The 51094-nt window shown below is 44.0% G+C and overlaps 1 protein-coding gene across 5 annotated transcripts; it reads left to right on the top strand.

Moving 5' to 3' along the window:
* Positions 1–512: 512 nt before the first annotated feature.
* Positions 513–47166, top strand: Rab3ip (RAB3A interacting protein). 5 transcript variants are annotated; one of them, XM_057757787.1, is made up of 13 exons: positions 513–684; positions 9850–9925; positions 12658–12933; positions 14121–14379; positions 23760–23855; positions 33643–33720; positions 34321–34524; positions 34672–34725; positions 37777–37905; positions 39370–39482; positions 42561–42660; positions 42746–42815; positions 45583–47166. In XM_057757787.1, exons 3-13 carry the CDS (start codon positions 12683–12685, stop codon positions 45663–45665), a joined length of 1437 nt encoding a protein of 478 aa, XP_057613770.1. In that variant the 5' UTR covers positions 513–684; positions 9850–9925; positions 12658–12682; the 3' UTR covers positions 45666–47166. The 5 variants fall into 5 exon arrangements, with proteins under 5 accessions (XP_057613770.1, XP_057613769.1, XP_057613774.1 ...); XM_057757786.1 differs by having other exon boundaries at positions 12653–12933; XM_057757791.1 differs by lacking the exon at positions 23760–23855 and having other exon boundaries at positions 12653–12933.
* Positions 47167–51094: the final 3928 nt, after the last annotated feature.

The following is a 51094-nucleotide window of genomic DNA, read 5'->3' as shown; positions in this document are numbered from 1 at the left end:
AGGAGCTTGATCCGTCTGTTCTTTGGCTTTTCCAACTTGAAAGACAGAGTGTGGGAAGTTTGATAAACAAAACAAAACAATAAAAACAGTTCCCATACACCTGAGAGAAGGTCGACACAGGAACGACCTTCTCTGAAAACTGCTAGAAAGGTCCTGGGTTTACCCGCAACCCCCACTGCACACTCCCCGGTTCAGCTTCTGGTATCCATGGACGCCGGATCTCAGGTCGGTTCTGCTCGTCCTCAACTCAGACAGTCAAAGCCTCTTTCCATTTCAGGAGAGCTCAGCACCCTCCAAGTTAGCCCCAGGGGGCCCAGTCAGAGCGATTCCCAGGGAAACGGCCCTTAGATGACCCAGGACTCCGCACGGGGCAGCCTGCACCGAGCCTCTCCTGGCGCCAGGGGGCGCCGCAGCGCTCGAGCCCCCTCGCCCCCCCGGCCCCGCCTCTAGTCCCGCCCCCTCTCCCGGGGGACGGCCGCTCCCGGCTCCCCGCCCGGTGCTCTGCGCAGGCGCAGTCGGCTCTGCCTCCACGGCTCCCATCGCAGTGCGCCCGGAGTGGAGCGGGGTCGTTCCGCCGCCGTCCTCCTCGTCTCCGGAGCTGGGAGGGGAGCGGGACCGCTCTCCCTTGCGACTCTGCGAGCGAGCGCCGCTGAGCGCGGGCGGTGGCCGCGGCGGGTCCGGCAGGTGAGTGGCGGCGGCGGGAGGGAGAGGCTCCGGCGGTGTGAGCACCGCCCCCCTTCGGCGCCTCGCTCGCTCGTTCGCTCGCTGGTTCCGCCGGCCCGGAGCGCGGCCGTGCAGGTGCGGAAGGCGGCGGGGAGGGTGCGGATGTGGCCCGCCGACTGCGGAGCCCCGGGGACCCGGAGGGCGGCGGCTCCGGCTTGGAGGGTTACTCATTAACTCCGCTGGCCGAGCGGTCCCCGGCGCTCACCTGGCTGCCCGGCGCGGCCTGGGTCACGGAGTTGCCGAAGTCGCCGGCGGCGCGGTTGACCGGCGGTGTGTGGGGGTCGCCGACCCGAGAGCGGGTGCCCGGGTTTTCGTCAGCGATCGGCCCGGCCTCACTTCGGACGCGGGAGTGGGAAGACACCGGATTCTTCACCCCCCGCCCCGACCCCCGCATGAGCCGCTCGCCCCGCCGTGCTCGCCCCACCGCTCGCGGAGAAGCAGCTTGGAGGCTGGGGAGGGATGGAGCCGGGTGAACGCTGCAGCACGCCAAGAGTTGCCGGTGGTTGGAGATTAAAACATTGATCCGTAATGGCTGACTGGAGCACTCGGCACCGAGTTAGAACGGATGCCCCAGAGGCACTTTAGTTTCAAGGAAACGTCTGTTCCCAACCTACCTGTTTATACACTTAGTGTCCCCTGAGTCAAGGAAAGAGCCCTGTGATTTTTTTTTTCCCGCTGTGGAATGATTGCATAATTGGAGGAGAGGCCGATAAGAGGATTAAAACAAACTGTTCTATTGTATATCTTTTGAAAGACCCAGTCTCTGTTCATTATACTGTTAAGTTTTTGTTTTTAAACAATGAATGACAAATCGCGAGGAAAAGAGGAGGCGGAATCAGTATGCAGTTCATCATTGTAAATATTTGGTACAGTTAAATATTTCACCAGTTTTATGGGGCCTTGTTCTGTTAGCATGTGTTATTTATTTACTAGGGCTGTGCGTTTTGAGAGGACTTTTCATGTTTGGATAGACACTGCGTTCTCAACCTGGCTTGTGTGAATCTTAATCCTTAAAGGCCCGCGTATCCCAGGACCTTAACAATTACACGAAGTTACTCAGTGATGCATTCTAACTATAAGAGCAAATATCTTTAAACTTTTTTTTTCTCTTTCCAGTCTGGCGAGGTTTTGAATTAATGCATACTTCTGTGAATGAGTGTGTCTGGTGGAATGCTTCCTTGCTCCCTTCACGAAGCCGCTCACCAGTGATTTCCAGTACATCCAAACCTCCCACGATCTGTTTGCTTTATGGAGATCTGATTAGTGATTGTCTCTGTTTAAATCTAGCTGCCCTTTTGAATCAGTCTAGTTCTGTGCTTTTAAAAATATTCTTTACCTCAGATTTTCTGTAAGCCCCTACTCTGCTGCACACATGGTTGCTCCCCAGATACTTTTTAAAATGGAAACGTTCCTAGGAATAGCCCATCTCTCGTTCTTATGCTGAGGCACAGTAGAAACTTAACAGTCTTGCTTGTATTGCAGGGATTAGATTGGCTTTTCTTCTGTGCTGAGGTGATCTTGCTGAGCAGCTTCCTTAGCTGAAAGGGCTGACTTTCAAGCCACCTCCCCAAGCATGTGACCTTGAGTAACTGATGTATTGAGCACGCTGTGTAGAAACATTTTAAAATGCCAGTGTTTGGTCCTTCTCTGTGCTTCAGCCCAACTTGAACTTTATCAAGGTGGGATATGAGTTTAACTAGACATTCCATTGAGATGGGGGGGGAGGGGATGAGGAACGAACCTTAGCTTGACCGCAGACTGGGCGCCGTGCCTGTCGTTTGAGGCTACCCTTGGCTTATTAGTCCTAAGGACATTCTTAGGTTATAGGTGCTTTATCAGACTTTACAAATACGGAAACCAAAGTGCAGAGAGTCAAAATGACTTGCCTGTAGTACTTAGTTCTCATTTATAACTGGCTGATATCAAAGCCAGGCTTTAAAAAAAAACTGGGAACTCCAAGTGGAGCTCTAAACTCTGTTGCTCTTTATGTTACTGGTCTTTCTAAAAAAGAGCTTTGCGTTTAAGCTGGGGAGGGGCATGCAGGTGAAAGGTGTTGTTATTTGTGTGTCTGATTAAAAATGACCCAGGCGTTCTAATGACGGTAATATCGCTGTTGCCACTATTATTAAGTCCCTGGTTCTCCAGTGCCAAATCCTGATCCCAGCTCACTCCAGCTCATCTCCCCCCCCCCCACACACACACCCAGGAGCTAGGTCATTCATTCCCCCTCGCCTTTTATAGTTGAGGAAATTGAGACGTGAGCAGTTGTGTGGCTTAGCTGGGATCGGATGGCTAATTAGTGACAGGTAGCTGAGGAGTCAGCCGGCTTCGGTGGCAGGGCTGGGGACCATTGCTAAATGCATTGCTTCTTGTTGGATAGGCTGTGCTTGCTCTTAGTCACCCCATCCCACCAGTTCGTGCTTGAAGGATTGCCTGTTCTTAATTACTGCCTTGCCACCTCGTGTAGGTCGTAATGCTAAAAAAATGTTTTTAATTTAGCGTTTATGAGATAGTTATATGAGTGTAATACGTAATTCTCATGCCACCAGAGCTTCTTAAATACAATATTCATTGGATATCTGCTCTGCAAGTCCGTGGAGGTTAAAGGAAGCTGTAGCTAAGGTAGGAGCATGGGATGTTCCTTATTAATTATATAATGTGTTCCTCAAAACTTAGAGGAAGCTGGGATGTAGCTCAGTGGTGGAGGGGCTGGCTTAGCCTGTGTCCAGGTCCCAGGATGCAAAAAAAGCAAAAGCTCGCAACGGAAACCATTGAGATGGATGTATATACATATATGGATGTGAAAATATATGTATACAATTGATGAGTGTCAAAACAGAAGGTTACAGTAGTTGGGTGCTGGGGCGGGCAGAAGCAGGAGAGACTAGTAGGTAGGTGTGTGTTCCGGTAATGACAGAAAGCGATAAGGATATAGTTTGGGAAGATACTTTAAAACTAAACTTTTGGGCAGTATATAATTCTGCAGGACAACCAGTTTTGCTACTCTATATACTTGGTGCTCTAGAAATCAAATGTCAGGGTTTGTAGCTAGTTTCTCCTGTGTGGTAATGCCGTCCTTAACTAGCATCAACCCCCCACCCTCCCACCCCCATTGCCTGTGTCGGATACGGGCTTTTACTGTAACCCTCGCTTCCATGATGGCGGAAAGGTGCTTCCACTGCCCTCCCTTCCTGCTGTCATGTTGAGTACGTATTTCTGGCTTGTTATTTACTAATTTTGATATTTGCACTGCATTTGTACTTCTCTCGTGAACTGGATGCATGCCTGCGGAGGTGGGTCTGTGAGCTCGTGGGCAGCTGGCTTTACTTTATCTTACCCCAGCTGAGAGCATCAGCCTTGGGCTCGGTGCTCAGGAGGGATTGCACCGGATAAGCCCGTGCAGTTGTGCTGACTGTAGAAATTGACGCGCTCAGAACAAGAGCCAGGGGGACACAGAAGAGGGGTGGGTTCCTTTGGCAGCTTGGATTATGTGGTCTATCTTTTCCTTCACCTCACAGCTGAACGATGTAGTTAGGCGCACTTAAGTTGTCTGGAGTTGTCCATAGACTGACACCTGAATGTTGGCAGCATGGTTCAGTAGCTACAGCTGCAGACCGAGGCTTAGAAGAAGGTGGAAGTTAGCAGAATGCTGGAAGTTTGAGAGATTTGTTGCTCGTGGTTAACAAAAAGACCAATGTTTTAAGTTTCTACACTAGCTAAGGAAACGGGAATCCTTATCTTTTTCTGTGCCTAACCTATTTTGCTGCTAGTAACCAAAAATGGTAGATTTTATTCATTTTTAGCAGCTGAATAAGACACAGGAATACATTGGCTTCAGTAACTCGAGCTACTGTTTCTTTTAATTTGCATGTTATGCTTTTTGAGGCCCTGTGAGGAAAGTGGAGGAGAAGGCTCAGCTGGTAAAGGGATTGCTTGACTTTGATCTCCATGTAAAACGCTGTGATTAGTTACTGTTCTGTTGCTGTGATAAAACATGACCAAAGCAGCTTATAGCAGAGTTTATTTTGGATTCTAGTTCCAGCAGCTTAGGAATCTATACTGGCGGGGACAGCGTGGCAGCAGGCAGCAGAGTAAGCCCATGTTTAACAAACAACAGGCATGAAGCAGGAAAGTAGGGTTAGGCTATGTGCTCCCAAAGTGTACCCCTAAAGGAGCACCACCTCCCCAAACCAACTGAGAACCAAGTGTTATGTACGAGAGCCTGTGGGTACATTTCCTCATTCAGACCACCACAGGTTTGGTCTGGTGACTGCACCTGGGATCCCAGTGTCGGGGAGGCTGAAATCAGCCCATCTCTAGAGCTAGCCTAGCAGAGCTGATGAGCTCCAGGTCAGTGAGTAACAGCACCAGAGGTACTGTCCTCTGGTCCCCACATGCACAGGGACAGACACATGCACACACGTGCGCGCGCACACACACACACATGCGCGCACGCATGCACACCTGCACGCACACACACAGCTCTCTAAAAGACTTTAACAAGTTAAAAAAAAAATCTCAGCAAAGTAATAAACAAAGGAGGACATGGTGATTGCAACCAGTGAAGGAGAGGGAAAGAATAGGAAGGACACAAAAAGTGGCCAGTGTTGGCTTCAGTGACTGTGCTTGAGGAAACAGCAGAGTTGAATTGTTAACGTTCTTTTGTGTGGGTGTTCATCACTTCTCAGGGTGGATGTGATGAGCTGGCCTTAGAAACCCTTTGTCTTTCTGGCTCTGCTGTCCCTGTCCTTCAGTCAGTTTGTCTTATAACTGTGTCTTTAGTGTAGTGGGATCAAGTGTTGGCATCAGACATAGCCGGGCTTGCCTCTTCTTACGTATTTGTGAACTATTTGACCTCGACTCATCCCTGTCTCTAAGTCTGTTTCTGTAAAGTAAGGACTGGGACCACTTTAGAGGACACCGTGATGCTCAGCTAGGTTCTGTATATATGCAGATAAAAAGCAAACATCTAACTCCTGCTCTAGGTACTCCGAGGGTCTGACCTTTGTCATTTATGTTCCTTTGCGGCAACCATTGAACCAGTTCCCTGTATTTAAAGCCATCCCCACCTTAAGTCCTTTTCCCCATTGATTGTATTACAGTATGGCTACATTTCCCATGAAGGTCTGACTCTCCAGGATCAACGCCAAGCAACATTTTCTTGTTAAATGAAGCATTTAATAGTCTGTCCCTCAGCTGCCTTCCCTGCTTGATTATCTGTCACTCTTTCCTTTGCTAGTGTCCTTAGTGTCAGACCTGAATTCCCTGAGCATCCTGTCTTACTTCCCTGCTTTGTCAATCCAGTGGACGCCTACTTAGCATTTAAGATGTAAGTTGTAATTTACTCTCCTTAGAGCACCCTTCTCCTCCATCCCTTGTGCCTGCAGGGTCATCCCTGGCTCTCATGGACCACATATCATTGATTTAACCTGTCCGCTGCTGTGTTCTTAGGCATCAGCACCGGGCTGTGCCCTGATGAACTGAAGCTGGCAACCGTCCTTCTGTTGTATGTACTGGAAGTCAACAGAGATGTTTAAGGAAGTGAACTAATAGGTGGGATTTGTAACACTTCAGTTTATGATATACTGTTGAAGTAGCAATCTAATGTTTAATGTCAAGGGCCAGTCTTTAAACATCTGTGCTAAATTTGAAAGTCATCTGAGAATTAAAAAAAAAAAATCTGGCCAGTGTGGTGGCACATTCCTTTAAATCCAGCATTCAAGAAGCAGAGGCAGGCAGAATGCTGAGTTTGGAGCCGGCCTGGTCTACCTAGGAAGTTCTAGATCAGCCAAGGCTATCTAGTGAGAGAGACCCTGTCTAAAAAAAAGAAAAGGGGGAAAAAAAACCCTCAGTGCATGGGTCAGTAGTCAGCAAAGAATACATTGAAAGAAGAAAATGGTGCTTATTATCTGTTTTGGTGTTTCGAGGCAGGGTCTCATATGTAGCCTGGGTCGCCCTGGACCTTATGTAGATTGGATTGATCTGGAACTTACAGGTTGTTCTCTGCCCTGTGACAGTCTCATGCCTACACACACTTGTGCACAGTAATACCTTAAAGAAATGTTTAAAAGGTGAGATCCTTAGCTTTTCTGTCTGGCACTAATGTTTCTACTCCGATGCCATGTAACCTTTGTCTATTTCTAAAGTGTAGTTCTCTTTTTATTAATAGAGAAATTAATTTTCAGATATACCAAGTTGATTTGGGAATATGATTCTTTTCTGCTTCTCGTTTATCAAGGGAAGTCAATTGAGGATACATTTGTTCATTTGGACTATTATTGTGTATCATGTTCCTAACTTTCTTTTATATTATTTACATATGTTTTGGTGGGTGTTTCACCCCAAACCCCCTGCCCCATCTCTCTCCAAACCCTACAGCATCTCAGAAAGCCCACCAAATGATGCCCCTCCCTCAGAGATGCTCAAGGCCACTCCCACAGGGTATTTAAACTGCCTCCAGGAAACAGATGCTTGGTTTTAATGGAAAATCATCTGGGAATGTTGTACCCATTAAACCTGGGCTTTTTCTACTTTGGTTTGATTTGGTCTGATTGGATTGCTGCGTCGGTGGAGGGACTTATGGGTGCAGACACTTTTCAGTGTGTATTTTATTCATGTCCTTAGATATTCTTTTATTCATTACCCTTTCTTCATTTTTATTTTCTGGAGACTGTTCCTTATGTAGCTCAGGCTGGCCTCAGTCTGGAGATCCTCCAGCTTTAGCCAGAACGCAAGAGTACAGGTGTGTATTCCCCTGCTCAGCTTCTAAGATACTTCTCAGAAAATATTTTATCACTAACTCATCCTGATGATTTGAGTGATTTGAGCTGTCTTAGGAATCCTTTAGTTTTCATTTCAAGTGTGGATTTTATGTAGGAAAATGTCATTGTTGTAAGAAGTTGCTTGGCTTTTGCTGGGCATCATTTAATCAGTTACTACATGGAGGTTTCTTAATACCCCTGCATGAAAGTTAACTTTCAGTCGAGATTGGCCACTCTTTCCTCTGTGAGAATACTGACTTCAGAAGGAGAAACGGTAACACCAAGTGCATGTCAGCATTCAGAAGCACATTCTTCTGATTAGTTTCCCCCTGACTGGAAGTCACCTTTGGTCTTTGGGAGTATGGAACCAGCCAAGTTGTCCTGCATGCATGAAGGTATGTGAGCCACGTGTGTGCAGTGCCCCCAGAGGCCAGAAGGGGGCACCAGATCTCCTGTAAGGAGGTATGGATGGGTGCCTGAAACCAGACCCAGGTCCTTTGCAAAAGGGACAGATCCTCTCCATACCTGGAGACTGAGTTAATCCTGGGGGCATTTGACATTAATCAGTGCTGAAGTGCATCAGAACAGAAGCATAAAAGGCACGCACATGTCTCAGGGCTGCTAAGTGCTAACTGCCTCTCCATCTTCCGCCCTTAAGGTAGAGGTCATGGTACAGATTCCAGCTGTGAGAACTGGTGCGCACAGATTGTCCTGGTGGTTTAGCAGAAGCAGGTGCAACGCCCTCCTTTGTGTTAGCCATTGCATTTGTGTTCTGTGAGTGTTTTGAGGCCATACCTTGGTCACCTGAACACCCTGCTGAGAACTTTGTTTTCTTCTTAGTGGAGGAGGGGCTTTCACTTGTTATTTCTGCATTCCTTTGCCTTTGCTTTCTTTGATTTTCCTGTGGTGTGTGTGTGTGTGTGTGTGTGTGTGTGTGTCTGTCTGTCTGTCTGTCTGTCCACATGTGTATTTATAGAGGCCAGAAGTCAATCTTGAATGTTGCTCAGGCAACATACACCTTGTCATTTGAGGCAGTCTCATTAACATGGCTGCCCAGGGAGAGCCCCCCACTCCCCCACCCCCTAGCAGTGTTGGGGTTCCAAGTAGGATGCCAGTACATCCTACTTTTTACATGGATTCTGGGCATCCTGCTGTTATGGGCTGAGTCATTCTTTTGTGGCCTTCAGAACACACTGTCTCAGAAGACACACCGGGATCAACTCATTGTTTGTAGAGCTGATAAATAAAGGGAAAAGTAAGCTCATCCTTACAGTCTGATAGGTATATCATGCAGCTGTCTTAGATCATGAGGAAATGTTTTTAGAAAATCCGCTTAGTGTAAGTTCAGTGGGTCTAGACGAGATCACAATAGCCACTAATACAGGAACAGAGAAAAAGGCTTGAGGATCTTCAGGGAGCACAATAGTAGTTCCTAAGCTGACTAGCAGGTCTTTCCACAAAAGGGAAAAAATAGTATTTTTGATTTAAAGGCTCTTAAGATTTAGCTTTTTGAGTTTGTATTTGTATTAAACTTTTGTCATATCTAAAAGCATTTTGGTCACAGATGACATTAAGATAATGTTACTTGTTTGATTTTATATGGATAATAGTTTCAGAATAAAACCATCAGTGTTACTGCTAATATGATCACTGGAAATAATTTATGATATTTCTACTACACTTGTTTTAGAAACATTGTTAGGATTTACTTTATTGTTTTTAAGTTATGTGAAGCAGTTATTTTATATGTGGTTAAGCTACCATCTCTATGTTAGATGTTTCTACTTTCAAAGATTTAAAAAATTAATATTCATATGGTTTCAAGTTAAAATTCAAGCCTATAAACAATGAGAGAAGTCTGGCCCTCACGACTGTTCCCTTCACCTGGTTCCTCACTCCCACTATAGAAAACTTTTCTGGTTGTGTTTCTAGTAAAATCTTCCAGTTCTAAGGTAAACATGTTCGTATGTGCAGCTACATACATCCCTTATGCAGAGAAGAACGTTTGTACTTGTACACACCTCTCCTAGATTTAGAAGTAGCTTGTGGGCCTGTGAGCAGACTTGACACATCTGTGTGATTCCAGGTCCCCACGGCACAGCGGAAGGAGGATGCCTCCTGTCCGCCACATGCGTGCTGGGGTAAAGGTTTTCCAGAGTGGCTTCCTGTACCTACACAGCTGTTTCCCTGCGTGCTGTTAGATTTATCAGCATGTCCTCAGGTCATTCACAACGGTGTGTGTAGATACGCTTCGTCTTCTTATATCCACAAGTAACACTTCATTATGAGACCGTTCCTCACCTTGCAAGTCAGTCTTTTGCTGTTAAAAATGATATGTTTATCTTTTTTTTTTTTTTTTTTCCAGTTTGCCTGTTTGTCCTTGGGCCGAAGCCCTAAGAGCATGCTGGGTCGCACGCTGCACGAACCTGCCACTTTGCTAGGTATCACCACGTTTTCTTCCAGAAGATTTGTCTCATTCTGCATTTCTAGAAATTACATTGCGGTTGTACTCTGTAATTCAGTGAGCCTTTAGGGTATACAAAGTTGAATTAGATACGCACGGGATAGAAGGAAGGGCCATAGTTACTGTTGAAATCTCAGCTTAAATACAGGCTCCTGCCTTTGCCCTTGGTTAACCACCAGGCTTAGATGGTAAAGAGCCCTTTGCTGAAGGAGGTACCGTGTGCTGGATGTGAGACAGGAGACAGCAGGCTGGCACTGAGCTGGCAGCTCTCTCCGCTGCCTACTGTTCACAGTGCCAGAAGGTGCTGTGATGTCTGGGGGAGAAGAGTCATCAGTGGTCTAAGCCAGCTCTGGGTCCTACATGCTGCAGTCCTGACCTGCAAGCAAGGCATGCGTGCTTGTGCAGTAGTGACCAGAATGTTGTGGGATTACCCAGTAGCTTCCTGATTAGATTTGAGAACTGCTCCATGGTTGATACTACAAACCTGGCCATAAACCTATGGCTAGAGACATCACAGGCCCTAGCACGGAACATAATCCTGATGTTTTATGAGGTGGACACGCAGCCTAACTGCCATATGTGCATTAATACTCCTAGGCTAGTGCTGCTCCCAGTGTGGGTCAGGGAAACTTCTTTTTGCAGAGGGTGATGGGTAGTGCAGAGAAGCCCGAGAGGCCAGGGTGCTCAGGACTGCTGAGTGCTGGTCCTGCGTGATACACCTGCTGGCTGGCCCAGGGAACATCCCCAAGAGGGTGGGAGGGTGAGAGCAAGAGGGTGGACGGACACCACCGGCACTGCTCTGTGGGTGTGGCTGGCTGTTGCTAGGCACACAGTAGCTGTGGCTGCCTGCATAAGCCCTGCATGGGTAAAATAAGGACCTGGTGGGAGGGGGGCTCGTTGGGAGAAGAAAGCTTCAACCAGAGTGGGAGAGGGATAAGAGGAGGTGACGGGGAATGAGCTTGATGCTGTACAGTCACGAGATGGTCATACATGAGATTGTCAAATAGACACATTTCAAAGTTGTTGTTTTCTTTATCTTAGCATGAATTAATGAGTAAGCTTTATGAAAATGAAATATATACCTTTAGCATAGACTTTTCCTCGCTGTGTGTTTGTGTGTGAATTACATAATAAATGAAATTTTTTTTTAATGAAAAAGATAATTTAGAAAGTACTGTCTGAGCTTTCATTTGGCACAGTAGATATTTTGCATTAAATTATTAAGCTTTGGGGACTGAAAGTACCATTTGCTGTCAATAAGTTTGCCATTTATAAATTCATTTACTTTGAAGTTGGGAATTTATAGATTTATTTGATAAAATTTTGGTTGTCCCTACATGGCCACGCAGTAGTCTGTAATTTTGAGAGGCTGTTAATATTGTATCTACTTTCTGCAACATTTTTATTCTCTGCTGGATATTTTTTAAGGCTTTTTATTGGTTTAGCAAGTGAATGAGTATTTCTGTATTTTGAGGTGGCATGTCCAGCTGCTGCTTGACATGAAGGTCCAGGAAGGGTGGCTCATGGTCTTCCCAGTGCTTCCGTAGGAAGGACCAGACTGGAAAGAAGTGGGTTCGGGACTTTATAGGTTCTGACTTTTGGACTTTTCCATGTAGATTAAAAAAAAAAAAATCACTGAATGGTTTACAAGATTCTTGGTTTTACAATTGAGAGAGCAACTCGAGGGAGACATGTCTTATATTTTGCAAACATTTTGTAAATTCGTTGAACAATAATATATATATATATATATAATATATAATATATATATTAATGTAGAAACTGAAGCGTGCTTGTTACTAATGGCCATGAAGTAAATGTTTCTCAGGAGCACAGTATCCTTGAGTGATTTTAGGGATTGCCTTCAGTGCTCACGGCAGCCAGGAGACGGCGGTGGGGGGGTGGGGGGGGTGGGGAGTGGGGGTATAGGGACGGGGTGTGGGGGGTGGTAGTTAGGCCCATTCCTAGTCCGCCATTTGGGTTTAGGTTAATGAACATATAACCCAGAACTGGATCTGGGACCTGACCCATAGAGTCCAGCGGTGGGGCAGTCAGTGAATTTTGATTGGGACTTGTGCATTTGGTGGTAATTTTAATCATCTACCGCCTAGATTTTGATGACTTTATGATCAGCTAGGAGAATATCTATGGATTTGGAATACACTGTGTGTGTTCATGTGTATATGTACATATTAATGGGTTGAAACATTGTCAAACGACTCAGACAGTTAATAACACCCAGATTGTGGGGACTGCTACTCAGGAGCTCTGATGTTCTTATGTAAATTTAAAATACTTTCAAAATAAAAGCCACTGGTTTATCCAGAGTCACATCCAGTACAAGGCGGGATAGGATAGTTGAACTTAAGGCTAGCTTGTTCTAAATGTGTTTCTCTCTCTTTCTAGTCAAGGTTATAGATGATAGCAAAGCTAAGAAATTAAGAAAGCTTTTCTTCATTCTTCATGTCTGTTAATTGTACCTACTGTGACAATATTCCTATATTTTCATATCTCTTCCAAATCAGGTTACCTTCTGTGGTATTTCTACCATGAGATCACTTTGTAAATGTTAAGTAGGTTTTTTATTTTTCTTTTTAAACAGTATTTTATTGTAAGCATGAACTTTATATAGTTTTACAGCTTATGTATTTTGATTCAGTTTTGAACTAAGTCCCTAAAAATCACTGTATTCTTTTGGCTTTAGCTTAGACTGTCTTAGGATGAAGGCTTTGCTATGGCTAATGACCCCTTGGAAGGCTTCCACGAAGTGAATCTTGCTTCGCCTACTTCTCCGGACCTTCTTGGTGTGTGTGACCCAGGAACCCAAGAGCAGACCACCTCCCCGAGTGTCATCTACCGGCCACACCCTTCGTCTTTATGCTCTGCTCCTCTCCAGGCTAATGCCTTAGATCTTTCTGATCTTCCCACACAGCCTGTGTACTCATCCCCTAGGCGTTTAAACTGTGCGGAGATTCCCAATGTCAGGTATGAGATCACCAGCACTCAGATACCTCATATCAGATACCCAGTGTCGGGAGTGAGATCACCGGCACGCAGATACCTTATATCAATGTCAAGTGTGAGATCCCCAGCACACAGATACCTCATATCAGATATCCAATGTCAGGTGTGAGATTACCAGCACGCAGATACCCGGTGTCAGGTGTGAGATCCCCAGCACACAGATACCCAATGTCGGGTGTGAGATCCCCAGCACACAGATACCCGATGTCAGGAGTGAGATCACCAGCACATAGATACCTGATGTCAGGTGTGAGATCCCCAGCATGCAGATACCTCATATCAGATACCCAATGTCAGGAGTGAGATCCCCAGCACACAGATACCTCATATCAGATACCCAATATCAGGTGTGAGAGAAAGCCACCACACTTATTTTGCATAATTGTTATTTTTAAAAGTTTGCTTGATGTCTTAAATTATCCTTTTTAGAAAATTTAAATGATAAAAGTATGCCCACGTAGAGTGATATATTTTAATCCTTAGACCAGGAATTGGCAAACTTATGCAGATATCCACTGTAGGTTTAGCAGGCCATATAGTTTTCTTTTTTAAAAGATTTTATTTACTTTTTGTATATGGATGTTTTGCTTGTATATATATCTGTACCTCGTGTGTAGTACCTGTGGAGTCTGGAAGATGGCATCAGATCCCCTGAACTGAGTTACAGATGGTTTTATCCATCATACCAGGGCCGAGATTCCAATCTGTGTCCTCTGAAAGAACAGCAAGTGCTGTTAACCTCCGAGCCCTCTCTCCAGCCCCAGGCCATACAGGTTTTGTACCAGTTCTTCAGTTCTGTTCCGCAGGCAGTATGTAAATGAATCAGTATGACTCTTCCAGTAAAACTTGTGGCCACAGAAATTTCATCTCGAGTTTTACAGGTCATACAGTGTCATCAATTCCTGGCTTGTGCCCTTAGGAGAGCCATGCAGACTTGATTCAGCCTTCAGCTGCAGCCATGTCCCTGTCCTCGAGAAGTAGTACTCAGTAGCCCTTTCTGCGTTGTGCTGATGAATGGGAGCCACTGACCACGTGCCTCTGTTGAGCCCTGAAGTGTAGCTGGCGCGAGACCCACCGTTAGTTAAGTGTAGATTGGCTAGTCCATTGGAACGTTTATTGCATACCTTCTGAGCTTCCTCTCCTTGCAGCGTTCACGTTCCGGACCCCGCATCGTCCGTGACATCTGGAGTGACAGTGGGCCTCACGAAGCTGACGTCAAGGAAGGACAGCTGTAATGCTGAGAGGGAGTTTTTGCAGGGCGCCACCATCACAGAGGCTCCTGTTTGCAGCGATGACATCTTTGGGTTGAGTACGGATAGCCTGTCACGTTTACGAAGCCCATCTGTTCTGGAAGTTAGAGAGAAAGGCTATGAAAGGTTGAAAGAAGAACTTGCGAAAGCCCAGAGGGTAAGAAAACCATGTGTCCTTCCATCCATTGCCTTGGGATGACTTCTTGAGATGCCGTTCGTGAACACATTTGCCTTGTTGCTCTCAGCCTTCACTGAGGCTCGTGAGTGTGTGAAATAGCCTAACTCTGCCTGGGAAACTCTGTACTGGCTGCTGTCTGTCTGGCTTTACCTCTAACACAGTCTCACAGATTTTATCTCGTGTGAACATCTCCTTATGGTCGTCACTCCGGAACTCCTCCAGTCTATTCTTCTTACTTGGAGGAATTGTTTTGGTGATGTCACCTTTCTTCTGCTGATTGTCCATATTGTCTGTATTTTACATTGTAGTATTTCCTTTCCTTGATATTTTCCTTTTTATTTGTCTTCAAATTTATGGCCAGCTCTCATCATACCCCTATCTCAGACTGAAATAAAATTGCGGAGAGAACTGTGTAGCATTAGGAAACAGGAAATAATATTTCTCTATTTGTGTGTGTGTGTTGTGTGAGTGAGAGAGGGATGTACAGCCCCCTGTGTGTGTGCGGGCCAGGAGGCAGCAGGGGGTGTTTCCCCTATTACTCTCTGCCTGTACCTTTGAGACAAGGTCTTTCTTTGAACCGTTTTCTCGATTAGGCTAGAAGATGGCAAGCGTCAGTGATCTTTCTGTCTCCTCTTCATCGCTAGAGCTGCGGTTATAGGTTTATGTCAGGATGCTAGACTTGTCTCGTGCTGGGATCTGAACTCTGGTCTTCATGACTGCGCAGTAAACATTCTTAACTGTTTAGCTATCTCTGTAGCCCAGGGAACGTCATAAATGAACAATCTTACTTTATCAGCCTAAAAACCAAAGGAAAGTTAAAGCACAGCAAGTAGAAAAATGGGAAAGATAAAGAGTGAGAGCAGAGTCCAGTGAAATTAACAAGAGAAATAGAAAACAAAATAATTGGATTCTTTAAAACATCAATAAAATTGACAAACCTCGCCGGGCGGTGGTGGCGCACGCCTTTAATCCCAGCACGCAAGAGGCAGAGGCAGGCGGATCTCTGTGAATTTGAGACCAGCCTGTTCTACAGAGCTAGTTCCAGGACAGGATCCAAAACTACAGAGAAACCCTGTCTTGGAAAAAAAAAAAAACCAAACAATCCCTCCCCAATTGACAAACCTTTGGCAAAAAAGATACAGATTACCAGTATTAAGAGTAAAACAGGTATTACTCCTGATTCCACAGACAGCAAAAGTACAATTTAGGGATGATCAGAAAAATTCTATGTATATAAATTTGACAGCTGTGGTCAAATACCAATTTGTATTTTAAAAACTGAGAAAATCTGTCAAACACTATTTCTTCCCTTTCTTTCCTTCCTTCCTTCCTTCCTTCCTTCCTTCCTTCCTTCCTTCCTTCCTTCCTTCTTTTCTTTCTTTCTTTCTTTTTGGAAAATGTTAGCATTTAATTGGCCTCCCTGAGTGGCTTCAAGCCACCAGAACACAGGCACCTCCAACACCCTTTATCTTCTCTTCAGCTCTTCTGCTGAAAAATGACAGGCTGCTTAGGGAGCTTTCCCTTCCCCAGAACTTTGTAGTAGCTCGATCGCACGACATCAGTGATGGAGCAATTCCAGTCTTGCTCTTGGGTTAACCCGGGTCTGCTCACTGACCAGCATCCACAGTTTATCCAGGCTGACAGTCGGGCAGAAGCTCTGGTTCCCTTTTAAGTGGTAATGCCTCATCCCAACTTTCCCGAAGTAACCTGGATGATATTTGTCGAAGTTGATCCTGTGATGATGCATGCCTCCAGCGTACCTGCGTCCTCCTGGATGCTTGTGGTGTTTACCGATGCGGCCATGACCATGGCTCATGTGACCCCGGAGTTTCCGGGTCTTCCTCAGTCTGGATGGCATGGCGGTGGCAGAAAGGAAAGCCAAACACTATTTCTTTAATGCCATGACATATATTCCACTATCTGTCCACCATGGCGTTCCCACCAAAGCATAACTGTGACATACATACTGAATTGTATTAGGATGAGAGTAATGTAGTTTTAATACAACGTAGGACTCAAGTCTTAAGGATTTGAATATAAAAATATTTTCTGAATTCTGATAACTTATGAATCAAAATTACATTATTGGCCATTTCATATTCTGGTGATTCATACCTGCCTTGTTTTCATCCTTTGTTTGGACCTTTCTGTTTAAAGTAAGTCTTGCTTTTTATCTTTTTTTACTAATATGTGCCCATTGACTGGTATATTTAGGCCATTTATATTTAATCCAATATTGATAAAATTTGGCTAAATCTCTTACCATTTGTATTCTGTTGTTCTATTTGATTTTTCTTATTCCTCCTTTTGTATTATTTTTATAATTTCACTCTTACTTTCTTTGGCTTCCTGGCTAATTTTTGTTGTGTTAACTTAGTTTGTGACTTAGAGTATACTCCTTTCACCTGTCACTGTCTGCTTCCCAGCTGCATACTGCCTATGTGCAGTGTAAGAACCTTGGAAGTGTATTTTCTCTTTTCTTCCAGCTCTGTGCAGTGATTATCATATACGTCATATATTTTAAATCTCATCATGCACTTTGATTTTTGCACTGAACATTTGATTATTTTAAAGAGATAAATAATGATTAATAATCTTCAGTTTTCTATACATAGCTTCTGTTTCCAGTGTTGCTCTTTGGTTTCATATGTATCTAGATTTTCAGCTGTCATTTTCTTTCTGCTTGAAGGTCACCTTTAACATGGTTCCTGTCTGCATATGCCACTTTAGTTTTTGCACTTCACTGGGCACAGACTTTCTCTTAGTAGAAAAGGCTTTGTTTTGCTGTCTTCCAGCACACTTTGGTTCCCACAGGAGCTGCTCTGTCTGTGACATCTGTGCTGTCTGCTGCTGGGAGAGTCTTCTGTAAGCAGTTTTATGCTTTCCCCGTGCAGTATAGTTTTTTTCGGGGCTGTGTGGTCTCTGTGCGTGTGTGTGCACATGTGCACACATACACTTAGAGTGTGATGCACTTCTGCATGTGTGTTAGTCGTTTTCCCTCTGTGTTTCATTGTGGATGGTTTCTCACAGTTACCGTGCTGTTCTTTCCTTCTGCAGTGTCTGACCTGTCTCATACTTCGTGGTTTTCATGTCCAAAGTCTAAACCTTTAAATAGTTTGCTTTTGTTGTGTAACATGTTGACCCTTACTTCTAACTTCCTGAACTTAGGGCTTGAACGTCCTCATGTCTCATCTGCTCACATGACCCAGGGCTCACTTTGTTTCCCTCTTATGGGAAACAGTCTTTTGTTGGCAAGTGCCCAGTGGCTTGAGAATTGATCTCCTGGATTTTCAGCTGTGTCGTGGGTGGTAAATTGGGCCGTTACCCCGTCTTGATTAGAACAGGAAGTTGTGCTCCCTTATATTGTTATCTACCCACTCTATCCAGGTAACCGCTTCCTGAATCTACATATCCACACGTGTGCACACTGCAGTTATTCTGAGCTTCCCAAGGAAGATTAAGCATTTTGTTCATGAAGTGTGTGATGTATGTAGTCTTGCTGTGTTTTGTTGATTTCATGGATATGTATACGGGTATGCAGGCATATTGTACACTTACGTACATATGCATAATATACTAGAAGATGGGTTATTGGTAGTAACTTATAAGCAGTATAGTATATTAGAAACTTAACCTTTTATTTGTGAAATACTCTGAAGAGAGGTTGCTCTCCTGTGAAGTAGTTAGGGATCTTTGTTCTTCTGCAGTGGGCTTTGTGTTTTTCGAAACAGGGTTTCTCCGTAGCTTTGGAGCCTGTCTTGGAACTAGCTCTGTAGACCAGGCTGGCCTTGAACTCACAGAGAACCACCTGCCTCTGCCTCCTGAGTGCTGGGATTAAAAGTGTGTGCCATCGCCGCTCGGATAGGCTTTGTAATCTTGTAGGACTAAAAATCGCTTTCCAGCCACAGATTGTAGTGTTTGAATAGGGGAGCCGCCCATGAGACTGAGAGTGTGGTGTGCCAGAGATCACTGTGTAACTCTAGTTATCTGGCCTGTCTTCCCCAGGTTGTTGCTGAAGATCAGTGTGGGTAGAATAAGGGCTTTAGTGTGTCCTTGTAAGGCACACGCCTTTAATCCCAGCACTCGGGAAGCAGAGGCAGTCGGATCTCTGTGAGTGAGGCCCTGTATCAAAAAATAAACCAGATTAAACTGAGAAAGATGACCAGTAGTTGGACAGAAAAGGAGTGGCTGCGCTTCTTTTTTTCTTATAGCATCTCTGAAATCAGAATGGGTCTTAACATTGTAACAGACAGTAATAAATAAGGACATTCGCGATTGCCTAGTTATGCATGAACTTGGAGATAGCTGTTCAGGCTAGTTTCATTGAGTTGGATGCTTTATTGTTGATCGTAATTACTAGGTTAGCTACCTTCAAAAGTATCTCACTGTATTGAAGTATTGAAAAGAAACACAGAGTAACAGGATAAAAATCTGTTCTGTGAGCCTAAAGGAATTCTCAAAATGACAAGAAGAAAAGAAAACAGTGTATCATTATTTCATTTTCAGCATTTTTCTTTCTGTATGCGTGAGCTGTCTGTCATATGAAAAAGTCTAGCTAGATACATAGCTCAGTGGTAGGCGATTGTGCAGTGTACCAGACGTGCTGGCTGGTTTAGTCTCCAGCACTGGGTGGAGATGAGGTCTTCACTGACTGTGCTGCCATACATGAGCCCCAGCTGCTTTGGGAGGAGGCCAAGCTGCAGGAGGATTGCTTGACCTCAAGAGTCTGGGGCTAGCTTGGGGACACAGCAAGGCCCTTCTGGGAATACAATGAAGGTGGAGTCTTTTTTTTTTTTTTAAGTTATTTATTTATATTTTATGTACGAGTGCACTGAATGTACACCTGCAGGCCAGAGGAGGGCACCAGATCTCATTCTAGATGGTTGTGAGCTACCATGTAGGTGCTGGGAATAGAACTCAGATCCTCTGGAAGAGCAGCCAGTGCTCTTAACTGTTAAGCCATCTCTCCAGCCCCCCGAAGATGGAGTCTTAAATATTGTTGAAATATGCTTATAGCATCCTGATGTTTTCTGTACATCTCTTGGATTGTTTCTCCCATGTTATCTGAATTCATATCATTGGCCTAAAATATTCCAGTAATTACTGTGATTTTTTTCTCCAGTGTTTTTATTTTTGTTTTTGTTTTTTTTTTCTTTTTAAACTTAGCTAAACTATGCAGTGGTATATTCTGAATGGCAAATCTGCTGGTTGCTTCCTTAATTAGACCTTGATTAGAATCCTTCAGTGACTCCCCCATTCTCTTTTTGGTAATTCTCCTCTGCTTTAAGATAAGTCCTGTTTGTTACTTTGCCTTTCAGGGCTGCTTGAGACAGCTCATAAACCTTCCTCTCTGTAGCCTTCCACTCGCGTGATTAGCTGCTTCATGCCTACAGTAGGTCAGCGCCAACTTCCCTGGTACACACCCATCAAACTTACGAATTTTCCTGGTGAGTTTGCCTAAAAGCTCTGTAGCCCTCATAGACAGCGACTTCATGAAAACCATGAATTTGCTCTCAGATTCTGTCTCCAGAACTAAGACAGTTGCCTGATGAGCATCGAGGTAGCACGTGTTGAAGGAGTGAAGATTGAGTAGCTACGTTTCAGTACAGAGTACTGACGAGGAAGAGCACAGATGCTAAGAGTCTTCACACAGACAACACAACGTGTTGGTTGGTTGAGGCGGACCCTGAAGCATACATCCAAACAAAGACATCAGTCACTTGTGGGGAGAGTTCAGATGGATCGGACCAGGCTGGGGAGTGACCCTGTTTAGAGTATGACTCAGGGACAGCTCTGGAAAGGTGACTGGCACAAGCTCTTGGTGACTTAGTGCGTGGGTGGGATTCATGCTGCTTTGGTCGGAGTCGGCAGCTAGTCTGAGCTCCGCCTCTGTGAGTGACAGACTCACTGTGGCTCCTGTCTTCTGTTTGCCTTTTATGTCTGTTAGGAGTTTCATTGGGTCTTGCAGTCCTCAGCCCTGTTAGGGTCCTGTGTCTGCAGACCTGCTTTTGGTCCAGGAGGTAACGCGGCTCAAGACACAGTCAGTAGCTGCTTCAGATTGGCTTTTCACTTAACAGTATGCATTTAAGGGTCTTGAGTATCTCTTCATGCGTGCACTGCTCACTTTAGCACCGAGTGCTCACCTGTTGTGTTGAACTGACCGAAGTTGCTGCTAAGGATTCCTGGTAAAGGACATTGGCTGCTCCCAGGTCTGAGGAGTTACAGATGAAGCCCTAAAAACATTTGCATGCATGTTTGTATGTAGGCCTAAGTCTTCAGCTTCTTCGGATCTGTGCCATGATACTGGATCATTTGTTAAGACAGTGTCTGGTTTTGTAAGTAACTATCAAATCATTTTCCAAAGTGACCACACGCCTTGTTCTCCCAGCATCAGGGGATGGGACTTTCTTGTGCTCCATGTCCTTAAAAGTGTGCAGTGTCTTCCATGGTTGGGTTTTGGCTGTTCTGACGGTGTCTGGTGGCGTTTTTGTTTTACCTGCAGTTGCTGGATAAAAGAGAACACTAAGAACATTGAGTGTCTTTCAGAAACTTATTTATCACCTGTGTATCTTCGTTGCTGAAATGTCTTGGTCTGGTATTTTGTTCATTTTAAAAGTTTTTCTTCTATTAATTTGTTAATAATTCTTGTCATATTTTGGATAATAGTTTTTCATCACGTATGTCCTTTGCAAGTAGTGAATCCTGTCTGTGGCTCACCATTCTTCTCTTTCTCTCCTTCTCTCCCTTCCCTTCCTTGTGTGCGCGTGCGTGTGTTTGTGTGTCCGTGTCTGTGTCCTCACCCCCATGGACTGAACCCAGGGCCTTGTCCTGTTAGGCAAGCACTCTTCCATTGAGTCCTCTCAGTTATTCTTATTATTTTGATAGCTTTATTTTTCAAGTCACGGTTCTATAGTTTCTTTTTCACTCTTAATAAAGCTTCAGCAGGTTTTGTTTTGTGAGAGTTACTGATACTTAATCTACTCCATCACTCAAGGAGGTTCATAGGGCAGACGTTTTCTGAGATCTTACAGGTGTGTTACTTTGTGGCCTTATGGAAGATTGGCTGGATGAAGAACATTCAACTTATAGTCTAGAGTTGTTTTGTTTTTTAAATAATACTTCATTGTTTTGTATCATAAAATACCCCTGTTGAAGTTTCATATCCGATTTTTTTCTCTCTTATAGGAAACTTGACTTTTAAAAATGTTTTTTAAACAGACAGAAAACATAAAAATCATATGTATTAATATGTTACTATCAGGTTTCATACATATGTATGTTGTGTCGTGTTTAAATCATGTTAAGCATATTTGGCTCTTCCAAGTTTTCTATTGACAAAGTTTTTGGAATCCTTTGTTTTGGAATATTCAACACATTATTGTTTGCAGTCACCTGCATACCAGAGCATCTTGTTTCTGTTTAACTGTAGCTTTATGTATCCATTTTTATTTCTCATGTGCGTGTATCTTGAGTTTCTAATGGAGCATTAGGAGGTTTGGGTACAGGAGCAGGATAGCCTGTGGCCTTCCTTGTGATTGGTGTGTCTTTTTCATTGCTTACAGCTTTCGGAGCTCGCCTTGTTGAGCCAGATTTTCTCTAGGGCAGCGTTTCTGGGGATCTTAGCGCCTCAGCACCCACTGTCAGGTCACAGTTTCGAGACACAGCCTTGTCTCGACCCGTCTGCTGTGTTTTGATGGTTTTCTGGCAACAGGTGTTCCCTCAGTGTGAGGCTGTCCTGTGCTGGGAGAGGCTCCCTGCTCACCACTCTGCCGTGTGTCACGTTTCCTAGCAGCTTGCCACCTCCGGGATGGAGCATATGGCTGGCCGCATTCACCTGCAAGTAGGCCTGGGAAACCTTTCTGCTTTTCCCATTTTCTCAGCTATGTCCTTCCAGTTTTCTCCAACGTGCGAGTGCTTACACTTTGAGGTGTGTGCAATGAGTGTGGGGCTGCATCTCTTGCTTCACTGCCTGCACAGCGGGGACACGTTCTCTATAGCCTGAGATTTGCAAGGGATTTCTTCTGCCAGGTTTTGTTGAGGATTTATCATCAGGTTCTCAAGCTTAGGATATTTGGTTTTCAAGAGTTGTCTTTGGGAGATTAAAATCTTAAGCTGCCGTCTGTCACCTGACTAGTTATTACATTGTCAGAGGAACTGTGAATGACGTGGACAGAGCTTCTTAGACAGGGTTTCTCTGTGTAGCTTTGGGGCCTGTCCTGGAACTCACTCTGTAGACCAGACTGGCCTTGAACTCACAGAGATCCGCCTGCCTCTGCCTCCTGAGTACTAGAGTTGAAGGCTTGTGCCACCATTGCCCAGCTAGAGCTTCAGATTTTTTAAAATCTTTGTTTGAAAGGTTAGTTTCAAGTGATTTCAGCATATAAAATCAAGTATTTTGATGTTTGAATACAACAATTTTGTGTGTGGTGTGTGTTTGTGATGCATGTGGATGTACATGCATGTGCGTGGAAATCAGAGACTGATAAGGTTGTCGTCTTTTGTTGCTCTCTCATATTTGTTGGGACAGGGTCTCTCCTGAGTGTGGAGCTCACCTGTTTGCAGGCTGGCTAGCCAGTGAGCTCTAGGATCTGTCCGTCTCTGTCTCCTCCGTCTGGGGTTACAGCTGTGCACTGCTGTGCCCGTGAGCTCTGGAATCTGTCCGTCTCTGTCTCCTCTGTGCTGGGGTTACAGGTGTGCGCTGCTATGCCCATGAGCTCTAGGATCTGTCTGTCTCTGTCTCCTCCGTGCTGGGGTTACAGGTGTGCACTGCTGTGAACTCTAGAATCTGTCCGTCTCTGTCTCCTCCGTCTGGGGTTACAGGTGTGCACTGCTGTGCCCGTGAGCTCTAGGATCTTTCCGTCTCTGTCTCCTCCGTGCTGGGGTTACAGGTGTGCACTGCTGTGCCCGTGAGCTCAGGGGTTTGTCTCCCTGCTGTGCCTGCTTTTTCACATGGGTTCTGGATCCAAACTCAGGTCTTCTACGATTTTCAGACTTTACTGACTGAACCATCTATCCCCTTTAAGTAAACATTTTAAAAAATCATTAATTTTATTGACATGAGAAAGCAAAATTAAAAGAAGTTCATGCTTGGGAGAAATAAATATGTTCAGAGAAAAGCTAAAGGGGAAATAGTGTTTTTTTAATGTGTTATATTCATATTTAGTCTCTGGACGTTTTCTGGAAGAAATCTAATGTAACGTGTTGGGATTTGTTGTGATTGTGGTTGTTTGTTTGTCTTCCATCTAGCAGGTACTAGGAGATGGCGTTAATATTTTATAATTATATTAATAACTTATATAGTCGATATAATCTCATTTCAGACTGAAGAGATCTAAAACAAAATTATCAATTTCTCATAGGAATTGAAGTTAAAAGATGAAGAATGTGAGAGACTTTCGAAAGTGCGAGATCAACTTGGGCAGGAGTTGGAAGAACTCACAGCTAGTTTATTTGAGGTTGGTCTGTTTATGTTGTGGCCAAGAGCAACATCTCAATTTTAAATGTTGATAGAATTGGTTTTATGAAGGAACCTTGAGACGAATGGCTAGCTTCATGAGTATTCATAATTTCTGTAAGCAAGAAAATATCTGTAATTATAATAATAAAATGTAGTCTCTAGTTTAAAATAGTGTAAGAAGAAACTAGGATTCCATAGGCTGTCAGTGTCTGGTGGTGTAAACGTATGTGTGAAAGGAAAGGTTAGTAACTCTAGTTTTAAATTTTACCAGTTATTTAGGGACTACTGTGATTTTTTTTTCTTAATTTTTAATTTTCCTTTATGATTGCAAACCCCTGAGGTGTAGTCATTGCTGTAGGGTGATTTGAGGGACATTAGTTGGTACACGTCTTATCTCCTGCTTGCCCTCAGGACCAAGATTTCTACCCAGCTTTGGGTTCTGGATAGCAGTGTTGTTGGCACAGAGACACAGATGCAGTGGGGCATGTGTGAGACAGGCAGAGAGAGATGGTAAAGAACTGGCTCCTGCCTGTGGAGGCCACCACGTCCCAGGGCTGTGAGGTGAGCTGGCAAGCTGGTCTGAGTTTGAAGGCCTGAGAACTGGAAGAGCCATGTTTCAGAGTCTGAGGGGAGAACAGATTTTCTTACTAGGTGGGGCGGTAGGCTTTTCGTTCTGCTAAGGCCTTCCTCTGGTGGGGTGAGGCCCATTGTGCTTGTGTAGTGCAGTCTGCCTTATAAAGTATATCAATTTGTTAATCTCATCCAAAACACCATCACAGAAATGCTTGATAATACATAATTTGGGTGTCCTGTGATTCCCATTACAAAATGAAACATGAAATTGGTTTGTCCCCCAAATACTAACTAGGAGAGAAAAGTAATTCTCTTTTCCAAGTTTGTGAACGTGTTCACACGTGTAAGAACAAAGATCACAAGTGAGGATATTGCAGTCTGCTTATTTTTGTCTCCTGTGACCTAAGAATAGATTTTATGTTTTTAAGTGGAGAAAAAAGTTTAAAACTCTCATACATGTAAATATGTGGAAGATTCAATACTAATGTGTAATTTAAAAATCAAGTATTGAAAGTAGCTATAACCACAAAGATTTGTTAACGGAAACACGATAAAGAAGTGAGATCCGACATCAGCTCTAAAGTACATAGTGGACTGGGGAGCAGGTCTTAAGTATCTTCATGTACTAGAAGTTAATCAGCTGAAAACAGTTATAATGGGGAATTGTTTAGTTTGGATTCTGATAACCAGAATAATAAAGTACCTTAGTACACAAAAGAGAAAAGAATCAAAGTAAACCAACACACACACACACACACACACACATGCATGCACATGCACACCACCAAACCACAATGAAAGTGAACAAGACAAAAGAGGAACAAGGAAACCACAGAATAGAGAGAACACAAGGGCAACGTGGGGAGGGTGAGTCTGTACTTTACAATAATTACACTAAATGTAAACAAACCAAGTTCTCCAATCAAAATATACATGGAGATACTTACAGCCTGAAGGTGAATAGGTAGGGAAAGATGTCTGTGCACCTGGTAAGGAGAATAGGAATTGTTGTATTTGAATTGCACATAATAGACTTTCTATCAAAACTGTCAAGAGACAGGATCATTACATAATAACAAAGGATCAGTTTGATTAGATGATCCAATTAAATATGTACCCAACAACAAAGCACCTAGATGTACAAAGCAAATACTACCAGAGCTGAAGGGAGAAACAGCAATGCAGTAATTGTAGGAGATGCTAATACCTTTTGCGTTTGATGGATATATTGTTCAGACAGAAAATCAAAGAAGCAGTAGGATAGGTGTCAGCAGACCAGAGTTGTCTACAGACACACACAGAGCCTTCCACATAACCAAATAATCCACATACTTCATGTGTACATGAGCTGTTGTCTGGGATAATTTACATTACATTACAAAATCAACTATAACTTTAAAAAGACAAAAGAGTCCCAGAATCTTTTGCAGCCACAGTGATATTTAGTTAGAAATCAATAATAAAACAGCAAAGAACACAAGCATGTGGAAACTTAAGACATTTTGAACTTTGGGGTTAAAGAGAGAATTAAAAAAGGAATTTGAAAACTTCTTGAGACAGACATTGAAAATACAGCATAATAAAAGCTTATGAGATGCAACAAAAGCAGTACTAAGAAAATTGCAGAGCAATAAATGCCTACAGAAAAATACAAGAAGATGCTCAGCCTAAGATGAGACCTCAAGGAATTTGAAAGAGAACTAAGCTCCAAGTTAGCAAGAGGAAGGAATTGATGGAGTATAGTAGTATAGAAACAAGGACAAAAAAAAAGGAAAATATCAACAAAATTAAGTTTGTTTTTTATTTTTTAAAGAAATAATCAAGACTTTTACTAGACCGAGGGGAAAAAAAAGAAAAAGTTTTAAAAAGAGATGGAAGATATATTGAAAATTTTTTAATGTCTTAAAAGTCCTGTATGTCCTGTATGAAGTTAGAGTCCTGTATGGTGTCATAAGAGTCCTTTATGAAGTCATAGAGTCTGTATGAAATCATAAGAATCCTGTATGAGTCAGAGTCTTCTATGAGTCATAAAGTCCTGTACGATGTCATAGAGTCCTATGTGAGGTTGTCAGAGCCCTTTATTAGTTCATAAGAATCCTGTATGAGTCATAGAGTCCTGTATGATGTCATAAAGTCCTGTATGAGGTCATAGAGTCCTGTATGAGGTCATAGAGTCCTGTATGAGGGCATAGAGTCCTTTTGAGGTCATAGAGCCCTGTGTGAGGTCATAGAGTCCTCTGTGAGGTCATAGAGCCCTGTATGAGGTCATAGAGTCCTGTGTGAGGTCATAGAGTCCTTATGAGGTCATAGAGCCCTGTATGAAGTCATAGAGTCCTGTATGAGGTCATAGAGTCCTTATGAGGTCATAGAGCCCTATATGAGGTCATAGAGCCCTGTATGAAGTCATAGAGTCCTGTATGAGGTCATAGAGTCCTGTGTGAGGTCATAGAGTCCTGTGTGAGGTATAGAGTCCTGTGTGAGGTCATAGAGCCCTGTATGAGGTCATAGAATCCTTATGAGGTCATAGAGCCCTGTATGAGGTCATAGAGTCCTGTATGAGGTCATAGAGCCCTGTATGAAGTCATAGAGTCCTGTGTGAGGTCATAGAGTCCTGTGTGAGGTAATAGAGTCCTGTGTGAGGTCATATAGTCCTGTGTGAGGTCATAGAGTCCTGTGTGAGGTCATAGAGTCCTGTGTGAGGTCATAGAGCCCTGTGTGAGGTCATAGAGTCATGTGTGAGGTCATAGAGTCCTTATGAGGTCATAGAGCCCTGTGTGAGGTCATAGAGCCTTGTATGAAGTCATAGAGTCTTGTATGAGATCATAGAGTCCTGTGTGAGGTCATAGAGTCCTGTGTGAGGTCATAGAGCCCTGTATGAAGTCATAGAGTCCTGTGTGAGGTCATAGAGTCCTGTGTGAGGTCATAGAGTCCTGTGTGAGGTCATAGAGTCCTGTGTGAGGTCATAGAGCCCTGTATGAGGTCATAGAGTCCTGTATGATGTCATAGAGCCCTGTGTGAAGTCATAGAGTCCTGTGTGAGGTCATAGAGTCCTGTATGAGGTCATAGAGTCCTGTGTGAGGTCATAGAGTCCTGTGTGAGGTCATAGAGCCCTATGTGAGGTCATAGAGCCCTGTATGAGGTCATAGAGCCTTGTATGAAGTCATAGAGTCCTGTATGAGGTCATAGAGTCCTGTGTGAGGTCATAGAGCCCTGTGTGAGGTCATAGAGCCCTGTGTGAGGTCATAGAGTCCTGTGTGAGGTCATAGAGTCCTGTGTGAGGTCATAGAGCCCTGTGTGAGGTCATAGAGTCCTGTGTGAGGTCATAGAGCCCTGTATGAAGTCATAGAGTCCTGTGTGAGGTCATAGAGTCCTGTATGAGGTCATAGAGCCCTGTATGAAGTCATAGAGTCCTGTGTGAGATCATAGAGCCCTGTGTGAGGTCATAGAGTCCTGTATGAGGTCATAGAGTCCTGTATGAGGTCATAGAGCCCTGTGTGAGGTCATAGAGTCCTGTATGAGGTCATAGAGTCCTGTGTGAGGTCATAGAGTTTTTATGAGGTCATAGAGCCCTGTATGAGGTCATAGAGTCCTGTATGAGGTCATAGAGCCCTGTGTGAAGTCATAGAGTCCTGTGTGAGGTCATAGAGTCCTGTGTGAGGTCATAGAGTCCTGTGTGAGGTCATAGAGCCCTGTATGAGGTCATAGAGTCCTGTATTAGGTCATAGAGCCCTGTATGAAGTCATAGAGTCTTGTATGAGGTCATAGAGTCCTGTGTGAGGTCATAGAGCCCTGTATGAGGTCACAGAGCCTTGTATTAAGTCATAGAGTCCTGTGTGAGGTCATAGAGTCCTGTGTGAGGTCATAGAGCCCTGTGTGAAGTCATAGAGTCCTGTGTGAGGTCATAGAGCCCTGTATGAGGTCATAGAGCCCTGTATGAAGTCATAGAGTCCTGTGTGAGATCATAGAGCCCTGTGTGAGGTCATAGAGTCCTGTATGAAGTCATAGAGTTCTGTATGAGATCATAGAGTCCTGTATGAGGTCATAGAGTCCTGTATGAGGTCATAGAGTCCTGTGTGAGGTCATAGAGTCCTATATGAGTCAGAGTTCTCTATGAGTCATAGAGTCCTGTATGTGTTCATAAGACTCCTGTATGAGTTTTAAAGCCCTGTATGATTCATAGAGTCCTGTATGAAGTCAGAGTCCTGCATGAAATCATAACAGTCCTATATGATTCACATAGTCCTTTATGAATCATAGAGTTCTGTATGAAGTCATATTCCAGGCTAATACTCTAGAAGAAATGGAGAAATTCTTAGAAACAGTTTAACAAAATGGAATCAAGGTGACATAGAAAGTCACAAGAGACCAATGACAAATGAGTCAGGAATAAACACACAAAGCCAAAACCAACTTACAGTAGAAGGGTCCAGTGCTAGATGGCTTCACAGGTGAATTTTACCAAACAGTAAAACAAAATAATAAATATTTACCCAAAACAAAGCAAAACAATGTAAATAAAAGGGCTCACACTTCTAAAAGAATTTTATAAAGTCAGTATTACTGTAATGTCAAAGCCAGGGAAGACATCATGAGAAAAAAACCTGTAAGTCTTGAAACACAAAGGTACAAAATCTTAAATAAAATGGTAGCAAGCTGAATTTAACAACACATGAGAAGAACCATAGCCATGGCCAGATAGGATTTATTCTTGGGGTGCAAAGATGTCCGACATCAGCAAATCAGTTGTGTGCCACACTGCATGAACAGGAGATGGAAACCACGTGATCATCTCAACAGATGGAGAAGACGCAGTTTACAAAAGTCAACCTTAACTTATGATGGAATCTTCAACAAAGCAGGTATTCAAGGAATGTTATTCTACTCAGTAAAGACCAAGTAGTAAGCAAAGCCTCATCGTAAGCACTGGGAGGAACTGCAGCATCACCGACGGAAGGAAGGATACAGAGACCAACGGAATTGAGTAGAGCCCAGAAAGAAATCTTTGCACTTACAATCAACTGATTCTTAATGAGGGGCTAATAAACACCGGCTGAAGAAAGACTAGTTTCTTCAGTAAATGACACTGGGAATTGAATGTCCACATCTGCAAGTTCATGAGCGCAGTTGAACCCTCACACTGTGAACAGACCCCATAGAGTGAACTAAAAGACCTGAAACTACACTAGCAGAAACTTGGGGAAAGCTTCTTGACATTGGTCTGGGAAGGTGTTTATTATTATTATTATTATTATTATTATTTATTTATTTATTTTTTTTTTAACATGAAACCAAAAGCTCAGAAAACAGAAAAAAAAATAGTAGAATTGCATGAAACTAAACCTGCACACAGCAGTCACCAAAATTAAAATGCGGTGCCTTGGATGGAAAACTGGCAAAGTGTGCCTGCCAAGGGGTGGTTGCAGCATATATAAGGAATGTCGAAAGAGCAGGGTCAGCACCGAATATTGGACTCTCTCTAATGAGATGCACGAACAGCGGAAGGCGTATGAAAAGGCGGTTGACATCACCAGTCAGGTACTCCAAAGCAAACCCCGGTGAGATGTTGCCACACACCTGCTAACATATGACAGCACGTGGGCAAGGGTGTGGTGCTGTTGGTTATTATAAAGATTAAAAATAGAGCTGGCCGGTGGTGATGCACTCAGGAGGCGGAGACAGAGCTCTGAATTTGAGGTCAGCCTGGTCTACACAGTGAGTCCCAACCACAAAACTACCAAAAAACCCTAGCCTCCCCCCAATTGAAACTAGAGGCAAGCAATCTCACTTTCTGGTATACATCAAAGGAAATAAAATTAATTCTTGCCATCTGTGTTCCCATGTTCATTGCTATAGTATTATCACCAGCTCGATGTAAACATATATTCATCAATGAATGAGCAAAGCTGAAGAGTAATGTGTGCTTAGATAATATTAAGCTGGTTTTGTTTTTGTTGTTGTTTTTGTTTTTCAAGACAGGGTTTCTCTGTAGCTTTACGGCCTGACCTGGAACTTGCTCTGTAGACCAGGCTGGCCTCGAACTCACAGAGATCCGCCTGCCTCTGCCTCCCAAGTGCTGGAATTAAAGGTGTGCACCACCACCGCTTGGCAATATTAAGCCTTTTAAAATAGGGAAATAAGACCGACGCGGCTCTGTGGGTAAATGTGCTTGCTGTGTGAGCTGTGGACCAGAGTTTAATCTCTGGTGGTGGATCCTATGGTGGAAGGAGAGTGCCCCTCCTGAAGGTTGTCCTCTGACACACACACACACTTACATGTTATTAAAAATTAAAGGAAAGTCTTAGCATTTGAGGCAAGTTGTGATGGCATGCACAAAATTAATAATGTAAAAAGAAAAATTGCTATTTGAAGCATTGGCTTGAGTTTTATTTAAAAGAAAGAAAACATTAAAAACAATGAGTCAGCGGTGCAGAGACCCCGCAGCCAAGCCTTGGGCGAAGCTACGGGAATCCTGCAGAAGAGGGGAGGAAGGGTCGTAGGACCCTGTCTGTGGGTTCAAGGACATCACAAGAAAACCCACAGAACCAACTAACCTGGGTTCATAGGGGCTCACAGAGACTGAGCTGACCATCAGGGAACTTTCATGGACTGAACCAGACCCTCTGCACATGTGTTACAGTTGCGTAGCTTGGTCTTCTGTGGGACTCCTAACAGCAGGGGATGTCAATGACTGTGGCCTGCTTTTAGGACACTTTCCTCTTATGGGATTATGGGATTGCGTCGTCCAGCCTTAATAGAAAAGGAGATGCCCAGCCTTGCTGCAACTTGGTATACTGTGGTTGGCTGGTATCCATGGGAGGCCTGCCTATATCTGAAGAGAAACAGGAAGAGTGGAGTGTGTGTGGGGGGGTGAGCTACAAAAAGGAGGGAAGGAAACCTTTGATATGTAAAAACAAAACAAAAAGTAAATAAGCAAAAAGCCCCCCTCCCCCCAAAAAAAGAGGAGTTGGAAAAACCCGTAAGAGCCAGAAGATCTGGAGAAGGGCTGTGAAAACACAGTGTCCACAGCCCTGCCCAGCCGCCCTGCACCTGCACACCCTAGGCCTGCCATAGACTGGGAGGGGCCCATACCTCACCCTGATGAGTTGCTGTCCTCGATTGGTTCTGAGGACGATGCGGTCGTTGTCATTTGTGTAACGCTTGTACACACCAGGACCCCATGGGTAGTTCAAAACATGGTCATATCGATGACGTGGGGTGCCAGAAGTCAGAGTGCAAGACACGACGTGAGAAAGGGACTTGTGAAAGGGAAGACTGATGGGTAGGAGGGAGAGAGGATGGGTGGGGTTAAAGTAGCCAGAATACATTGCACACATGAGATTCTCAGTGAATAAATTTTTGATAAGAGTTATGTATTTAAAAAATAATTTTTAACAGTTCTGAAATGGTCCTAAACATACTTCTGCCATTTTGTTCAAGAACTGGTGTTCTCAGCTTTATAAAATGGCCAACCTGACATCTCAGGTAGAGAAAGTTTGGGAGCTGTGGTGTCCATAGTGCTTACGTCATCTCAGCTCCAGAGAGACAGTAAAAGGAAGTAACCCAAACACTTGGAAATCTGTATTCTGACATTTTGGAGGTTGGCAGACTCATGCCTTATGTGTTATCTTCTCAGATGGTTTTGCTGCAGGCTGGCACCCTTTCTTTGGGGACATCAGTCACACCTCTGTATCTTTCATGGCATCCCTCTTGCGACTGGAAAGCCCACCTCATATCTCACTTGGTGTTTTCTCATGGCCTTAGTTCTAGTTGTTACTCTGAAGCTTTCAAAGATGATTTAGAAGCGTCAGCTCTCCCAGTCCTCTGAGAAGCTGGATTCAGATTGTGTAGGGTCCATTAAGAGTCCATCGGCAGCCAGGTCGGCAGGTACTCTGGCATTTCTGTTCTGCATTTAGAGTTAAATGCCTCTTATCTTAGGGAGATCAGAGTATATAGATTATTGTTTTCTATCCAGATAGTCTTCTTTTTCTTACCCCAGAAAATTTTAGCAAATCCGCAACAACTGTTGTTTTCCAAAGGAAAATGCTGAGCTCGCTACATCTGATAGTTCTTACAGACTTTGCCAGATAAGCAGCGTAATGGTGCATGAAGTATATCTGTGGTTCATTCCATTTCATTATAAATCATGGCTAGTGAACATTCGATTACTTAATGTCATCTGAGGTTCATGTTCACGAGACAAGCTGCTGTCCACGGGTTCCATACCACAAGATCAAATGAGCAACTGTGAGGGAGATCTCCTCCCTGCCCCTTGGCAGCTCACAGACATGCTATAGTCATTGGACTGTGTGTTTATTAAATATCTCTTAATCTCCTTTGCATATATTAAAGTTCTGAAATACGAACTCCAAAATCCCATGTTGTCTGGATCCATTTTAATCTCCTATACAGATTATTTTGCAAAAGCATAATCTTTAAAATATGGGATCATGTTATTCTCTTCCTTAAAAAAGAGAGTTCATCTTTTACCTGGAACAAAGTCCTGGATTCTTACCCCGATTTTGTCCCCTGAATGTCCCCTGAGCACATGCTCTTTGGGAGCGGGGCCTTTGTCTCTTCTCGCTCGTCACAGCCCAGAGCAGTGCCTCATAAAGAGAAGTCAGGAGTAAATATGACTGATAGGCAGGTCGATACCCGCAGTTTCTTGCAGTTTTATGTCTGTTGCTTTAGAAAGTGAAGGCCACTGAAGAGAAGGCAGAGTCCCCTCTCCAGAGCTCTGCAGTCCGGTTTCCACCCGAATCACTTTATTCGTGTTTTATTGGAAACTGAAATTCCTCAGTTGTCACTCCCGTTGAGGTGTTGACAGTTTGTATATGTCCCGTTTGTATATTTCTCTGCGGCTGGTGATATGCACATGTGTCGTGACCGAGAGTGACAGACCCCGGTCACACCCTCTTAGCTGGCTTTGCCTGCAGTCATTCTCTGTTTGGTGGTCACAGTCCTGACGCGGGAGTTTGTTGGGGTGGTTGGACCCACCTTGGCTACCACAGTGGCTAATAGGTGCTAAGTGGAGAGAGAGGGCCTGGTCCTCCTTTTAACGTCCTCTCTTTTCCCATAGAGGACATGGAACGCGTAGTTCCAGGGTAGACCTCGGCACGATGGCTGTGCTTCCGTCATAGGTGGCAGCTAAAATGTGCTTTGAAAATGAATGCTGAAACACTTGGTCTCCAACCTTTGAGTGTTGCCTTTTTCAGGAAGCTCACAAGATGGTGAGAGAAGCGAATGTCAAGCAGGCCACAGCAGAGAAGCAGCTGAAGGAAGCTCAAGGGAAAGTGAGTCCCACTGCTTTAGTTCTGGACTGGGGGAGCTGGTGGGGAGCCGGTCATCACCGTTGCCAGGGCGCCTCAGCCGCCATCGGCGGCTGTTCTGACCGGAGAAACAGTGCTTATTCTACAGTAGAGACTGCAGAAACCATGAGTGAGAAAATAGGTGCATAGGGTGCAATGACACTGGACACCGGGGTGCATTTATATCACAGCCCCCTTACTTAAAACCATGTAAATCACATAAAAGGGTTCAGTAGTCACATTTTAAAGTTAATACTTATTTTCTTAATTCTTTGGGAAAAAAGACACCAATATAAATCTTATATTAGGAGTGAACTGTAAGCTAATATATCTTAATGATTTTGAAAATTCACATTAATGTTAGGTATTTTTGACTGTTTAATTTTCTTTTGGCATTACTGGCATTTGAAGTCAAGCCATATGGAAACCCCAAATCCTTGGATTATTTTCCTTTAATTAGTCCACAGAAAATACAAATTTAACTTAACGTTCTGCCCTTGAAAGTGTTTTGACCAGATTGCTAACGCTGAGCCGCATCTGTTATAGAGCATGTTGCCTGTGTGACCGTGCTGATTTCTTTTCAAGATCGATGTACTTCAAGCTGAAGTGGCCGCCTTGAAGACCCTCGTGCTCTCCAGCTCTCCCACGTCACCAACACAGGAGCCTCTGGCGGCTGGAAAGACGCCTTTTAAAAGGGGACACACGAGGAATAAAAGTACGAGCAGTGCCATGAGTGGCTGTCACCAGGACCTCAGTGTGATACAGCCACTGGTGAAAGACTGCAAAGAGGTAACTCGCCGAGGGCTGTCCTCTGATCACTGTCAATGTCCATCATGGAGGTGTCCGTCGTGACTCTTTTTCCCACCAAATTTTTTTTAGTACAAAATATGCAATATTAAGATGGGGGAGGCTTTATCTAGAGCTGGTTGCTTTCAGGGATCCTCCCTCCTGTTCTCTGCTGGCTGGCCTCGGAGTCCCGCTACAGATCGGGTAAGTTTCTGCCTTTCACATGTTCATTCAGGGAGCAAACTGGGATGTGTTGTACGAGAGAAAGCGGGCGGCTTTCATCCATTAGAGCGGTGTTGAAGTAGGAATCAAGAATGTGGGAAAAGAGATGATTCTCTTGAAGATTACTGTTTGCTCTTTTTATTCAAAATCGGAGTGAAGCGGAGTTTTGCGTGACTAAGAAAGTCCTAGAGTTGATGCAAATAATTAAGTAAATAGTTAAATAAGAAAACAACAGAACCCAGAAGTAGTAGAAGCCATACATTTTAAAAACAAAGATAACTTGGATACCTTATATTTTGAAATGTGAGGAGTTAAAGTTATGTAATTATTAAATATTGTTTTGTTATCATCTGTGGTGAAAACTGTCTCTAAGAGGATTGGTCAAGAATTCTGGGAATATCCCTTGTTTCTTCTTAAAAGCCATAGTCATTGTTGAGTTTAGTTCCTGCTGAAGAAGCTGTTGGTGTTTGTCCAGTTAGTTTGTGTATAGAAGCCCGGAATGACTAAATTGAATTACTGAGGTTAACTGTTGTAACTGAGGTACCCTTGTCCAGTTATTAATAAGAATATGGTAGCTAGAAAAGTTTAGTGCTTCTCCAGCTCTGAATGTAGCAACATCTGAAATTCATATTTGTTTCTGTTAAATTTCTAACACACTTCTTTAGTGGTTACTTTAGTTCTGATTTCTCTGACTTTAAATAAGTGTGCTTTTAAAACAGCTTTTATTGTTGTTCTCACTCAGTAAGTGTGAGGGATTTTCTCCTGCCTCTTACAGTAAACTTTTGTAGATGGCTTCTCACCGCTTTGTAAACGTCTCTAGTTTTGAAATTCTTATGAATAGGTCACCTGCACCCACTTCTGATTTGTGGTCACACTTTATACCCTGGTGCTTTGTGAAAACATCAGCAAGTTTTATACACACACACACACACACACACACACACACACAATTTTACTGAAGCACGCCCTAGGACAATGCTTTTCAACCTGTGGGTCGTGACCCCTCTGGGGTTGAACGACCCTTTCACTGGGGTTGCCTAAGACTATCAGAAAACACAGATGCTTACATTACGATTCTTAACAGTAGCTAATTACAGTTAGAAGTAGCAGTGAGAGTAATTGTATGGCTGGGGTCACCACACTGTGCGGAACTGTGTTAAAGGGCCCAGCACTGGGAAGGCTGAGGGCACTGCCCTAGGACAGTGTAGCAATCTGAAGAGAGGTGGAGTGTGTCCACGCTTTCCAGAAAACTCTCCAGAAAACACGGTGGGGCTCTCAGTCACAGCAGTGTTCTGAAAGCTTTCAACACAAGCGTGTGCAGACGTGCACAGTGCAGGGCTTTGGGTTCTAAATAGTCCAACTGAATTTGGGCTGAATTGCGTATCTTAGTCAGGGTTACAAGTGATGCAACACCTTGACCAAAAGCAAGCTGGGGAGGAAAGGGCTTCTTTAGCTTCCGCTTCCATATCATTTATCATCGTCTAAGGGAGCCAGGATCCTGCACAGGGGCTGATGCCGAAGTCATGGCGGGAGGAGTGCTGTTTACTGCCTTGCTCAGCCTGCTTTCTTGTCTAACCAAGGATGGTACCACCCACCGTGGGCGGGGCCCTCCGCCATCAATCATTAATTAAGAAAATGCCCCTTGGGCTTGCTTGCCCACAGCTCTGTCTTGTGGACCATTTTCTCGTTGTGGATTCCTCCTCTGTGACTTCAGCTGGCTCAAGTTGACATCAAAATCAGCTGGCACACTGTGACTTTGGGGAAGCCATTTTATCTCAAGTCCAGCCTTATCTATAAACCGGGGATCTTCATGTTCGCCTTGCACAACTCAGGATTAAGTGTTTAGAAAGTGCTTACGGAAGCATGGTTCCCGAAAGAGTCAGCTTCTAGGAAGTGACTCCAATTATTGCCTTTAAGTCTTTCATTTGATAATTATTCACTCTCCTGCTTCGGGGCTTATTTCCATCTTCTCGATTAACTTCACAAGTAAATTTGAAAATCTTAAATATTTAATCTCTTAATATACTTTACCCTCTTGCCTGTAGTTTTGGCTTAAGATATTTATGGATCAGAATGAGATGGCCATGGTTGACCTTTAGAGTCTGAAAGAGAGAGCATGGTGCTCTCAGCCTTGCATTTCTTTGATGGGCGCTGTACCTCTAGCTGTTATCCCAGGCCAACGACAGCCGACAGCGTGCGTGCTCACATGGTGTTCATCACTTGTGAGCACGGCCAGGAGCTCTGCAAGGCCCAGGGCGGGGCATGTGCAGGTGCTACTCGGTGTCAGTAGGTGGCCTGGAGTGACCTCAGTAGGAGATCCATCCAAGGTCTGTAACCAAGAGGGCTGAGTACAAGGAGCCGGAAGAGGAGGGCCAAGAGGAGGCGTGGCTTGTTTCTGCTAATCCAGGGTGGATGCGGTGGTCAGTGGAGGGCCCTGTGCCTGCAGCTGCTCTTTGCCCCATTGCTGTACGCGGGTATTTTAGGACTGTCTTTAGTAAAGAGCAGTTTCTCTCCGTGTTCAACCCACACTAGATTTCACAGGCCACACTCAGTTTATTCACTTTAAATAAACTAATAAATAATTAGATTGGCTCCAGATTGATAATGTTCAGAAAACACTGGTCAGCAGCACCTTTTATATTCAGGACAGTCTGTGTCTTCAGAGAGCCCCAGTGTGGCTGTGCGTAGTGGTAGGGCCGAGGCATGAGTCTAGTCAGGGCCAGTGTGCTGACCCTGGGGTATATGTAGTGAGACCCTGGCTCAGATGGGGAGAGAGAGTAGCCGCAGTATTGGAGACCCACGAGGTGAGGATGACAGCAGCATCTGTGAGCGCCACAGGGGACGGGACGTACCCAAAAGCTCAGTTAATCATTTTATAAAGAAAAATGCTATCGTATATAGCATATCAACAGGACAGTTGAATTTTTATTATTTTAAATGAATGTTTCCTTTTAATGATATTTAAATTAGGGCTTGCTTTATCAAGTAGTTTTTATTCTTTTTAAAGTCGCTTTTGTTTGCTCTGGTTGTCAGGCCGATCTCTCTCTGTATAATGAGTTCAGATCTTGGAAGGATGAGCCCACGATGGACAGAACGTGTCCTTTCTTAGACAAGATCTACCAGGAAGATATCTTCCCGTGCTTAACGTTCGCAAAAAGTGAGGTAATTTGTTTTTCATTTTAATAGAAATACATTCAGATCTTTTGTGCTTCTGCTCTCATGTTCCGTATTTTAATGTCTTACATGTGATTGCTGTAAAAATGTCATGTTTAACATTTCCTCCATTTAATATCAGGACCACGATTCCTGCCATTCTGAACATATTTCCTCTCTCGAGACGAGGCTCAGAAGCACTGGGATGTGTACTGTGTTAGTGTGGTGGGCAGATGTGTACGGAGGGAGGGCTTGCTGCTTGCTTCACACACCCAGGTCCAGTTTTCAGTTTAAGCAAGTTCTGTCCTTGCTCTGGGACAGGGAGTTACGGGCCATCACCACACGATAAACACTTGTGAGGATCTAGGGTGTGGCTTTGAGTTAAGTGCTGGGCTGGCCTCTGCAGGGCTGTTTTGATCTCCACATCTACCAACACCGAACCTATACCAGAGCACCAAGTGTGTCTATAAATAAACAGAAGTACGATGCTGACTTGGCCTTTGTCATAGAATTAAGAGGAAGACTAAAGTAGGCAGATAAAAATCATTTCAGAGGATCAGGAATTGTATAAATCGTATTCAACTGAGAAGTCATAGCTTCAGTTTGCTCTTATATGTGAGAAGTTTGTCTTCAGATAAATAGCCTGTCCATTGATGTTTAAGGAATTCAGTCCTGAGAGTCTTAGGGAAGCCTTTTGAGGATCGAGCTGTAGCGAGCGTCCTTGTAAGGAGAACTACAGATGAGCCTAGCAGTGACTGGGTGTGGGCTGTGCGTTGTCGGCCATTCTCGGTGCTGCTAACCTCCCCAGAGGAACTCGGGCCTCACTGCCCGTTTATCAGAGGAGACTTCATACTTGATTTGGGGGGGGAATGTCAATTTTTTTTTTTTTTTTTGGTTTTTCGAGACAGGGTTTCTCTGTAGTTTTGGAGCCTGTCCTGGAACTAGCTCTTGTAGACCAGGCTGGTCTTGAACTCACAGAGATCCGCCTGCCTCTGCCTCCCAAGTGCTGGGATTAAAGGCGTGCGCCACCACCGCCCGGCCTGGAATGTCAATTTTTTAAAATAGATTTTTATGCCTATACATACAAGTTGAGAAAATACATAGCTAAAATTAGTACATATTGCTAATATAAATGACGAATTTAAATTGTATAAATTTATCAGGATGCGGCATTAGGATACTAATTTTGAGGTGGCTTTTGTAGTAGATATGTAATATTGGGTAAGGAATGGAATTAATACCTTTAATACTCCTCCAGTTAATACCAAAAATTCTTCCACTGTAACTTAGTTACCTATCATAACTGCTTGATTTATGAAAGTAATAAAACCGGGATTATGATTTGAGCTTTTTGTCCCTTTGTAGTGTCTAAGGCCAAGTTTGTGAAATTGAAGGAAGACTAGCTTATAAAATTATCTTATTTTGAATTTTTTTTGCCAGCGTTTAATTCTTTTTGTTGCTTTTTGTTTTAAGTTGGCTTCTGCTGTTCTGGAGGCCGTGGAGAACAACACTCTAAGCATTGAGCCAGTGGGGCTGCAGCCCATTCGATTCGTGAAAGCCTCAGCTGTAGAATGTGGAGGACCAAAGTAGGTTTTTCCATCCATGCCTTGTGGGAACGAGTGAGTTCTGGAAAGTTTTTGCGTTGTGGTATTTTGTTTATTCATTTGTGTGGTAAATGTGGTTACATCTCTCCTCCTCGGTTTCTTCTTAGCGCCTGTGGCCCAGGGACAAATCCCCAGAGGGTATTGGCACTTTTCTTATTTTCCCCCAGACAAACGTGTGGTCCTGTTTAGTGGAGAAAGGTGTGCGGTTCACTAAGAGGATGAGGGCGGATTCTTAGATTTCATTGTACTAGGGCCTAAGGTGGGAGCTGGGTGTGGTCTTCTCCCCTTAACAATGGAGTTCAAGCAGGGATGCAGGAAGACTAGGGATTAGAAACAGTTGTCTAACGAATTGTAGACCAAATTTTTGTTTTGCCAGAGAGAGCGAGGGAGAGAGAGAGCAAGTGAAAGAGAGAGGAGAGAATGAATGAGTTATCTGTGTACAGTTGGTATGTGTGTAAAGTACTTCAATTTGAGGATTGCCATCAAAACTGATTTGGAACGGCACTGACTTAGAACTGTTCCTATGAGAACTGAAAACGGCACCAGGAGCTGGAGAGATGGTTCAGTGGTAAGCGCTCCCTGATGCTCCTGAGAGAACTCCAGCTCAATCCCTAACTCCCATAGCAGGCAGCTCACAGAGACCTGTAACTCAGATCTGCTACCTCTGGCCTTCATGGACTCTTAACACTTACGTGAACGTACCCACACACAGACCACATACATAAACATAATTATAAAAAACAAAAATAATTTGTTCCTACCTTCCATATTATTTCTATAAAAGATTCCAAAATTGACAAATAGTTCTGTCTTGCACATGTGACAGGTATTTGGAAATTATAAATTATCAAAGGAAGGAGCACTGTACTCCATAGTAGGATAGTAGGGCAGCCTTTCCTATCCAGTCCTCTGAGAAGGCCCCTGAGAAGGGTTTTGCCCCAAACTCAACTGTAATTGTGCTTTAACTTCGGGTCTAGGACCGGGTTGCTGTGGGAGACTGGAAGCCCCGGGAACCCACAGAACACAGTCCTTGACTCTCGTCAGGGATGTCGTGAGCCTGTTGAGAAGCTGTAACCGGCTTCTGTTGGTGCACACACATTCTCAGGTGGTTGCTTGGCTAGTGTAGCTGGTCATGTGTGTGTGTTCAAGTTGTAACAGACACATCTCCTCAGAGTTGTAGTCTGTGTTAAATCCTGCTGTGAACACCCTATAGCACAGTGGCCTCTAATTTTAGGGGAATTTATAGTATTAAATTCTGTAGACCCCAAAGTATTTTCCTCTTGGCCCTGCGGCCTCTCAAATGGAAAGTCAGATGTAGTGGCAGCAATGTTCGTCCTTTGAGGGTCTGGTCATACCTCATTTTACTATAGAACTTGCCTATGCTTGCAGTATGTCTTACGTACTGTGCACATGAAAGTATACTCTGAGTGATGGCAGATGGCGATGTGAACTTCCAAGGTTTTAGTAAACGAGTTAGGTAGGCTGGATTTAGGGAGCAATTTACTTCCAGTGCTCATGTGGCACGGCAAGTGGAAATGTGGACTCTCGAGACGAGCGCTGTGGGAAGCACGGGAGCAGTGGCGTGTTCTGCTGCAGCTTCAGAGAGAAGGGCAGGTCAGCATCGAGTCCGGTGTGCTGACTGACTGTATTAGCGTTTAGAAACAGCCAGCTGTTCTTAAAGGCACGTGGAGAAAAGCTTCTATGGGGCAAAGACACGCATCCGTACTGCGTGCACACAGAAAGACCCTCCACAGAGCAGAACGGCACTCAGGGAGCCAGAGCTTGGGCCTCTCTTTGAAGGGGACTTTTTACTTTATTATTCTAAAAATTAATACCTGAGACCACTTTAGCAAAATCCTTTCAAAATGAGACAAGATGTTAAAAGAAAAAATGTATTTCCAGAAGAATAGGTGTAACTTTTATTTTTTAATTCGAGGGTTCTTTTCCTTCTGAATAAGTTATACTTTTTGCAACTTACAAGAACTTCCAGTAGTTGAACCTTAAATTTACTGACCTCTGATCCATCCCAAGCTAATTGTTAGTAATTTAAAATATTGCCGGAGACCATTAAAGCAATTTGTAGGTGTGTGTGTGTACAAGCACACACATGCACAAACATTAAGCAAAATTTCTTTGAAAAGAATTAAAAGATAAGATTTGCAGGGCAACCTCTAAAATCATATTGTTCCAAATAATATATTTTACATTTGGTTTCTTACTGTTGAGGAACACTCTGTTGTGTTTCTTAGGTATAACTGAAATCTAATGTAGTTGATATAGTTGTTTTTCTTTGTTGTGTGATTTTCAGTGTCCTGTCAGGTACAATTGGCCACTTAGTTTCACTGAGAGTTATGCTAATTTTGTGTTACCAGAGACTGGATCTGACTAGGTTGACAGTGGGGCTGCTGCAGCCAGCCTGATGCTTCCCTAGTGGAGCTTATTTCGCAGTCAGTCAATGGCTACTTGGGGCCAGGCTGTAAAGATGCATACCCTCAAGGAATGTATAGCCTAGGCCAGCCAGAATGGCCGCAGGGAGAAAGGGTGGTATGAGGCGGACCTCGCTCTCAAGTGTTGAGGTTTGTGCGTGAAGGGCAGCTTATTTCTTTATGCTTCTTTACTAAATGCAACAAAACCTACCAATCAAACACACTCCGCTTGGCAGCTGTCACCCTGCAAACCATTAGCGATGGTTTTTAAGACTTGGATAATCTTGATTAGATTCAGCTAGAAGCTGAAGTTACGTTTGCAAGTGGAGTGCTGGCCTGCAGCTGCTGGTGCATTTGTAGATTTGCCGTCAGCTGGGACGTATGGACAATACCCGGGTCTCTTTGTAGAAGCATGGTCAGTGTTACGGTCGTAAGCTTATACCGGAACGTAAGTCCCACAGGGCAGGGACTTTGTCTTTTCGTCACGGTAGTCCGGCACCCAGAACAGGCCTGACACATGTTAGGTTCTCAGATATTCTCTGTTGTAATGAAGAGACAGCTTGTTAAAATGGGGAGGGGAGGAAGGGCAAATGCTTTTAATTATAAAACAAAACTGAAATTTGTTATTTTGCAGAAAATGTGCTCTCACTGGCCAGAGTAAGTCCTGCAAGCACAGAATTAAACTAGGGGACTCAAGCAACTATTACTATATTTCTCCTTTTTGCAGATACAGGGTAAGTGGTATGACCTTGACTTTAATAATAACACTGTTTGCTGCCGGAAACTGACTACTGATGTCCCCTGTCCCTCTTGGCCTAGATCACTTCTGTGTGTAACTTCTTTACATACATCCGATACATCCAGCAGGGCCTTGTGAAACAGCAGGACGGTGAGTGCTCTTGGTTCACTGTGAACATCTGCATCGCAGTTCAGCCGCAGTTCAGCCGGTCGGGACAGGAATGGGAGAAGGAAGCCGCTGCTCCCCAGTCCACTGAATTTCCCTTACGGTCCTAGCAAAAGTGGTTGGGTACCTTAGAAGAGAATATGTCCTCTAAGAGTGATGTTTTTAGTTCCCTCGTTTTACTCTCGAGTTTTGAGCAGAGCCAGTTTCACCTTGCTAGGGATACATGACAAAGCAAAGTGTAAGTGTGAACGGTATCTGGAGTTTACTGAATTTATCCCTGGAGAGATTAAATGACAGCTACTTGGAGACTGAGACAGGAGGATAGCAGATTGAAGGCAAGCGAGAACTATAGGATGAGTTCAAGGCCAGCTTAAGCAGGTTAATGGTATCCTGTCTCAGAGAACTAAACAGTTTAAAAATACTGGAATGGGTGTAGCTCTGTGGTAGGGTGCTTTAGTAGCACGAGGTCCTGGGTTTGGTTGTCGGTACTTGGAGGGGTGTGTATGTGCGTGTGTGTGCGCGCGTGCGTGCGTGCGTGTGTGTGTGTGTGTGTGCGCGCGCGTGCATGTGAAAATGAGCAAGCCCTAGAAGTGGTCAGATTTATTTTCATTGATGGAAAGCGTAAGAGGCCAACTGTGAGATCCTGTGTGTTCTGCTTCCGTGTGTGATGATTCTGAGCAGAGAGAAGATGCCCACATTCTGAAGCAGCAGAAGCAGATCTGTGAGCTGTTGTGATTGTGTGAACATTTCAGCGTAGCCTCCAGAGCTGCTAGTGTACTATATAACTCAGTGTTACCTTAACTAACCAGTGTAGTTAAGGCTGGTGCATCATGACTACTTCCGAGCGCACTTACTGAGTGCACGTGACTGTTCCAGAACTGAAGGAGCAGGCGCTAGGTCAGAAAAACCCATCTTTTTGTATTTGACATTGTAGAAAATGTTTCCACGTAAATTTTCATACATGTTGAAAATGTTTCTGTACTGCAAAAGACTAGTAGAAGCTAATCCTTTTCAGTCACATACCCTAGTGAAAAGTTTACGGGAAATTAGATGGGTAAAGCTTAGTTCAGCCGTTATGACTCTGGTATTTGGAACTGTGCCTTATTTATTTAGAATTACATGTAATTTTAATGTATAAAGGAGGCATGGGATCAATCTCTAACGTTCGAGCTAAAGACTATGAAACAAAATTAGTCTGTGTGTAATGATTTTTGTAATTTTATTAAAAACACCTTTTGAATACCTGTTGATGGATAATATGATGCAAATTTTCTCCTTGTTACAAGTAAAGGATTTGGGGAAAGTCTGAAAATAATTCACTTGATGAAAATAGGAGGAAGTGTCTTGAGTAAGGGTGACAGATGTGACAGCCCACTAGTTTCTGTCATTGCTCCAGCACACGTTACATACCATGAGCACCCCTTGTGTAAAAACCTATTCATTATCTAAGCCATATATATATATATATATTTTTAAAAAAAGGATTGGGTCAGTTAAATCCAAGGCAGAGTTTCCAGCCTTTCTACCTTAACCCCCAAACACAAAAGCCTCAAAATAAGCGTTACATTGAGCATGGGTGCAGAGCCACAAGTTGGAGCCACCCCGACCTCCTAGTCAGAATGCAGGTACAATAAAAATACTACTTTTAGGCTCCGTGTGTAAGATTCACATGAAACCTTTTCCTTTCTTGTTTATTTTGCTTTGCTTTGTTTTGTTTGGAGAGTCTCACTGTAGTTCTGGCTCTGCTGGAACTTTTTGGGAAATTCCTGTGCTGATCAGGCTGGCCTCGAACTCACTACTCTGCTGTCTCTGCCTCTGCAGTGCTGGGGTTCCAGGCCTGCACCACCACAGCAGGCTCCACGTGAAGCCTTTTAACTTTGGGTCTGACCTTGGGCTCTTTCCCCAAGGTTGTCTCATTGTGTCTGTTGTGTAAGTGATTTTGTTTTTTTTTTAAATGTGATTTTGTTTTTTTTTTAAATGTGAACCCTTTCTTCTCACAAGCACCTCAGATAAAGGATACTCGTATTGACATTTTGAGCGTGGGTAATTGTGTGTGTGTGTCTATTGGGTGTGTTACAGGATATTTTTCAGAATCTCTGGCTTCTCATTAGATGTCAGTAGAACCTCCAAATTCAACAGTGAACAAGGTATTCAGACATTGCCAGATGTGCTTTGGGGGCCAGATCCCCCTGATGAACACTGACCACAGTGTGTGTCGATCACAGATCCCCCTGATGAACCCTGACCGCAGTGTGTGTCCATCACAGACCTTATATGGCTTTGGAAGCACACAGCCCTTTTTTCCCCACTTGCCTGGAAGTTTAAAAAGGAAGTGTAGACATTGGAAGTGTGCAGCTAAACCTCAACATTTGCTTTTACTTCTAATCTGAGCCATTCAGAAGCTTTCCTTCATCTCTTCAGGGAACATTACTGAATTTTCTGTGCTCTGGGAACCATCCAAGGAAGAGCACACCAGGGTGGAAGACTCGCTGGCTGTATAATAACCTATGATAATTAGCTTTAGTGTACTCAAGGAGGGGACAGGATTAGCCTTTACGCTAGACACTGAAATGCCGGCTTTTATTATGTTCCTCACGACAAAACTAATACTGTTCTTAATGACTGGTAAAGCTGGGGTGTCCACAGGAACACGGAGAGGTTTGTGAGAAGCATTTCAGCTACTCCTGCGTTGTCCTTGAGGCTTGAGCAGTGACTCACATTCTGATTACGTGTCTCTTCTCCGTCTGTGCAGTTGATCAGATGTTTTGGGAAGTGATGCAGCTGAGAAAGGAGATGTCGTTGGCGAAGCTGGGATATTTCAAAGAGGAACTCTGACACCCTGCACGGGGCCGTGCGTGCGCCTCCCTGGACAACTGAAGAGTGGCTGAACATTTTTATGGCTAATATTTATTCCCGAGGAGAAGGCCCAAGACTCCTGGCCTCTTGCAGATTACACTAGGAAGTGCTGTGGTTTCTTTTAAAGAGACTTGGCTGTTCCCGCTTGTCCCTTAATGGACCACACTACGAGGAGTTGCAGTGTGCTGGTGATGGTCATCCAGCACTGTGAAGCAATCCACCAAATAAATACCAGACCGAGTGTGTGTCTCTTCCTTAGCCCTGACTTGGCTTGGAGAGTTGCAGAAGGCAATGGTATTTCACATCCTCTGGGGAGCAAGGACGGAGCTGTGTGCACAGGGCTTACTGTGTGTCTATGTGTGTGTTGACATTCAAACACCAGGGTTTATTTGCAGAAAGGTTTTTTGTTTTCCACCTGTGAGGTTTTTCTTTTATTAATTAATTAGTTTTTTTTTCCAGCCTGTTGAATTGTCCCTCCCTCCTCTCCTTCCTGTGCCCCCCCCCACATCTGCTTCTCCTCCTTTGCAGAAAGGTTTTACTGGGGTTCGAAGTTACTGTTATTCAGCTCGCAGTGACCCAGTGGTATGTCAAGTAGAAAATGAAGAGCGGGGGCTCTTCCTCTGGAGGGGCATCCTGAGCATCCTGATGTAGGGGTTCACGTTATGCAGTGAGCACTATCATGGAATTAAAGGAATATTAAATAAATAAACAACATCATGGTCTAAAAAGAACGATATCTGCCAGTTCTGAGCAACCATTTGATCCCGAAGTTTTAACTAAAGCGGACACGAAGACACTACTAACCATTTCTACCAGTAAGGGAGCTTCCTGGTGGAGACAGTGTCGGGGTGCAAAGGAAGGACGATCCCACGCATTGTTTCCAGTGAGAGCACAACCAGTCGTAGCTTTGAGGTGTTTCTTACTTCTGTATGCACAGCTCCAAAACAAAAAGACCTCCTTGCTTTATTGACTGTATGTGTGGGAATGTTTGTGTGGGTGTGTGTGCGCGCGCGCGTGTATGTATGTGTATGTATGTGTGTGTGTGCGCATCACACTCGTGCCTGGTGCACAGAGAGGTGAGACGAGGGAGTCAGACCTGGAACTGGAGTTGCAGACAGTTGTGAGCTGCCAGGTGCACGCTGGGAACTGAACTAAGGTTCTCCGCGAGAGTCTCGAGCCATCTCTCCAGCCTGTCCTTCCTGCTTTAAAAATGAAGAAATTTTCCCTGTGAGTAAACCTCCACATATTAAGAAGCTTTTTACAGTTTATGTATTTATGTGGGAGCGTGTCTGTGTCTTTGGAGGTCACATGACAGCGTTTGGAGATCTGTTCTCTCCTCCTGTGTGGTTTCTAGAGATCAGACAAACTCAGGACATCAAGCTTGGTGGCAACACTTTTACCTGGTGGGCCGTCTCTCTGGTGCAAATCTCCACACCCTGATCACTGTATGTTCATTGTAATTAAACAGTTTGTTTCTAGAGATTGGGTTGTTTTCAATTCTTTACCCATCATGCCCTTGTGATGAGTCACTTTGCGTATGTATACTTCCATGGTCATGGTGGGGTTCTCTGTATGTTCATGCTTAGTGTTTAAGGATGTTTCTTCTCATGGCTGGATAGATTACCCATTAGAAATCTGAACCAGTCACAGAGCCCACCCGCAGAATCAAATCGAATGTGGTCGTTCAAAGATTCAGAAGATTTTCCACAAAAAAACACGTTTGGAGACAGTTTTTTTTTTTTTATTTTTATTCTTTTTTAATTAAAATTTCCACCTGCTCCCCGTTTCCCATTTCCCTCCCCTCCTCCCAAATATTGCCCCCTCCCCCCACTTCCCTCCCCCTATCCCCACTCCTCTTCTCCTCCCCCCACACCATTCCCCCTCCCTCTCGATACTGAAGAGCAGTCCAAATTCTCTGCCCTGCGGGAAGACGAAGGTCTTCTATCTACTTCCAGGAAGGTGAGCGTCTAAACAGGCTAAGCTCCCACAAAGCCAGTTCATGTATTAGGATCGAAACCTAGTGCCATTGTCCTTGGCTTCTCATCTGCCTTCATTGTCCGCCATGCTCAGAGAGTCTGGAATCAACCCATGCTTATTCAGTCCCAGACCAGCTGGCCTTGGTGGGCTCCCAATAAATCAGTTCCACTGTCACAGTGGGTGGGTGCATCCCTCGTGGTCCTGATTTTTTGCTCATGTTCTCCCTCCTTCTGCTCCTCATTTGGACCTTAAGAGCTCAGACCGTTGCTCCAAATTGAGACTTTGTCTCTACCTCGATCCATCGCCAGATGAAGGTTCTAAGGTGATATGCAAGATATTCATCAGTATAGGATAGGGTCATTTCAGGTTCCCTCTTGGAGACAGTTCTTAAATAAGAAAAACAAGTTCAGGAGATGCTAACTTAGAAAGAAGAGTGGAACCTTGCGTGTGGCTTGCTGGTAGAGTACCTCCCTGCCATGCACAAAGCCCTGGCTTTGGTCCCTCGCACCACAAAACATCCAAACAAACCAGATACTTAGGTAAAGTTCGTCATAAATGAGGGAAACCACAGGGTGATAGGAGCAGCAAGTCTGTGACTATCCTGAGTTGACACTTTCTAGCTTCAGTAGAGATAGTGGGCATAGACGAGGAAGCATGGAGTTCAGACAGATACTTGCTAGAGGTAACAGTATCACCGAGGAACAATAATAAAAATGACCAACTAGAGAAACAGTGTGACAAGCGACATGGAAATGAAGATGCTATAAGATGATAAACTCAGCAGTTTATCATATGAAAAGAGTCAATCAAACTGGATTCCAGTGTATGATCTATAGTCACAAAGTACAGGGCATAGGCTGGAAATAGAAGAATGGGGGAAATGAAAAGGGTTGTGTTCAAACAAAACGGTGTTTATAGCACATGTATTTATATTAAAATGCATATGTCTATATAATAGCCCAAATAGACAAAGATAAAAGGCCCTTACTCCTTGTTTGGCTGCTGCACCCATCCTCCACTGCAGCATGCCCAGGGTGGGGATGATCCACAGGCAGCAGGCAAGGCCGTGCTGACAGATTACAATGATGAACGACACAACAGGGCTTTGGAGTCTTCTTTCCTGACTCCTGCCCAAGCAGACACTAACCTTGGACCGCTCTGGTCCTCTCACCAGCCAGACAGTTGCTCTCTGAGGCTCTTAAGGGATTCACCAAGAGGACTTTGAGAGTCCCATTGCCTGGTATTGGATGTCCAGACAGCTAGTCTCCAAAATGTAACAACGTTCTTCTACCACATTGTCCTGTCCTGTGTACTTCACTTGACAAGGTCCTAAGACCCTGGAGAGCTGCTGCCAACCTTGACGGGCACCTGTCCAGGCAAGGTGTGAAAGCAGCGTGCGTGGGTGGGCGTATCCCTGCAGCCGGAAGTGACTTTGTTCACTCTTCACAAGTAGCAGGAAAGCCGCCCTGTGTCACGGTAACTGCCGTGTCAGGGATCAGCAATCAAACTTTACATACACTGAAATACCCAGGGGACACTCCTCGTGGAATGTTCCCTGGGAAATCTAGAAGATGTTGATATCTTAGACATGTACAAATTGTTTATATTCGAGGAAAATCTTGATAGGAGTATGGTCTTTGGTAGCAGCTCTGTAAGAAAATTACCAAATAAGTAGAAGGGGAAACAGGAACAGGGATGGTGAAGGTCAGGTTTGGCTCAGAACTCTCAGGTGAAACAAATGAGAAAAAGTATAATGAGAAGCAGCTATGTGAAAGAGCCTTGAGGCAGCCAATATCCAGTTCTTGGAGGAGGTTGAACGTGATGTGGAGAAAAATGATCGGGCACTGGAGGAGGGCGAGGACCATGCAGATTGTGATTCTGCTGACCGGGGAATGGCCTGCAGACAGATGGATTATCCCCATCTCCAGAGACATCTAGCCACATGTGGCCTTTGGCTATGCCAAGAGGGTTGGTTTTAACACTTTTTCTAAGAAAGGGGAAATGTTAGGAGAATATTCTGATAGCATTCATCATTGAGATAGAAATGTCAGCTACATAATGGTACAAAGACGAGGCAGAGGGAGGGGATGAAGTACAGCTGAGTGACATGAACCTGCCTAGAGGAGGCAGGAGGGTAAAGAGTTCAATGTTATTCTTAGCTGCATAGCAAGTTCAAAGCCAGCATAGACTTACTGAGACTCTTTCTTTCTTTCTTTCTTTCTTTCTTTCTTTCTTTCTTTCTTTCTTTCTTTCTTTCTTTCTTTCTTTCTTTCTTTCTTTCTTCCTTCCTTCCTTCCTTTCCTCCCTCCCTCCCTCCCTCCCTCCCTCCCTCCCTCCCTCCCTCCCTCCCTCCCTCCCTCCCTCCCTCCCTCCCTCCCTCCCTTCTTTCTTTCTTTCTTTCTTTCTTTCTTTCTTTCTTCGTTTCTTCTTTTCTTTTTCTTTTGTTTTTTTGAGACACGGTTTCTCTGTGTAACAGTCCTGGCTGTCCTGGAACTAGCTCTTGTACACCAGGCTGGCCACAGAGATCTGCCTGTTTCTGCCTCCCAAGTGCAGGGATTAAAGATGTGCGCCACCGCCACCCAGCAGAGACCCTATTTTTTTTTTTATGGAAGTATTAAAAATGTTTAAATTCTAAGTGCTGAATAACAAAATATAGGAAACAAAGATTTTTGGCTTTAGAAAAAATCATATATCAATTGTTTTAGAGCAGTGGTTCTCAACTGGTGGGTCACAAACCATGGGGGTCGAAATACCCTTTCACGGGGTCACCCAAGGCCATTGGAAAATCCAGATGTTTACATTATGATTCATAACAGTAGCAAAATTACAGTTAGGAAGTAACAATGAAAATTTTATGACTGGGGGTCACTACAAAATAAGGAACTGTATTAAAGAGTCACAGTACGAGGAGGGTTGAGAACCACCTATTTAGAGTAAGCAGACTGACAGACTGAATAAAATTACAGAAACTACGCTCAGGGAAGTGAAAGAAAGGACTCCATGGACCACAACACAAAGCGAACTGAAGAACGTGAACAAAATTTTAGGCAAGTTTATCATGGAGAAAAAACAGACAGATAGCCAATGTTGGGGATGGAAAGAGTCGCCATTACAGATTCGGAAGACACTAACCAGATGCAGTGGGTATCATCGTCAGACATGCCAGTTCACGCGAGAATTCAAAGTGAAAAGGTTCCAGGAAAAAGTTGATGAAGAAGAAATAAGCCTTACTATTCTTATTAAAGGAGAGAAATTTTTTCTTGCGTAGTTTTACCAAGAAGAATGGATTACTCATAAAATAGCTTAAGTTGCCAGCTACAGTCAAACTAATATCACCTTGATACTAACACCAGATAGAATATATCTGAGGGATGAAAAGTTTGGGTTTGTTATAGCCATGAACCTAACACTGACCAAACGAAATCTGTCTC

Source organism: Chionomys nivalis, chromosome 25 (genome assembly GCF_950005125.1).
Source record: "Chionomys nivalis chromosome 25, mChiNiv1.1, whole genome shotgun sequence".
In the NCBI taxonomy this organism is placed as follows: Eukaryota; Metazoa; Chordata; class Mammalia; order Rodentia; family Cricetidae; genus Chionomys; species Chionomys nivalis.
This window is presented reverse-complemented; position numbering and strand designations above follow the sequence as displayed.

What these genes read in the sequence shown, in the direction of transcription:
- Rab3ip (XM_057757787.1), top strand. Translation starts at nt 12,683, where the DNA reads ATGGCTAATGACCCCTTGGAAGGCTTCCACGAAGTGAATCTTGCTTCG. An exon ending in GCGGAGATTCCCAATGTCAG is followed by an intron (nt 12,934 to 14,120) that starts GTATGAGATCAC and finishes CTCTCCTTGCAG; the next exon opens with CGTTCACGTTCCGGACCCCG. An exon ending in TGGTGAAAGACTGCAAAGAG is followed by an intron (nt 34,525 to 34,671) that starts GTAACTCGCCGA and finishes GGTTGCTTTCAG; the next exon opens with GGATCCTCCCTCCTGTTCTC.